Source organism: Halichoerus grypus, chromosome 1 (assembly GCF_964656455.1).
Source record: "Halichoerus grypus chromosome 1, mHalGry1.hap1.1, whole genome shotgun sequence".
Classification (NCBI taxonomy): Eukaryota; Metazoa; Chordata; class Mammalia; order Carnivora; family Phocidae; genus Halichoerus; species Halichoerus grypus.
The window spans coordinates 207,957,931-208,029,367 of NC_135712.1; the positions used below are offsets into that span (position 1 = coordinate 207,957,931).

Sequence of the window (71,437 nt, forward strand, 5' to 3'; positions counted from 1 at the left end):
GTGAAGAGAAGCCTTATAAATGTAAGGAATGTGGGAAATCCTTCAAGCATCGCCAATCCATTCGAATGCATGAAAGGACACACACTGGACAGAGGCCCTATGAATGTAAGCAATGTGGGAAAGCTTTCAGTTGTCTCAGGTCCTTTCGAATACATGAAAGGATACACAGTGCCAAAAAGCCTAAGGAATGTACAAAATGTGGTAAAACCTTCAGTTATTCAAGTAATTTATGTAAACATGAGAGAAGTCATAATGGGGAGAAACCCTATGAATGTAAGGAAAGTGGGAAAGCCTTGCATTCTTTCACCAAATTTCGAAGATACATGATCAAGCAAAATGAAGATGGATTTTATAAATATAAGGAGTGTGAGAAAGCCGTCAGGTGTCCCAGATCCTTTCAAAGACATGAATCGGGGTGCCTGGGTAGCTCAGTCAGTTAAACGACTGTTCTTAGTTTTGGCTCAGGTCATGATCTCGCAGTCATGAGGTCAAGCCCCACATCGAGCTCTGCACTGAGGGCGGAGTGTGCTTCAGATTCTCTGTCTCTCTCCCTCCACCTCTCCCCCAGCCCTGCTTGCACATGCTTTCTCTCTCTCTCTCTCTCCCTCTCAAATAAATGAATAAATAAAAAGTCTTTAAAAACAAAACAACAAAAACCAAAGACATGAACGGGGCACACAGTGCCCTATGAATATAAGGAATGTGGTAAAGCCTTCCTTTCTCCCAGATGCCTTGAAAAACATAAAAGAATACATAATGGGAAGAAACCTCGTGAATGTAAGGAATGTGGTAAAGCTTTCTGTTATCCCAGTTTCCTTGGAAAACATGAAAGAAGTCATAGCGGGGAGAAACCTGTGAGTGTAAACTATGTGGTGAGGCCTTCAGCAGTCACTATGATGTTCAAAAACATGAAAGAACTCACACTGAAATGAAACTCTATGAATGGAAACTCTATGAATGTGGGAAAGCCTTCACTTATCCTTCAGGTGTTCAGTCACACGTGGTAATCCACACTGGAGATGGACCTTATAAATGTAAGGCATGTAAGAAAGCATTCGCTTGGGCGCCTGGGTGGCTCAGTTGGTTAGGTGACTGCCTTTGGCTCAGGTCATGATCCTGGAGTCCCGGGATCAAGTCCCACATCGGGCTCCCTGCTCAGTGGGGAGTCTGCTTCTCCCTCTGACCCTCCGCCCTCTCATGCTCTCTCTCTCTATCTCATTCTCTCTCTCAAATAAATAAATAAATAATCTTAAAAAAAAAAAAAAAAAAAAAAGCATTCGCTTCTCCCAGGGCATCACAAACATGAAAAAACTCACACTGGAGAGAAACCCCATCAGTGTAAAAATTGTAGTAAAGCCCCCACCACAGTTCAACTTTGAAGACCCAGCATAGTTTGGATTTCCTGCAAGCCGTCATGTGTCCACCAGGAAACAGATTTATACAGTCGTGGTTGAGAATGTTCTCTGAAGCGCTGCTCCCCTCTTCTCTAGGTCGTATTTATATAAGCTCTAATTTGTATAGTAAACACCTTGTTCTCTTAATACCACTAGTGACTTGTGTTCCTCTCTCTGCCATGACAGCTCCCTGGTGCAGTCCACAAGAACTGTGTGGGAGTTCCTTCTCCTACTGCACTGTGCAGTGACTGCTGTGTGACCCAGTCCTTCCCTGTGACAAGTGACACCTTCCTCATAACGGGCAGATTCTGGGTGTTTCGTGTTATGACTCATAGCTGAGTGTCATCCCTCAGTACGTTCTCAATTAAGTTGGAGTCTGTGTGATTAAAAGTATGTGCATGTTTTCCCCTAATGAATATTTCTATATTTTTTCCTTGGAAATATTATCTGTTTTCCATGTCTTCCTATGCTAAGAAATATGTTTCTTATTTCCTCTGGGGACATGTTAACATGTCGTATTGTAATTATGAATGTTCATGTCAGCTTGTAGGGTTCATACATTCTTTTTTTTTTTTAAAGATTTTATTTATTTATTTGACAGAGAGAGACACAGCGAGAGAGGGAACACAAGCAGGGGGAGTGGGAGAGGGAGAAGCAGGCTTCCCGCCGAGCAGGGAGCCCGATGCGGGGCCTGATCCCAGGACCCTGGGATCATGACCTGAGCCGAAGGCAGATGCTTAACGACTGAGCCACCCAGGCGCCCCAGCATTCATACATTCTAAGTCAATATTATCACCTTCGTAAAAGTTCAGGCATTTTCCCCCCCTCAATGTTCTATTTTATTTTTTAAACTTAGATGTAACCGATATAGTTTTTTTCAAACAAAAGGCTTCACATATTTATTTATTACTAAACCAACCTACTGGTGCAGAAGCATAGTCACAGAGAAGAATCATTTCCCCAATAAAACATGTCTACTGTTCAGGTGGTAAGGATGTTTACAGAGTGATAGGATACAAGCATGTGACCTTCGCATAAATATGTGGGCCATCTCGTGTGAGATCACTTACAGACCCAGCTTGGTTCTCTCCAATGCCTCTTCGTGGAGTTGTACCAGATTTTATTTTTTTAAGAGATTTTATTTATTTATTTGACAGAGAGAGCACAAGCAAGAGGAGCAGCAGTGGGAGAGGGAGAAGCAGGCTCCCCACTGAGCAGGGAGCCCGACGCGGGGCTTGATCCCAGGACCCCGGGATCATGACCTGAGACGCTTAACCAACTGAGCCACCCAGGTGTCCCTGTTCATTCCAGATTTAACAGGCCAAATTCAGCTGTTCAGAGGAGAGGCATGGGGAATAATTAACCCTTCACTCAATAGGCTTTGTATATGGTTTCAATCCTTCAAGGGCCTGTGCAATTTCCACTGGGCCAGATTAGTCGCTTTATTTGAAGGATAAGGTTCATGGGGTCCCATCTTTTTCAAGATTATTTGTAAGTGGCAATGGCTTACCTTAATTTTAGTTTATGAATCATTTGTTCAGAGCTTCCCAGCTCACTATGGGATATTTTAGGACAATGGGTGCTGTGACCATGGGGGTTTACAGAGGACCATACTTCTGATGCTCAAGGAGAAACTGCTCTATTTGTCCCCTATATACTAGTCAGTAACAGCCCTGAGATCATCCAGGGTACCCTGCTTAAATGGAGCGGGATCCCAGCTATACCTGTAATTTAAGACCTAGTATTTTAATTTTATTTGGGGGGAGGGACAGAGAATATTAAGTAGCCTCCAGGCTCATCGCAGAGCCAGACACAGGCTCGATCTCAAGAGTTGGACTTTTTTTTTTTTTTTAAGATTTTATTTATTTATTTGACAGAGAGAGACAGTGAGAGAGGGAACACAAGCAGGGGGAGTGGGAGAGGGAGAAGCAGGCTTCCCGCCGAGCAGGGAGCCCGATGCGGGGCTCGATCCCAGGACCCTGGGATCATGACCTGAGCCGGAGGCAGACGCTTAACGACTGAGCCACCCAGGCGCCCCGAGACCTAGTATTGATTAACTGAAGGTTTCTGAATTAGTGCATTATGCCAGGTAGCAAAATTAATCCAGAATTTATGTTGTAGAGGCTAAAAGCCAAGCAGTGTACTTTTATCTGCCGGATTTACAATTTGGTCAAATTGTGGTCTTTTGTTTCCGTATTTTATCTATTAGTTCCTTACCCTTGACCGTCCCTGTTTTGTTCTCTTCGTCAGTGGCTATGCTTCAGGGGAGCAGGTGTCCTCTCTACCCTGGTATTTACACATTTTTCCTCCTCAAACCACTGCGTCAGGGTTAGGAGCCTCTCCCATGACAACCAGTGGCTTTACTGGGTTTACGGACCATGGGCTTATGTCAGCTTTGAACTAATCCCTTTGCTGTGCCCCGGGGGGGGGGGGGGGCGGGTGGAGACCATGAGTGTCGCCCCCTGGAGCTCGGGCTCCGGATCTTTGCTGCAGCAGAAGCCGTGGCCTCAGAGGGACTGAGGGTCCTGACGAGCGTCCCGAGAGCAGGAGTGTGGACCCAGCCTGCCATCTGCTGGCTGCCTTTGACCTTCTCTTTCTCTACGTAAATGACTATCTCAGGAGTGACCACCCAGTGGGCCCCCCTCTTGCACAGGACAGAGTCCTCTCTGCCACCCCACCCTCTGTCACAGCGTCACCCTAACACAGATAGAAACCAGCAAACACATCAGCCGGGGACTAACTGAAGGAGGGACTCGATCTAACACTCCTGCTCCCACATGCCTAGGGCTTCTGTAAACTGCCGACTCTGGCCGGCCGAACCCAGAACTGAGGCTTGGGAGGGTCACGCGTGCGACACGGGGCAGCACAGGTCACAGCACGAGCTCCCCAGCCCCGAGCGCCCGCGGAACATGCCGCCATCAAGCATCAGAGCAGCTGAGCAAGTCAGAGCAAGAGAAGCAGACCCACAGCACAGCAGTCACGTCTGGATGTGGCTCACGGTGCGAGTAATTATGGTCACCTGCACAGGAGTCTTTCAAGTGTTGAGATCGATGACAGTGAACACTCCACCCCATCACACACGCTCAGAGGGTAGCAAGAGGCTTAGGACTCACAGAAGTATCGGGGAAGGTAGGCAAGCCTCTCAAGCAGCTCGGAAATGGCTTCAGAAAGTCAGCAAGGAAGGAGGGGCGCCTGGGTGGCTCAGTCGGTTAAGCCTCTGCCTTCGACTCAGATCATGATCTCAGGGTCCTGGGATGGAGCCCCGCATCGGACTCCCTGCTTGGTGGGGAGCCTGCTTCTCCCTCTCCTCCCCACTTGTGCTCTCTCTCAAATAAATTAAATAAAATAAAAAGAAAGAAAGAAAGCAAGGAAGGAGAGCTGGCTGGGTGTTCACTGTGTGTTGGGGGAGGGAGAGGAGACCAGCTCCTCTAGCTGGGAGCACAGGGGGCAGGAACGGGGGTGTGTGGCACAGACGGCGGGGTGAGGCGTAAGCTGTCAGCACTCAAACACCCAAAAATACAAAGCCTGACTGCTTATTACGAGGCATAACGTGGGGAAGAAAAACATGCATTCACAATTGCTTGATTTTATAAAAAGAAACCCAAACAGGAGTCAGTGTCAGTATTCTCTAGAGACACATACGAACAAAAACTGATCCCAAAATGCAGTATGTACCTGAGAACTTAAATACATTGATTTCCCATCTTGAGGTTCTCTTGCTTAAATGGAATGCAAATTCTATTTGGTTTCCCTAATTTTCTAGCTTTCCCCATACCCTATCTCTCAATCAACTTATAGTTTAGCAGCCCAAGTGCTGAGGGAAACCAGAGCCAAAGGGTTGCACTATTTATCAGGAAAGGAAGCCAGGAGGGAAGCCTGGGAGGCTCAGTCGGTTAAGAGTCTGCCTTCGGCTCAGGTCATGATCCCAGGGTCCTGGGATCAAGCCCCGAATCGGGCTTCTTGCTCAGCCGGGACTCTGCTTCCCCCTCTGCCTTCTGCTCCACCTGCTTGTTCTCTCTTTTTTTTCTCTCTCTCTCTGACAAAATCTTAAAAAAAAAAAAAAAAAAGGGAAAGGAATCCAGGAAACAAACATTGGACTCAGCACAGATCAGCAGCGTGCTTCCCAAACTAAGACAGAAGGAAAGCCACATTCAGAAGGTTCCACATTCTAGACTCTCCTGATGGGGACAGATGCCCTGGAGTGGGTCAGTCCCTGGTGAGGGAGGGTAGGGGCACCTGAGCAGCCACGGGAATGAACCCTGGGAGCCCCGTACACCGTCCCCTCCCCGGGGCATAAGGGAACCGCTCCCTCCCTCCTTGCTTGGAGGGGAGCCTGCTTCTCCCTCCGCCTCCGCGAGCTGCTTCCCCTCCTCGTGCTCTCTCTGACAAACAAACAAACAAATAAATAAATATCTAAAAAAAAAAAAGGATTCAGTTCAAGCTTCTGCCCCAAATAACCTCCCCCGTCACTGACCCTAATCCGGAACACAGAACTTTCAGACTTTTCAGTGTAAACAATTTACACCCCGAGTTCCCCTATTCTAACCCATGGGAATTATGAGGCTTAAGGGAACCTCAGCGGCAACTTCAGAAAAGGCATAGGTGTCCTCCCACCCCCACCCCACCCCTACAGGTGCATCCCCAGCCGCCCGGGGCTCGGTAGCTTCTCCCTATAAAGGGTTCCTTCTCAGGTGGGTGTGAGCAGGTAGGACACCTGCAGGGGGAGGCTATCTCAGGAAGAACAACTGGGCCTTCAAGTACTTCCCTCTCCAGGCTCAAGTTGGGGGGGGGCCTTAGCTTAGAGCCCTGAGGCTTCGGCTCCACCCTCCCCTGGAATTGTTTTGGACCATGAACGTTATTTTATTTTTTGAGATTTTAATTTTAAGTAATCTCTACATCCAACGTGGGGCTGGAACTCAGAACCCAAGATCAAGAGTCATATGACAAGTGTTATTTTTTTTAATTTTATTTATTTATTTATTTATTTTAGATAGTGGGGAGGGGCACAAGGAGAGGGAGAAGGACAAGCAGTCTCCGCGCTGAGTGCAGAGCCCCCACGAGGGGTTTGATCCTGGGACCCTGAGATCCTGACCTGAGCCAAAACCAAGAGTCAGATACTCAACGGACTGAGCCACCCAGGGGCCCCATGATGAGCGTTATTTTAAACAACACAAACCCAGCGTTTGAACAATCCAGCACAATTTATGTAGAAAGAGGGAAGAAAATTGTAAGGCACTTTGCTAACTCAACAGGAAAACCCCCAAGTATCTATTGCATTCTGAAGGGAAAAATAAGTCACATTATTATTTCCATTGGGAGAAAATTTTTATACACTGTTCATCATACGTGAACACTTAAATCTGCAAATCTAAACCCTTTAAATCCTTTTGAATTCACCCAACTATTCTGACCTCAGAATAGTTACCAACAGGATCAAAGGAAGAATAAAGGGAGATAAATAATATTTAATACATGCAATGTAATCTTGGAATTTTTTTCCCCCTGAAATTCACTATTTGCCTCTTTGGAAATATTTTACACTGTTTCAAGTTGTGATTAAATAAATTTTTGTTTATTGAAAAGCTGAGACTAAAGTTAATCTTATAACTCAGGGGTGCCTGGGTGGCTCAGTGGGTTAATCCTGTGCCTTTGGCTCAGGTCATGATCTCGGGGTCCTGGGATCAAGCCCCACATTGGACTCCCTGCTCAGCAGGGAGTCTGCTTCTCCCTCTCCCTCTGCCCCTCCTCCCTATTTATGTTCCCCTTCACTCTGCGTGCTCTCTCTCTCTCCCTCTCAAATAAATACATAAAAAATCTTAAAAAAAAAAAAAAAGAAAGAAATCTTATAACTCAGGTTGGGTCAGCGCTGACACGTAGAGACTTCCCACAGGATGTCTGTGTCCAGGAAAAATCCTGGGGAGAGAGGCACAAGGATTTCATACAACGTAGTTCCAGATGATTATTCTTCTCGTTTCTCTCAAGTATAATATCTACAGACAAAAAGCAAACCTGTTTAAAGAGAGTCATCCACTGACTGTGGGAAAATGATCAACAAAAGATTGGGACTGTTTGAAATGCACCACAAAGGACAAAAAAATTGACGATGCTCTGAATCCGAGAGGGGAAATTGGCTCCTGGGACGGTGGGGACACATCTGGGAATTTAGAGATTTATTGCCAGTCCAAGGAAAGGACATGCTGGGGGACAGGGTCGTGGATTTGACCCTCTGCTTCCCAAACATCGGAAACACTCAGGAGAAAATGTGTGCCCCTCGGGAGAAAGGAGAGACTGGGGACCCCACAGTCCACAGCACCTCCCGCGGACGAACCCCGGAGACCGAGTCACGACTGTCCCCTGACGACCCTCCCCGGGGTCACCGCACGATCCGGGCAGACGCGGCCGCGCGCAGGGACGGGACAGGACGCCGGGGTCCCGGCTGCCCGCCCAGCCCGCACGCCGCGCGCCGGAGGGGACTGAGGTCCGAGCGGCGCCACCGGGGACTCACTCGGCTCCGCAGACTCGGCAGATGATGGGACGGGGGTCCCGCCACCGCCCGTTCAGGCCGTGTCAAACCCGCCCATCAGCCCCCGGTCTTCTGGGCGCCCCAGGGAGCATGCTCACCACTCACCATTTCTAGGTTCCCTGGGTCCCCCGGCGTCCCTCCTAGGACTCCGACGGCCAGTGCACATCCCAGCAGGACAGGCGACGGCAGAGCAACGTGGGGCCTCCTCCGCACGGCCGGGGCTCCGGATCCGACCGTTTGCGACCTTGCGCGTGTGACAAATGGTCTGGGGTTACCTGTCTGAGCCCAGTGGGAGGCGGCAGTAGTCCTCCGCAGGGAGGTTTGCATTGAAACATAATGCTCCACGCCACTCGTGGAACCGTGATCCTTGTTTACAAACACAGACACTTAAGTCACCCCACGAGATGCCATAATTAGTCTGGCTCCATTTTGATCTTTGTTGACAGTGTTGAGACCTCCACCCACGACTTCCCTACCCCCACTCATTTCGTACTTAGGGAAATCCTGTGGCCTCCCAGGCCCTGGGCTCTGCTGGGAAGTGGGAAACTCGCCCCCTTAACCTGGACTCCGGGAACCGGGGCACAGAGACCTCACCGTCCAACCACAAGGTAGGAGATGCGCTCATTACATTCTTAGGTGTATGTTTTCCATTGGAAGGAACTTAATTTTAGATCATTTTTAATGGGTTCTTTTGGACCGATAGAAGAAAAAAAACAAGAAAAGGTTATGTAAATGTGAGCCTGGGAAATATTAATATGCACAAAAGATTGGATTGCAAGACTTTTTTTTTTTTTAAGATTTTATTTATTTATTTGACAGAGAGAGACACAGTGAGAGAGGGAACACAAGCAGGGGGAGTGGGAGAGGGAGAAGCAGGCTTCCCGCCGAGCAGGGAGCCCTATGCGGGGCTCGATCCAACGACCCAAGCCGAAGGCGGCCGCCAACAACTGAGCCACCCAGGCGCCCCTGGATTGCAAGACTCTTTTGCATTACAAAACTCTTAAAGCATTTATCCACTACTGTGAACAAAGGGTTCTGTATCTAGCCAAGCCTTCCTTCAGCTACCAAGTTTGTCGGAAAATGACTTTCAACACAAAGGTAGAGGATTCAGCGTCCACCAGGCCTCTTTCCTCCTAACAAGTGACAACACAGAAACCACAGAAAAGGAGGGATGGTGGGCACTTAAAATACATAAATAAACATTTAAGATGGAAAACAAACATGGGTATGTAGAGGAAGAAGAAATGTCCTTCTTTCGTCCAGGCTTCTTCCAGCTGGTTTAGGAATTAAAGTGACATGAGCAGAGTAACATGAGAAAAACCAGTTTTATTGTGTGTGCACGGAGGCCCAAATGATGAGACCCAAAGAAAACACAAATGCAGGCAGTTTTCATACATTTTAGACAAAAACACAATACATTTGTGAGGAACTGACGGGATAAAGAAAACAGATATTTGGAAGTTTTAATTAGCAAGGAATTCCAGGGACCTCTGGCTGGCTCAGTTGGAAGAGCATGGGACTCTTGATCTTAGGGTTGTGAGTTTGAGCCCCATGTTGGGTGTAGAGATTACTTAAAAATAAATACATAAAATTTTAAAAAATAAGGAATTCTAAGTGGAATTTGGACTGAGGTAGTAGATTAGGAAAAAAATACCAAGGTTTGTTTCTGTGGCTTTCTTACCCTTAAAGTCCCCATTTCTGGTGATAAGGATATCTTTTAACTTCTCAGTACAGGGAGGGTACCTTTCATATGGGAGATTTATTTCCTGTCTGGGGGGGACAAAGGAGAGGCTGGGTGTCCTTGCACTGTCTGTTTCCCAAGTAGTTCCAATTAATCAGTATGCCATCCTGGCACATTTGGGGGCAGCCTGCCCTGGGCCCCTATCGGTATGGGGGCAGAAGACAAATGTAGAAACATTACACATTCTGACAAGGTAGAAATAATGTAACTGTGAGAGGAAAAGGGAGATAGAGAAATGGGGTATTGATGTGGAGGCAATCCGAGGGAATTTTTTTTTTTTAAGATTTTTTTTATTTATTTATTTGAGAGAGAGAGAGAGAGAGTGAGAGAGAGCGCAAGAGGGGGTAGGGTTAGAGGGAGAAGCAGACTCCCCGCCGAGCAGGGAGCCCGATGTGGGACTCGATCCCGGAACTCCGGGATCATGACCTGAGCCGAAGGCAGTCGCTTAACCAACTGAGCCACCCAGGCGCCCAATCCGAGGGAATTTAAAGGACCTAAAACCAAACCTGATAACCAGTTAGATAAAGAAACAAAGAAAAGGTATTAGAAAGAGGTAAGTACAAAGACAATCACTAGAACAAAAATGGAAACTTTCTTTGTGGTATGTCTCTTGATGGGATGGAGACCCCCAAATGTGGGGCGACAATGGAGTGGGAGCTGGTGGTGTGGGCGGTGACAAGAAGTCACCTGAGGCAGAAGAAAGGAGATAGAAGCTTATTGAATACACCTCAAGGGCGCAGTGGGCAGGACAGCAAAGAAGCTGCAAGATGCAGAGGGTGGGGACTGTATTTAAAGAGGGAAGGGGAGGCCCTATGGCGACATATGGAATTCTCCCCTTTTTGGGGGACTGTGCCTGGTTGTAAGTAGCCCATTGGTGAGTTAGAGCCTATGGATATTTTGAAGTGGTCGCCCGATGGGCCTGTCTCCAGCCAGGGGGTCACTGTGGGCACTTAATGCCTTGATCAGGTTTCCATTGATCAAGCCTGATGTCTAAAAGTGACCTCTAGGGGCGCCTGGGTGGCTCAGTCGTTAAGCGTCTGCCTTCGGCTCAGGTCATGATCCCAGGGTCCTGGGATCGAGCCCCGCATCGGGCTCCCTGCTCCGCGGGAAGCCTGCTTCTCCCTCTTCCACTCCCCCTGCTTGTGTTACCTCTCTCGCTGTGTCTCTCTCTGTCAAATAAATAAATAAAATCTTTATTAAAAAAAATAAAAGTGACCTCTAGCGGCGCCTGGGTGGCTCAGTCAGTTAAGCGTCTGACTTCCACTCAGGTCATGATCCCAGGGTCCTGGGATCAAGTCCTTCATCGGGGCTCCCTGCTGAGTGGGGAGCCTGCTTCTCCCTCTTCCACTCCCCTTGCTTGTGTTCTCTCTCTTTCTGTCAAATAAATAAAATCTTTTAAAAAAAAATAAATAGGGCGCCTGGGTGGCTCAGTTGGTTGAGCGACTGCCTTCGGCTCAGGTCATGATCCTGGAGTCCCTGGATCGAGGCCCGCATCGGGCTCCCTGCTCGGCAGGGAGCCCGCTTCTCCCTCTGACCCTCCCCCCTCTCATGTGCTCTCTCTCTCTCTCTCATTCTGTCTCAAATAAATAAATAAAATCTTTAAAAAAAATAAATAAATAAAAATAAAAATAAATAAATAAAAGTGGCCTCTACATTCTCAAATTGCAAAATAACAGAAAATACCTCATAGAGAAAAACAAAATTTAGGTAATTATAAGCCTTATGATATCTAGAGAAAATGACACCAGACTCACAAAAAGCACACCTAGTACCCACACTTTGGTACCTACTACTATTACTGTATTTTTAATTATTTTTTTAAAAGATCTTATTTGAGGGGCGCCTGGGTGGCTCAGTCGGTTAAGCACCTGACTCTTGAATTCGGCTCAGGTGATGATCTCCGGGTGGTGGGATTGAGCCCGGAGTCAGGCTTGGCACTCAGCTAATAGTCCCCTTGACAGCCTCTCTCTCCCTCTCTGTCTGCCTCTCCCCATGCTTGCGTGAGCCCTCAATAAATGAATGAATGAATGAATGAATGAATAAATAAATAAATAAAATCTTTAAAAAGTAAAAGATCTTTTTTTTTTTAAGATTTTATTTATTTGACAGAGAGAGACACAGCGAGAGAGGGAACACAAGCAGGGGGAGTGGGAGAGGGAGAAGCAGGCTTCCCGCCGAGCAGGGAGCCTGATGCGGGGCTTGATCCCAGGACCCTGGGATCGTGACCTGAGCTGAAGGCAGATGCTTAACGACTGAGCCACCCAGGCGCCCCTAAGTAAATCTTTACACCGAACGTGGGGCTCAAACTCACAACCCCAAAATCAAGAGCCGTATGCTCTACCAACAGAGCCAGCCAGGTGCCCCCCTGCTACTATTACTTAAAAAAAAAAAAAAAAAAAAAAAAAAAGTGGGCGCCTGGGTGGCTCAGTTGGTTGGGCGACTGCCTTCGGCTCAGGTCATGATCCTGGAGTCCCGGGATCGAGTCCCGCATCAGGCTCCCTGCTCAGCAGGGAGTCTGCTTCTCCCTCTGACCGTCCTCCCTCTCATGCTCTCTGTCTCTCATTGTCTCTCTCGCAAGTAAATAAAATCTTAAAAAAAAAAGTAACTCTAGCGTATGTACATCCATGTTCATAACAGCATTTATTCACAATAGCTAAACCATAGGAGCGGTGCAAGGATAAACAAAATGTGGTGTATTCATACAAAGGAGTACTGTTCGAACTTAAAAGGGAAGGAAAATATGCAGTATGCTACAACATGGATGAAGATTGAAGACATACTCTGTGAAATAAGCCAGTCATGAAAAAAAGATAAATATTGTAAATTCTACTTATTTTTTAAAAGCTTTTATGTTTCTCTTTTTTTTTTATTTAAGATTTTATTTATTTGTGAGAGAGAGCGAGAGAGAGCACAAGCAGGGGGGAGCGGCAGGCAGAGGGAGAAGCAGGCTCCCCGCTGAGCAAGGAGCCGATGTGGGACTCGATCCCAGGACCCTGGGATCACGACCTGAGCGGAGGGCAGACACTTGACTGAGCCACCCAGGCATCCCTGTATAATTCTATTTATATGAGGTACTTATGGGCGCCTGGGTGGCTCAGTTGGTTAAGCGACTGTCTTCGGCTCAGGTCATGATCCTGGAGTCCCGGGATCGAGTCCCGCATCAGACTCCCTGCTCCCTATTATTTTTATTTATTTATTTGACAGAGAGATAGAAGCAGACAGCAGGGAGTCTGCTTCTCCCTCTGACCCTCCCCCCTCTCATACTCTATCTCATTCTCTCTCTCAAATAAATAAATAAAATCTTAAAAAAATAAAAATAAAAATATATGAGGTACTTATATTAGTCAAAATCACAGAAACAAAAAGTATAATAGTGGTTGCCGGGGCTGGGGCATGGGGAAGAAAGGGGAGTTAGGGTTTAAGAGGTATGGAATTTCAGATTTAAAGATGACAATAATTATGGGGCCAGACAGCGTTGATGGCCGCACAGCAATGCGGATGGATCTGATCACTGACTCTGCACCTAAAAATGGCTAAGATGGTAAATGTTATGTGTATTTGAACACAATAAAAAAGGAACAAAAAAGGAACTGAGGTGGGAAACAAAGGCAGAAGAAAAATTATTAAATTTCCTTACTACCTACAGCCCATTGACAAGTCCTTGTAACAGGCAGAGTGACATTCCTCTAGGGACTCAACTGCCTGGATGTTAATACTTTGCTAAGGGCAAAAGGCAACCTTAGGCCAACCCCCAGGATCCTGTAAGTCTACTCTAACATATAAAAAGTCCTTTAGAAATTTCCTTTATCTCTAAACCCCCCAAGATACGTGTTGGCAGTCATCCCCCAAGCATGTGGCCCACCGATATACATCTGAAGGGTCTCATGACTAAGGTTTTATTAGACGGTAATAAATGACCTTTTCCCAACAAGAGCTAGCCCCCTCAAGGTCCTGGAAACCTTGCCTCCAAAATTCCTTAGAGACTTACGCTATCCTTAACCCCCTCCCAACTTGAAAGTATATAATGGGCCACTCCTCATGACCCCAGTGCTCCTCTTTCTGCCCAAGGGTCCTGTCCCCGAGCTTCAATACAACCACCACTTTGCACCAAAGACGTCTCAAGAATTCTTTCTTGGGTGTCAGCTTCGAACCCTAACATCTTTTCCTACATCAGAACCATGGCTTTTTAGAGAAATTGCTGACTGTAGACTGGGAAGGAAATACAGCAGATGAACCTGGAGCATCTTATAAAATCAGAAGCCAACTGAGAGAGCTTCCAAAGGCCCGAGCTGGAACAATTTGAGCAAGAAAAGAATATCATATTGGGAGGGGCGCCTGGGTGGCTCAGTTGGTTAAGCCGCTGCCTTCGGCTCAGGTCATGATCTCAGGGTCCTGGGATCGAGTCCCACATCGGGCTCCTTGCTCGGCGGGGAGCCTGCTTCTCCCTCTGCCTGCCTCTCCCCCTGCTTGTGTTCTCTCTCTCTGACAAATAAGTAAAAATAAAATCTTAAAAAAAAAAAAAAAAGAATATCATATTGGGTTCTTTTTTTAAAAAAAATATTTTATTTATTTATTTGACAGAGAGATAGAGAGAGAGTACAGGTAGGCAGAGAGGCAGGCAGAGGGAGAGGGAGAAGCAGGCTCTCCGCTGAGCAGGAAGCCCGATGTGGGGCTCGATCCCAGGACCCTGGGATCATGACCTGAGCCAAAGGCAGATGCTTAACCGACTGAGCCACCCAGGCGCCCATATTGGGTTCTTTTTTAAGAAATTTTATTTTATTTATTTGTCAGGGGGCGGGGCACAAGCAGGGGGAGAGGCAGGCAGAGGGAGAAGGGGGTGGTCCTGGCTCAGCGGGGAGCCTGATGCGGGACTTGGTGATCCCAGGACCCTGGGATCATGGAGGGCAGACGCTTAACTGACTGAGCCACCCAGGCGTCCCGTCATATTGGGTTCTAATCGAAAGTATAAAACAAATATCCTTGATCCATGCAGTTTATTGAATGAGTGGCTAGAAACGTAAGTGCAGGAGATGAGTGAATATCCCATACAGAAAAATTCCAAATATTGTAGGGGGATATTCCTCCTGAAGGACACGAGGCATAACTACCACTCCTGAAGTGTGTGGTCTCTGCATAATGGATACTTTGCAAAGAATACAGTACGGAATGGGCACAAGAGTAAACCTTATAATGGCGAAACTTGAGAAACACAACCTCGGCCCCGTGTTAAAGATCAACATAAGCCCAGATGAGTCATGTTGAGAATACATACTTGGGATTCATAAAAAGAAATACATATTTGGTCTTTGGTTCCTGGCACGGAGCTCCTAAAATCCCTTGGAATTTGAATTTCCTGGGCTAAAAGCAACAAAGGTGTCTCTTGTTACGTTAATGAGGTGACTTTTGAGAAAAGCCCTTAGGTTACCTAAGAATGGGGGCTGGTTGCCAGGGGAAACAATCAGGCGAGTAGAGGGTTGTAATTTTCTGTCCCAGCCCCTTACCTCCAGGGAGGGGGGGAGGGCCTGGTGGTTGAATCAATGGCCAAAGGCCAATGATTTAATCAATCGGCCCTGTGTAATGAAGACTTCATAAAAACTCAAAGGACAGGGTTTGGAGAGCTTTCGGGTTGGTGAACACGTGGAGATTTGACGAAAATGTAAGGCCTGTAAGCTTCAGGTCCCTTTCCCCATACCTCGTCCTTTGCATCTCTTCCATCTGGCTATTCCTGAGTTATATCTTCTTATAATAAACCTTAGTGCAATGTTTCTCTGAGTTCTGTGAGCTCTGTTAGTAAATTAATCATTAACCTTTTTTTTTTTTCTTTTGGCTCCATAGAAGTACCTCTTAACAACCTGATGCAACTACTTGCACTGTATAGGTCTGACTTTGGGGGCCCACCTGCTTCACTGCCTCAGGAAATGAGACACGACTTTGAACTGATGTGATCCATTCTCAGGACCAAGAGACTGGATCAGTGAGTTTTGGAGCAATCTACCAACTCATGACGTGTTCAAACCTACATTCTCCAGGTGGCCCAAGATGTTAAAATATCTCACAATATTGAAATCTGAGCAGACTCCTGGGGCCCCCAATTTCTCTGACTTAGTTTTGTTGTGGGAACTTTCAGGTTTGGGACAATGACTAGGGACTGGACTTCAGACTATTGTTTATATCAATATCACAGGATTTGCTACTATAATCCTATTTTTTAAATTTTTTTAAAAGATTTTTTATTTTTAAGTAATCTCTACACCCAGCCTGGGTCTCGAACTCACAACTCCGAGATCACGAGTCACTTGTTCCATCAACTGAGCCAGCCAAGTGGCCCCATATCCTATTGAGATGTGTACTTTCTGGGTTACAACATGTCCTAAGCCTGATTTTTAGCGTATCAGCTACATCAGCAGGTAATGTCCTCACCATTGACTCCAATACCCGTGCGTCACAGAGTGGGTTGTAGTGTAAGCCCGGACAGGTTTTTGTTTTTTGTTTTTGTTTTTTCAAATGCAAGTGCCTGATTTAGGTTTTGATCGCCAAGGCATCCACTTCAAAGACGATATTTCAAAGAAAACACATTGCCAACCACGCGACCAGGTAAAAAAAACGAGGCCATCTCCCCCCACCGTGGCTCCTTTGTTTTAGAGATCTTGGTTGATTTCAGTAACCAACCCGTTGGGGCACTTGCCTTTTGTCTTCCTGAGCTTTAAATTCCTGCTCTTTTATTTTCAATTCATCAATAACCAGTGAACCAGAGAAACCCTAGGCTCCCACCCTCATTGAAAGCAGAATCCCTGGTTTGCGTTCTCTCTTTCTCCTGGTGACCTTGCTGTGTGGCCCCAGGTGTGCTGTGTAATTTCCAGGACTTGTAAGTAATAACCTTTATTTTTTCAGTTTCCAAATCAATGTTGATGAAGGGTATCTTGCAATTATAATAAGAACCACAGGATTCGGTCCAGTCGTAACCTTGGTTTGGAAAGGGGAATGTCTGCGGGAAGCTCACCTGGGCCCAGGTGAGAGCCCCAGACATTTATAACCAATAGCATTACTATCAATAAGCTGAGACTGGCACAAATATTAGTGAAACACAGACAGAGGAAGGCAAATACCATATGATCTCACTTATATATAGAATCCAAAAAAACCCGAAAATAAACCAATGCAACAAAAATTGAGCTCATAGCTACAGAAAAAACACTGGTGGTGGCCAGGGGGGGCGTGGGGGAGGGGAAATGGTTAAGGGGGTTGGAAAGGTACAAACTTCTAGTTATAGAATAAATAAGTTATGGGGATATGATGTACAACGTAGTGACTATAGTTCATAATACTGTAGTGCATATTTTATTTATTTAAAGATTTTGTTTGTTTATTTTAAAGACCTAGGACTGTTCTCAAGTCAATGTTCCGTGGTCTTTTTAAAAGATTTTTATTGGGGCACCTGGGTGGCTCAGTTGTCAGGCATCTACCTTCGGCTCAGGTCTTGATCCCGGGTTCTGGGATTTAAAAATCTTTTTAAAAGACCACGGAACATCTCTCTGTTAAATAAATAAATAAAAATCTTTCTTAAAAAAAGATTTTTATTTATTTATTTGAGAGAGAGTGAGAGCGAGAGAGATCACAGAGGGAGCGGGAGAAGCAGACTCGCCACTGAGCAGGGAGCCTGATGTGGGGCTCGATCCCAGGATCCCGAGATCATGACCCAAGCCGAAGGCAGACGCTTAACCAACTGAGCCACCCAGGCACCCATAAGATTTTATTTTTAAGTAATCTCTACACCCAACATGGGGCTCGGACTCACAACCCTGGAATCAAGAGTTGCATGCTCTACCAGTTGAGCCAGGAAGGCTCCCCTGTACTGCATTTTTTATTTTTATTTTTTTAAATATATTTTATTTATTCATTTGACAGAGAGAGAGAGAGAGCAAGAGAGGGGACACAAGCAGGGGGAGTGGGAGAGGGAGAAGCAGGCTTCCTGCAAAGCAGGGAGCCCAATGCGGGGCTCGATCCCAGGACTCTGGGATCATGACCTGAGCCGAAGGCAGACGCTTAACGACTGAGCCACCCAGGCGCCCCTGTACTGCATATTTTAAAGTTGCTAAAAGTCAATCTTCAAAGTACTCATCACAAGAAAAAATAACTGTGTGGTGAGGGATGTTAACTACACTAACTGTGGTGATCATTCCACAATATACACTAATAACGAATAATTATGTTGTACGCCTGAAATTAATGTTGGGGCTAAGGGAGGGAAGCCACTGCAGAAAAACAGCAGCGGCCTGACCCCAGCTTTGTCTCCAGAAAGCAGGACGTAAATCCTCCATGTGAAAGATACCCTCTCTGCACTAGGAGGTAAAGAGACATCCTTATCACCAGAGATAGGGCATTTGAAGCCAAGAAGGCTGCATAAACAAACCTTGTTACTTCTTGCTAATTTACTACCCCAGATTCTGTTTAGAATTACTAATTGAAGCTCCGGAACATAAGTGTTCTTTGTCTTGTCAATTCCTCACAGACTTAATTGTCTTTTGTCTAAAACATGTAAAAACTTTCTGCCTTGGTCATTTCTTTAGGACTCGATTTTATTACAAAACATAATAAGACTTTGTTTTTTTTTCTCTTAATCAGTTTCATATCAATTTCATTCTTAGACCAGCTGAAAGAACCTTGAAAGATAGAACAATTTTTCCTCCTCAACACTAATATAATGTTCTATGTCAATTATACCTCAATAAAAAAATTCTTTTTAAAAAGTGCTTGTGGGGACGCCTGGGTGGCTCAGTTGGTTAAGCGACTGCTTTCGGCTCAGGTCATGATCCTGGAGTCCCGGGATCGAGTCCCACATCAGGCTCCCTGCTCGGCAGGGAGTCTGCTTCTCCCTCTGACCCTCCTCCCTCTCATGCTCTCTGTCTCTCATTCTCTCTCTCTCAAATAAATAAATAAAATCTTAAAAAAAATAAAAATAAAAATAAAAAGTGCTTGTGTTCCCCAAAATGCTCAGGCCCAGTCTTATATATTCCCCCCCCATTTTAAATGTCATGCTGCTATTCTTATGCAGTTTTATAGTTCAGTGGCTTAGATGACACCCAGTAAGTGATGGGCATTAAAGTTTTTGTTGTTGTTGTTGTTGTTGTTGTTTTTTCTTATGATCGATGGTGGTCACAAATTGTTTCTACTAGGACTCAGAGGGAAGTCAAGGCTGTTTTACAAATGGAGAAAAGTTTTCAGGAGAAGGTATGACCACACTGTAAAGTTTTAGGGTTTCAGCACTGTGATTCTTCTCTTTGGGGTTCCCATAAGCACCATACAGCATCAGTTCTGTGTAATAAGACCCAAGTTGAAAGGCAGTTGCTCCACAATGTGGACATAATGCAGAACTTTTTCTGTTCTGAACACCACTCAAAACTGGTAATTTTAGGTGTCAGCCAGTAAATGAGTCTGAGTAGCAGGCTCAAATGTCTCCAAATCTAAACGTTTCCATTGACTTTAGTAACAATCTTATGGAGGGCAATAACTTGACTCACATGTTACGGGTGGGACTTCATCGTGTTCTCAGACAACTGAAACCCTAGAAAATGCACAAACATACATGGGCCATGAACATTCATAGCATGATACCCCAACATCTGATGTGCATGTATCTGCACCTTTTTGACAAAGATAAGCACTGTTCACCTGGCATCGATAAGCATTGTTGACAAGACAATGAACATATGCTGCGGCGACTGCCAAGAAATGGAAAATCATATCTGATGAACAACCTGGCAGAGAGAGGCAAAGAGCAAAAGCTGCATACCAGGTGCCACAAACCTTATTCATATCTTCCAGTAATGGTACCACTATGGGAAACAGCTGTGATTAACATCCCCACCTATTTAAGTTTGTGATATTCTAAACTCATTCTCCATAGTTTTCTAACAAACATGCAAATTAAAGAGGAAGGTAGTTGGAAAAAAAAAACAAAAGCCCCTGTATCTCTCAGACCTGAGAAATATTTATCTTTGATGATAAAACTTACCTCTGAAATTCCTCCATGCATAAAGTATTACTTCTGGGTTACTATCATTATTGGGGAACAGATCAAGAAGCAGCCGCTTGCGTTTCCCACCAGAATATGCCTCAGTAAAGTATTAGGAAACCAACATAGATATTTTGCTCAATATGTACATCCATTTCCACTATATATCTTAGGCCTAATGAGCTAATCTATTTTCACAACTTTCTTAGGCATTTATAGTTTATACTTTTATAAGATTTGCAAATGACCTTTGAATGTCTTTATTGAAAAATTTATATTTTTTGATTTATAAAAACAATCTAAATGCTTAATAATATTACCTTTCCCCCTATATTATTGAAAACATTTTTCCAGGTTGTGTTTCTATATCATTTATTATTATCAATAATATAGTTACATTTTTCAGTTTTTCAAATGTATTTATCTTTTATCTACATTTTTTTCCTTTGTATGCCATGACTTTCACTGCCAAACCATACAAAAATACTTTTTAAAATTATTTTGAGGGCGCCTGGGTGGCTCAGTTGGTTAAGCGACTGCCTTCAGCTCAGGTCATGATCCTGGAGTCCCAGGATCGAGTCCCACATCGGGCTCCCTGCTCAGCGGGGGGTCTGCTTCTCCCTCTGACCCTCTTCCTGCTCGTGCTCTCTGTCTCTCATTCTCTCTTTCTCAAATAAATAAATAAAAAATCTTTAAAAAAATAAAAAATAAAAAAATAAAAAAATAAAATTATTTTGAAGATTTTATTTATTTATTTGAGAGAGAACGAGAACACAGGAGCAGGATGAAGGGCAGAGGGAGAAGCAGACTCCCTGCTGAGCAGGGCTGAGTGGGGGCGGGGGGGGGCTCGATCCTGGGACTCCAGGATCATGACCTGAGCCGAAGGCAGACACTTAACAACTGAACCACCCAGGCACCCCAAAAATACTTTCTGATTTTTTTTTTAGTTTTTTTTTGTTTTATCTTTTTGAACATTTGACTCTTTAATCCATATGAAATTTATTTGGATATAGCAGATAGGAGAGTTATAGACTGGCACAATTTATCATATATTTTGCTACATCCGTCTGTCTATGACCTTCAAGAGTTCATCTGACTAGTCCAGTTTCTCAACATTGACACTGCTGACCTTTTTTATCAGTGTTCTTTGCCAAAGGGAACACGTGTTGTGTGTTAGAGGATCCCTAGACGTCTGCCGCAGCACAACCACCTCCCCAAGTCATGACAATCAAAGGTGTCTCCAGGGATTGCCACATATCCCCGAGTGGCACAACCCCCTCCTTGCCCCATGACAAACAACGGGTCCGTTCCTGTGGTGGCAACAGACCATTAAATGATCCTTTCTCATTATTTTTGTACTTGGCGCATCTGGGGAAACTTGAACTTCGTTCTTTATTTGCACTAATTTCCTGACTACCCTTTGGACTTATGTGCAGAGATATCATTTAGAATTATTTCATTATGGGGCAGAAAATAAGATCCTGAGGCAAATTTGATTGGAATTAAATTCTTCAAGTTTTGTGGCTGTCTGTAGGGAGATGTGCATCATTGAGTTCAGGAGTCTTCCACGCACTGAAGTCGATTATATTATCATGGAGGTGATGCTTCTGTTGCTTCATTAGGAAACACTAGACTTCTCTCCACATAGATCCTGCACATGGTATAAGACTGCGACCTCCACGTTTTATATATATTTTTCAAGACGTGTTTTTAGTCCAACAATCTATGTTATGTGTATGGTATGTGTTTATACAAAATGACTCCCTCAGTGGTAGTAGTTTTCCAGTTATTTCATCTATAGTTTGCTAAGTAAACAATACCATCACCTCCAATAATAATATTTGCTTCTTCCATCCTATTCTTCATATTGGTCATTGTGTTTTCTGACATGAAATTAGAAATGAAAACTATGATAAGTAATTGGAGTGTGGATAAACATCTTTGGATTTTGGTTTGGTTCCTCCTTTCAATGGGAGGCTGCTCACACTCCGTGTTCTTCATCATGTTGTGCCCCTAAACATCTTGAATGAGTCCTAGGCTGGCCTGGCACTCAGTGTGTCTGAAAGTGACCACAAGAGGTGAGCACCAAAGTGATTAACACTACACTGGCACTCTCCTCAGATTTCAACCAGGGACAAGTGAAATCGATTCCATAGTGGGGACTTGAATAAGGCTAGAGGGGAAGAAAAAAGATGTTTCTGAGTCACACAAAGGAGCCCACCCTAGGCAATGAACCATTTGTCCCAATTTCCCAATCAGAGGTGAAGTGTGTTCAGTGGCAAAGCTTGGTCTGAGTCTGGCAGCCTGGTGCTGAATCTGAGCCACCCCTACTGATGGCCTTTGTAATGTGAGACAGGTCACCTCACCCTATATCTCAGTTTCTTCTCTCATCAAATGGGATCATATTAATACTTCCTTACTAAGAAGTCTGTGAAGATGAAGAACAATGAGCCGATCTACCTATGGTGCTGAGTGGAGTGCCCTACACTTAGTAAGCCTCCCTAATGTGTCTATTATTAGTGTGAGCATTCCTGTTACTACTCTCATCGTCATTGTCCTCATCGTCTCTATAAAGACTTAGGATTAGGAAGCAAAACTTCTCTCAATGGTGTGTATGACATTTTATACTACAGATGAATTGATGTCCCTGGAAATGTAAGCGTGCACCTGGCCTGTGAAACTTCTGAGAGGTAATGCCTTTAATAACATTCTGTGATGACTATTTTGATTTCTTGTTTGGGTGGTACTTTCCCATACTTCGAAACCTTCACTAAGTACATGGTGTGATTACTTGGTTTTGGTAATTCAAACCTTCTCCACCAGATAGAACAATTTGGTGGGCAGGCACCTGGGTGGCTCAGTCGATTAGGCATCTGCCTTTGGCTCAGGTCATGATCCCAGCCCAGAATCGGCTCCCTGCTCCGAGGGGAGTCTGCTTCTCCCTCTCCCTCTGCCCCTCCCCCCAGCTCATGCTCTCTCCCTCTCTCTCAAATAAATAAATAAAATCTTTTTTTAAAAAAAGAATTTGTAGGGGCGCCTGGGTGGCTCAGTCATTAAGCGTCTGCCTTCGGCTCAGGTCATGGTCCTGGGATCGAGCCCCGCATCGGGCTCCCTGCTCGACGAGAAGCCTGCTTCTCCCTCTCCCACTTCCCCTGCTTGTGTTCCTGCTCTCGCTGTCTCTCTCTGTCAAATAAATAAATAAATAATCTTAAAAAAAAAAAAAGAATTTGTAGAACGCAACACCAAACAACCAAATAACCCAATTAAAAATGGGCAGAATACAGGAACAGACATTTCTCCAAAGAAGACATACAGGTGGCCAACAGATACACGAAAATATGCTCAATATCATTTATCATCAGGGAAATGCAAATCAAAACCACAATGAGATGTCACGTCACACCTATCAGAATGGTGAAACTCAGAAACACAGGAAAAAACAAACGTTGGTAAGGATGTGGAGAAAAAGGAATCTTCATGCACTGTTGGTGGGAATGCAAACTGGTGCAGCCACTGTGGAAGACATTATGGAGGTTTCCTAAAAAATTAAAAATAGAATGACCCCCATGATCCCAGGGTCCTGGGATCGAGTCCCACATCAGGCTCCCTGCCCAGCAGGAAGCCTGTTTCTGACCTCTCCCACTCCCCCTGCTTGTGTTCCTGCTCTCGCTATCTCTGTCTCTGTCAAATAAATAAATAAAATCTTTAAAAAAAAAAAAATAGAATGACCCTGTGATCCAGAAATCGAACTACTGGGTATTTACCCAAAGAATATGAAAACATTAATTCCAAAGGATATATGCACCCTGATGTTTATAGCAGCATTATCTACAATAGCCAAATTATGGAAGCAGCCCAAGTGTCCATTGATGGTGACTGGATAAGGATGTGGGGGATGCCTGGGTGGCTCAGTCGGGTAAACATCTGCCTTCAGCTCAGGTCATAATCTCAGGGTCCTGGGATGAGCCCTGGGTCGGGTCAGGCTCCCTGCTCAGTGGGGAGTCTGCTTGTCCCTCTCCCTCTGCCCCTCCCGGCGCTTGTGTGCATGTGCGCTCTCTCTCTCTCTCTCTCTCCCTCTCTCAAATAAATAACATTTTTTTTTAAAAAGATGTGGTATGGGGCACCTGGGTGGCTCAGTCGTTAAGCGTCTGCCTTCGGCTCAGGTCATGATCCCAGAGTCCTGGGATCGAGCCCCGCATCGGGCTCCCTGCTCCGCGGGAAGCCTGCCTCTCCCTCTCCCACTCCCCCTGCTTGTGTTCCCTCGCTCGCTGTGTCTCTCTCTGTCAAATAAATAAATAAAATCTTAAAAAAAAAAGATGTGGTATATATGTACAATGGAACATTACTCAGCCATAAAAAAATGAAATCTTGCCATTTGGAATAACATGGATGGAGCTAGAGAGCATAAGGGTAAGCGAAATAACTCAGTCAGAGAAAGACAAATACCATATGATTTTACTCATGTGTGGAATTTAAGAAACAAAACAAACGAACAAATAAGAAAAAGCAGACAGACCAAAAACAAACTCTTAGCTATAGAGAAAAAACAGGTGGTTACCAGAGGGGTGATGGGTAGGGATGGGTGAAATAGGTAATGGGGATTTCACTTACCAGGATCACACTTACCAGGGTGCCTGGGTGGCTCAGTCGGTTAAGCGTCTACCTTCTGCTCAGGTCATGATCCCAGGGTCCTAGGATCTAGCCCCGCATCGGGCTCCTTGCTCAGTGGGGAACCAGCTTCTCCCTCTCCCTCTGCCTCTGCTTGTGCTCTCTCTCTCTGTCAAACAAATAAATAAAATCTTAAAAAAAAAAAAAAAGAGTACACTTACCTTGATGAACACTGAGTAGTATATGGAATTGTTGAACTACTATGTTGTACACCTGAAACTAATATAACACTGTATGTTAACTACACCAGAAAAAAAAAAAAAAAAAGAAAAGGAAGTATCTTCTCCAACCCTCAATTCTTTTTTTTTTTAAGAGAGAGACAGCATGAGCAGGGGAAGGGGCAGAGGGAGAGGGAGAAGCTTAACTGGCTAAGCCACCCAGGTGCTCCTCCACTTCTCAATTCTTGAAGCTGAATAAGAACTTTTCTTCTGTTGTCTGGATGACTGGCTGATGATGTTACTGCCTGCAGTGTCCCCTTTGTGGGAGGAGCACTGGCTGAAAACTGGCCTGCCTTGTCTCTCTTCATTGAGATCAGTTATGGTTCTTTACCTCTGCCCCTCGGTTGCCACCTGATAGATGGCTTCAGGGATGCTTTTAATCCCTGGGCATGGTGGAAATACTGCTACAGTCTAGGAGGATTTAGGTGGCTCGGTTTGACTCAGATGATCTTAACGTGACCACTTTAGAGAATTGAGAGGTAGTGATCTCTCACAGAGTGATTCCATCATTGTCAGAATGAAGTCTACTCCCTAGTATCCTAGACTCACCCATCAGCGAGATTGTTATTTTGATGAAACCCAGTTTTCTGGGAAGTCTCATTATAGATGGGATTAACTGGTGTAATCACAAGAAAGGAATGGATCATGACCATGGGGAGTGATTGGATCGCCGGTGAGAAAGAGTCCCTGCTTATATTTTCCGTGGGATCCACATTTTTCATGTCAGAAACATTTTCTAAAGTTAACCCATTGTAAACCCAGAAGTCACTTTTCATCTGAAGTGATGGTTTGGTTTTGGTTCCAATGATGTTTTTCTGAATCTGACTGAAGCTTTGGAAGGATGCCCACCTAATACATCCCTGGTATCTGCCTGTGCACCTTTTTGCCACACAAGTGCCATGTCAGACTCCGGCTGTTCAACAAAGACCAAAATGGAGCTAGACTCATTATTGCGTCTGGAGAGTCACGTTTAAGTGCCTGTGTTTGCAAAAAAGGATCAGAATTTTAGGACTGGACTTGCAGCACTGTGTTCGAAGGCGCGTGTTCCCGGACACGGCGCCTTCTGGCTGGCGTTAGGCTCAGACACCTAACCTCCGGCCCCGCTGTCACTCAGGCGTGAGGGGGCGAGGCCTTGCGAACTGTCCAATCAGCGGCGGCGGCGGCTAGGCGGTGGGTGGGGCGACGCTCCGCAACCACCCCGGACGTCGCTGCTCTTTTCAGCCTCCCTGGGGATCGCGGGTCGCCAGTATTTAAAGGTGCCACGTTGCTCTGGCAGCGTTTCTCTCGCGCTGTGAGCTCTACCGAGCGACGCGTTGTAAGGAGGGCCGCCGGGGGACCCAGGAAACCTAGAAATGGTGAGCGTGCCTCGTGGGGTGCAGAGACGGGCGCTGAGGGGCCGGTTGGAACCGGCCGGAACTGGCTTTGGCGGGACCCCCGCGGTCATCTCTGGAGTCTGCGGACCCGAGTCGGTCGGTGGCGCCTCTGGGACCTCGGTCCCCTCCGGCGGGCGGCTTGGGTGCTGGGCCGGCAGCGGGGACCCTGGCGTCCGGGCTGCTCCGTCCTGTGCGCGGCGACTTCGGCCCCGGATCCTCAGGGCAGCTCTGCGCCCGCAGCCGCGTCTCCTCCGATTGAGCGGTGACCGCGGGGAGGGTCGTCAGGGGACCGTCGTGGCTCGTTCTCGTTCGTGCGTGGGAGGCGCTGTGGTCTGTGGGGTCCCCAGTCCGTTCTTTTCCCCCACGGGGGGCCCGTTTCCTCCTGAGCGTTCCAGATGTTTGGGAAGCAAGGTCTGAAACCTCTGACCCTGCCCCCCCAGCCCAGCTCTCCCTTGGGCAGGCAATAAATACCTACTTTTCCAGTTCCTTCCCGCCTTCCCTAACGCCAGCTTCCCTTTTCCATTTCACAGCATCATTGTCAACCGTTGATCCCATGGATGTATTTCAAACAGACCCAGTATTTTAGTTGTTGATTATTTAGCCACAGTCAGTGAATAGCTGTTTGTTTGGTTGTTTTGTTTTGTTTTTTTGGTTTTTTTCCCTGTGTGGATATTTTACTTGAGAGAAACGCCGAGAATAATCACCTGGAACTACTTTGTATGAAATCCTTGTGCCTCTCCCCCCAGGATCTTTCCTGGGCACAGACATCCTGTGGGAAGTACTTTGGGTGGCAGTACCTCTTTGAGACTTTCCCGGGTGTTCTGTCCTGTCAGCACAGTTCCAGGTCAGCGCTGCCCCTCTCTGAGTAAGTCACTTTTAAAAGATTTATTCACTTTATTTTAGTCTTAGTTTTTCAATGTATAAAACTTCGTGTACTCAACAGAGCTTGAAACACAGTATGAAGTATTTCCAAAGAGGCAAGAAAGAGGTAATTTCAGAAAAATATGCCGGTACTACATTGCATGTGTTAAAAATTCTTGTTTCCCTTTTTTCCTCCCAGCGTGGCTAGTAATACTCTGAGGCCTCTTATTTTTAAGTGAGTTCAAATGGATTTTCAGGGCTTAGATTTGCAGACCAGAAGTGTTCAAGTATGATTAAATTCATAAAAGTTACTTGCCATGGAAATAATAATTAACACCTTCCCCCCCCAGGAATGCAAGAATTACTTGTGAGGGTTCTTGTTGAACTAGCAGAGTGCCTTGCAATTTTCTTCCCTCTTTCCCACATAAACACTGGGTTTGAGTGATTTTGCTGGACTCTTCAAACTGTGGGTTCATGTGATTTAAAATATCAGTGTTTCCAACTCACTTTTAGGGGGAAGCAGAAACCTGAGATTAGTGTCTCTAAGCTAAGACCCCCTTATTAGATCCTGTTTTGTTTTGTTTTAAGGTAAACTCTATCCAACGTGGGGCTTGAACTTACGACCCCCAAGATCAAGGGTTGCGTGCTCTACAGACTGAGCCAGCCAGGTGTCCCTTAAACTACGAGCCCCTTAAGCCCGCGAGGGCAAGTACTTGAAGGCCCAGTTGTTCTTGGATCCTTCTCCCAGCAAGTGTCCTACTTGCTCACACCCACCATGGAAAGAGCCCTTTATTCAGATTCGTGGAAATCTGGGATAGCGCTTGCATCAGTGGGTGGATGGGGTGATGAGGCAGTGATGCCTTTCAGAAGTTGTAGCTGTGTAGGTGTGCTCAGAGTATCAATTAGGTACATTGAGAACGTTTGGGAGTCAGGAGTTCTGTGTTCGGCATTAGGATCAGTGAATGGGGAGGTTCTTTGGGTCAGAAGCTTGAACTGAATGGAAGCCTGAGGAAGGGAGCAGTTCCCTTATGCCCCGGGGAGGGGATGGTGTGCAGGGCTCCCAGGGTTCACTTACCCTCCCTCACCAGGGCTTCTGTCTCCACCAGGAGAGTCTAGAATGTGGAACCTTCTGAATGTGGCTTTCCTTCTGTCCTGGGGGAAGTAGGCTGCTCATCTGTGCTGAGTCCAATATTTGTTTCCTGGATTCCTTTCCTGATCAAATGGTGCAGCCCTTTGGCTCTGGTTTCCCTCAGCACTTGGGCTCCTCAACTGTAAGTTGATTGAGAGATAGGGTAGAAAGCTAGAAAATTAGGGAAGCCAAATAGATTTTGTGTTCCATTTAGGCAAGAGAACCTCAAATGGGAGGTGATGTATTTAAGTTCTCAGGTACGTACTCCATTTTGGTGTGAGGAAAGCTAGAAGATTAGGGAAACCAAGAATTTGTGATCTGTTGAGTCAAGTGAACATCAAGATGTGAGATGAACGTGTTTCAGTTCATCTAACGTGTTAAGTCATTTTTCATTTTTAGATTAGTTTGTGAATGTGCATGTCCTGAGGCTACATTGTGAAAAAAGATGAGATGCCATGGTGCTGGAGGGGGGGGGGGCCCTTTTCCCGTACCCTTAGGCTCCCTCACGAGCTCCTTGGGTGTACTGAGTGAAAATCAGTGGGAGTTCATAGAGTTTAGGGACGACAGCACCGCATTTGTACATGTTGGAGCTCAGGCAGAGTTGCCCTGCTTTTCATGCCTTCCCAGCATTTGGAAAGCGGGGCTGTAGAACAAGGCTTTGAGTAGAAGTTTCTCCTCTCTTCTAAGTCTCAGGATGCTGGCCTCAAAGAGCTTCATAGTGGGTTATTGAAATGAGTTCAGATTAATGAAATGAAAGATGTTCTGTTTCTTTCATCAGGGATGAATATTAATGCATCTGTCTTCATCTTTTTTTGCCTTGTAGACTTCTTTTTAAAGAGCAGTGATGTTTACAGAAAACTTGATCAGAAAGTGCAGAGATTTCCCATATAACCCCTCTGCCTGGACACTGTCTCTCTCTCTCCCCCCCCCCACTTCTTTTTTAACAAAACACATTTGTTTGTTTGTTTGTTTGTTTGTTTGTAATCTCACCCCAAACCTGGGGCTTGAACTCATGACCCTGGGATCAAGAGTCACATGCTCTTTCAGCTGAGCCAGCCAGGCATCCCTGGTGTGTATTTTATGTCTTGTATTACTTTGGTGCATTTGTTAAATTTGATGAGCCAACTTTGAAGTAGTTTACATTAGGGTTAACTCATATAATCTCAGGTCTTTAGCTAACATGAAAAGATATTTTTCATCATTTCTGTAATATATAGGATATTTTCATTGTCCTAAAAACCTCATGTGTCTCCCCCCCTTCATTCCCTGGCAGCCAAGGATCTTTTAGTGTTTTGTACTTTTATCTTTTCCAGAATGTCATATGCTTGGAATCATAGCGTGTAGCCTTGTCATATTAGCATCTTTCACTTAGGGATATGATTTTAAGTTTTTTGGCTTTGTAATCGCATTTATATTTATAACTGAAGAATATGTCATCCTGTGGATTTACCAGTGATTGTTTATCCATTTGCCTGTATTTGTTTGTTTGTGTTTGTTTTCTTAAGTAAACTCTGCCCCCAACGTTGGGTTCGAACTCACAACCTCAAGATCAGGAGTTACATCTCTACCAACCGAGCCAGCCAGGCATCCCCATTTGCGTATAATTTGTGCTGATCTCAGCCTGTCTGTACCAATTGTTGTGGTTGGACTGGTCCTTGTGGTTCCTGCTGTGCTCCTAAGACTCCCTTCAGCAGTAACCACCAGGAAACTTGGAAAAAGTTTTTTTGTATAACCTAGAGGATCTGGAAATTATACAGCACTCCTGGGGCTACACATCAGTGTTCCCAGTAGAGAGAGACAGCATACAGGCCTGTGTTCTTATTATTTTATTGGGGTGGGGGGGGGATGGTCTGTGGTTTTACTGGCTCCTCATTATTGGTGAATTTAAAACTTAAGAACAGGAATTTAAATCACAAGAGAAAAAAACAAGTGGCCTGAATGGTCAGTTATCAAAATCAACCAAGATCTCTAAAACAAGGAGGTGGTTTGGCTCTTTATCTAGTCATGTGGCTGGCAATGTGTTTATTCTAGATACTGTCTTTGAAGTGAATGCCTCAGCAATCAAAGCTTAGGTCAGGCACTTGCATTACAAAAAAGACAAAAACCCCAAACTGTCCTGCCTTATGTTACAATCCATCCGGTGATGCAGATGCATTAGAGTCGATGGGGAGGACATTAACTAACTGCCTGGTTAGCTGATCTGCTAAAAGTCAGGGGTAGGGTCTGTCCAAACCCAGAAAATACGCCTCTATGTAGGATTATAGTAGCAAATTCTGTAATAATTGAACAGGCAATAGTCTGAAGTCCAGTCTATAACCATTGTCCCAAACTTGAAGAGTCCCGCAATAAAACTAACTCAGTGATCTCTGGGGCCCTGGAAATCCTTTCAAAGAATTGGAATATTTTATTGTGGAATATTTTAACATACGGGCCATCTGGTGTAAGTAGGTTTGAACTCGTCCTGAGTTGGTAGATTAGTTCCACAGCTCGTTGATCTAGTTTCTTACTCCTGAGAATGGATCAGTTCAGTTGAAGGTTGGGTCTCATTTCAGGAGGCAGTGATGCAGGCGGGCTGCCAGAGTTAGGCCGGAGTGGTACAAGTGTTTGCGGCAGGTTTTATTAAGAGGTATTTCTGGGGGCGCCTGGGTGGCTCAGTCAGTTAAGCGGCTGCCTTCGGCTCAGGTCATGATCCCAGGGTCCTGGAATCGAGCCCCGCATCGGGCTCCCTGCTCAGCGGGAAGCCTGCTTCTCTCTCTGCCTGCCACTTCCCCTGCTTGTGCTCTCTCTCTCTCTGTCAAATAAATAAATAAAATATTTAAAAAAAGAGGTATTTCTATGGAAATAAAAGAAAAACTGGTTAATGATTGGAGCAGATTATAATCCCAGTTTCTAAGTTCTGGAGGCAGCCAGTCAAGATGCTTCTAGATGTTGGGATTGAAGCACCTTTAGACGGAGTGAGGGCAGGCAGGGGCAATCTGATAGATTTTCCTGCTTTACAGTTTGAATGTTTTGTGACCTTTCTGAGTGGCCCACATATCACCTGCACGGAGATTGACCATACGTATATGAGCTGTTGTAGTGGTTTCCCTCAAGTTTATATCAAATTAGCTTGCATGCATTTGGGAAGAGGGCAGTTTTAGTTCTCAGTGATTCCAAGTCAGAAGAATGGGTGAGGGCGCCTGGTTGGCTCAGTCGTTAAGCGTCTGCCTTCTGCTCAGATCATGATCTCAGGGTCCTGGGATCGAGCCCCGCATCGGGCCCCTGCTCAGCGGGAAGCCTGCTTCTCCCTCTCCCACTCCCCCTGCTTGTGTTCCCTCTCTCGCTGTGTCTGTCAAATAAATAAAATCTTAAAAAAAAAAAAAAAGAATGGGAGAAAAACTGGAAACATCAGTTTGGAGAGTTGTAGCCAGATACTGGAGGAAACAGTTTAGCATCCAGTTCAGTTTATAGGTAGAAAACAAAACCTCAAAGACAATGAACATAACTAGAATCTAATGTCTATAAAGGTGTATTAATGACTTAATTTTTATCTGCATAGTCACCCCCATTGCTATCAAAGATAACCATAGTAAAACTAATTTGTTTGCAAATGAAGTCTAGTTTTAATAAATTTGGTCTGATGCTTACATAAGTGCAATAAGAATAGTGATTGACCATATAGAATGTCTTTTTTTTTTTAAGATTTTATTTATTTGAGAGAGAGCACCAGCGAGCGCATGAGCAGGGTGGGGAGGGGCAGAGGGAAAGGCAGACTTCCCACTGAGCAGGGGAGCCACACACGGGGCTTGAACCTAGTACCCCGATATCATGACCTGAGCCACCCAGGTGCCTACAATGTCTTAAGTCTGCTTTGTTGGAGCTTTTCATAAAGAAGCTCAGGTTGGACTTTGAAAAATCTCTTGCAGCTAGGAAGCCAAGCCTCGGACTTAACCCTCAGACTTCGCCTGCGACACGTATGGATTGGGGTTAATTCCCCGAAGTTCCTGCACTTGCCAGGAAGTGACCTTCCCTATGCACCTGCTAAGGCTGCTGGGATCCCTGTAAGGTACCAGGCCTGATTTTTCCACGGGGCTTTATTGGCTCCATAAAGTCAACCTTAGATCCTTAAAACTGTCTGGTCATATCTGAGACTATGTATGTGTCTGTTAAACATGACTTTTCAGTCAAAGCCTTGGTGACATAATCAGTGTTTTCAATTGTGTCTTTTTACAAGGAGACTAGACTGATTTTATGTAAATTAACCATATTGTAATGACAATACAAATACTCACTTCAAGTTTCTGAATTCTGGAGGGATCTGGTAGGGAGAAAAGGTGATTCATCTTTGTTCCCAAAGGTATACTTTACCAAATTGCTCTAAGTCATAGCTAGCTTAAGAGGAAGGGTTTCCTTATATCTAGAAAACAAAAGATTAAAAAAATCCCAGTATTTTATTTTATGTTTTAAGATTTTATTTATTTTTGGACAGAGAGACAGTGAGAGAGGGAACACAAGCAGGGGGAGTGGGAGGGTGAGAAGCAGGCTTCCCGCGGAGCAGGGAGCCCGATGTGGGGCTCGATCCCAAGACCCTGGGATCATGACCTGAGCCGAAGGTAGACACTTAACGACTGAGCCACTCAGGCGACCCCAGAAATCCCAGTATTTTAAACAAAAGTCATAAAAATTATAATTATCCTTATCAGTTCACTCAGCCTGATGGAATTTTTAAAGATTTTATTTATTTGACAGAGACACAGCGAGAGAAGGAACACAAGCAAGGGGAGTGAGAGAGGGAGAAGCAGGCTTCCTGCTGAGCATGGAGCCTGATGCAGGACTTGACTCGATCCTAGGACCCTGTGACCTGAGCCCAAGGCAGACTTAACGACTGAGCCACCCAGGCGCCACCAGCCTGATGTAATTAATTCTTGCTCTTGATCTTTAGTTAGTAGATTTCCGGATCCAGTTTTTCCTTAGCACTGTAAATTCTTACCCAGTTCAGTGCAATGATCTGAAAGTTATCAGAAAATTGTATTCAAGAGTACTTGTCAGAGTCCTTTCCATGGATATCTCTGAGGATGAGACACTTTTGCAAAAGCATCAGAATAAAACAACTGTAAGTGACAAAAGACTTAAAAATGGCCATGGTTAAAGATCTGATGAGAGTTCGTTGTAATGCAGTTGCCAAGAAAATTTGTTTATTTCTGTGGCACACAACATTCCAAGGTAATAACTAGAATTACAGGTGATCACATTATACCAGGACATGGCAGATTTTTAGGAATTTCATGTAATTTCTAGAACGCTTATTTTAATAACATTCACCCGTACCTTATGACCTAAGAACGTTTATCATCACTGACTTGAAGGTGCTTCCCATGTAATTTAACATACCCGTAAGCTTAATGAGTGTCATATCTCTCTCTCTCTGTTTCTTCTGTCTGCAAATGACGCTGGGCAGTTTTAGTTACCTCCTGGGTGTTTACATTTCAAAGGCACGATAAGATTTACATCTTAAAGGGACAGAGAAAGAAAATATACGCTTTCTGGGGCGCCTGGGTGGCTCAGTCCTTAAGCGTCTGCCTTCGGCTCAGGTCATGATCCCCGGGTTTTGGGATCGAGCCCTGTCTCAGGCTCCCTGCTCAGCCGGGAAGGCTGCTTCTCCCTCTCCCACTCCCCCTGCTTGTGTTCCCTCTTTCGCTGTCTCTTTCTGTCAAATAAATAAATAAAATCCTAAAAAAAAAAAAAGAAAAAATACCCACTTTCTCCTAGAAGTTTAGTGCCTGTTGGGTGGTTTTGACAGTTCCAATTAAAATGTAGTAGTGCCCCGCGGGGGGCCTGCTTCTCCCTCTCCCACCACCCCTGCTTGTGTTCCCTCTCTGGCTGTCTTTCTCTCTGTCGAATAAATAAAACCTTTAAAAAAAAAAATGTAGTGCCATCCTATAATTAGGGGGAGCGCCCTGCAGGGAATAATTCTCTGGACTCAGGGTCAAATGGGGCCTCTTCGGGGTTGGAAATGAAGCGTTTAGGTTGAGGAATTAGTAAACCCGTTGGATCGGGCCAGTTTTGCACAGCAGGAGGGGGGCTCATCTTAATGTTTTCTGTTCGCTGTGAGCCTTAGTGTGATCACTGTGGGCCTGGAGCGAGGCAACACATACCCATGTCTGGAAAAGGTCTCTGGTATGAATATTGGTGGCTCTGGGAGCCTTTGCCTTCCCCTTTCCCTCTTTCTCCTCATCAGGGGTCTTGATAATCTCTCAGGGGATTCCGTTGGTGGCAGGGGATGCCTTGTGAGGCGTGTTTCTTGGTTCTGCCCTGTTGGGAGGGGGGGAGCTGAGGGAGCTTAGGATCTGTGGTATCTCACTGGAAAGAAGCATATAGCCTGGATCGATCTTTAAGAAACTTAATGGATTTTAGGGCGCCTGGGTGGCTCAGTCGTTAAGCGTCTGCCTTCAGCTCAGGTCATGATCCCAGAGTCCTGGGATCGAGTCCCACATCGGGCTCCCTGCTCAGTGGGAAGCCTGCTTCTCCCTCTCCCACTCCCCCTGCTTGTGTTCCCTCTCTCGCTGTCTCTCTCTGTTGAAAAATGGATAAAATCTTAAAAAAAAAAAAAAAAGAAACTTAATGGATTTTAGGGGCTTTGGATATACCAGCCAATTGATGTATTTTGGCAGCTGTGGGTAAGAATTCAGAGCCTGTTCCAAGTAATCAAAAACCCACAATTAGGGGCGCCTGGGTGGCTCAGTCGTTAAGCGTCTGCCTTCGGCTCAGGTCATGATTCCAGGTCCTGGGATCGAGCCCCGCATCGGGCTCCCTGCTCGGCGGGAAGCCTGCTTCTCCCGCTCCCCCTGCCTGTGTTCCCTCTCTCGCTGTGTCTCTCTGTCAAATAAATAAATAAAATCTTTAAAAAAAAAAAAAACCCACAATTAGCCAATTAATTCCCCTCTCTCCTTCCTAAAATCTTCAAGAAAGGTTTGAATTTTAGTTAAAGTATAGTTTTTGATCTCAATTTCTGTTTCTTGATTTTCTCCTGTTACCTTAATCTGGTGTGTTGTTACCAGACACTTCCGGATGATGTCACTGTGAGTCCTCATAGCTAGGAGTTTTCCTCTCCAGGGTGTCCCAAGAGATTTTTCTTTTCTTTTCTTTTTTTTTTTTTAAGATTATTTATTTGACAGACACAGCGAGAGAGGGAACACAAGCAGGGGGAGTGGGAGAGGGAGAAGCGGACTTCCCGCTGAGCGGGGAGCCCAATGCGGGGCTCCATCCCAGGACCCTGGGATCATGACCTGAGCCGAAGGCAGACGCTTAACGACTGAGCCACCCAGGTGCCCCCAAGAGATTTTTCTTGGATTGAGGTCGGCCTCCACCGGTGTGATATGTACAGGGTCTTTGGGAAAAGCCCTTAGGCCTCTAGAACATAAGACCCGAGTGTTGGCATGTTGGTATGCAAGCCACTGAATAACACCCAGGGAATGTCCATGGGCTTTTGCATTGATCAAGGAGTTCTTAGGTGCTCCTACCAGGTGTTGATGACATTTATATTTGTCCATTAATATTTTAGCAACATTATGCCAGGAATTGGGCCTGTATCCCATCGAGTCAGGGGATGAAGAGCCACAGCCATGAGTGAAGTTGTGACACAGAGACCATAGGCCTCTGTTTATTTTTTCCTCTGGTGGTGCCATTAGTTTCTGTTTGCAAGACTGTTTCCCTCTTCTGGGTTTAGGACACATAGTCCGGGCATGACCCACTGACTCAGTGGTCACAGGTGGAGTTCTTCCGAACTGCTCACACCCAGGAATATCTTCCTCCTGCCTTTAGCCTGGAGCCTCCCCTTGGGACGTGACGATAGCCTTGTGATTCAGTTCACCCTCCTTAGCTCTCCTGGCCTTGAGGCATGGAGGACCCTAACGCATAATAATAGTCAATTAAGGCCTTTAGAATTAGTGGTTTAATTGTCTCATGAGAACAGAAGGCCGCACTCAGCGCTGCTCTGGGGAGATGATTTGAGGAGCGTGGCTGCTGTGACCTTTTGGGTTGGATACCGCTGACGCAGTGCGCAACAGAGGCAGCGTGGAAGAGCACTAGCGGTGTGACAGACTCCCAGCCAGCAGTGCTCCCCTTCCAGATGGCGGAAGCTCCCCGAGTTAGGTGCTTAGTAAGCAAGTTGCAGGAAAAAGGGCATTTCTCTTAATGAATTGCGAGGGCAATCATGCAGTCCGACCAACTGCGCCGGCTATTTTGTGCCGGTCCCAGCCTTTGAATCCCCAGTGCTGTGGTTGGACTGGCCCTGGTGGTTCTTAACGATTGCAAGACACCTGGCAGCACTAACCATCAGGGGACTTTGAGAAAAACGGCTGTTACTTAGAGAACCTGTTAAATACACAGCACACCTGGGGTCCCACAGGGAGTTCGCGTTAGCTGGGGAGGGGGCCGGGGGCACGCAGGGGGCTTGGGGTCTGCTTTTATTGGGGTGAGGATGGGCCACCTAGGGTTTCATGAGCTTTCTTTTTGGTTGGTGAATTTCAAACCCGAAATCGGGAATTTAAAGTGCAGGAAGAGAAAAAACAAGTGGCCCAAATAGTTATTGAAATCAGTCAAGATGTTTACAACAAAGGATCCTTCAGTGCTGGGCAGTGGCCTGTTCTTTATCTAGTGAAGGGGGCGGGTTGGCAGTGTGTTTATTTGAAATGGCCATCTTTGAAGTGAATGCCTCAGCAATCAGTGCTTAATGCAGGCACTTGCATTACAACAAACAAACCAACCAAAAAAACCAGACCAACACCAAGAGCCTGGTGATAACTTTCTTTTCTGTGCAATTTTCCAATGACAGGGGATTTTAGATTGTTTTCATGCACTTCTTTACCATTTCTATAGCATCGCTGAAGTGCACGTTCAGATCTAGTTCCCATTTTTAATTGGATTGTTTGTGTTTTGTTGAATTTTAAGAGTTCTTTGGATGTTTTAGATACCAGTCTTTTATTAGCTAAGTGATTTACAAAGATTTTCTGCCAGTCCGTGGCTTGCGTCTTCATCATCTTAACAGTCTTTTCTCTGAGCAGGAGTTTTTCACTTTAATGAAAACAAATTTATTTTTTTTTCTTTCTTGGATCTTGCTTTCTCTGTTGTGTCCAAAAGGTAATCACCAAGATGCCCTAGATTTTCTCCTACGTTACGTTTTAGGAGTTTTATAGTTTTATATTTTACACTAAATCTGTGATCCATTTTTATTTAATTTTTGTGAAAGGTGTAAAATCTTCATATAGATTTTTGTGTGTGTGCTTAGGGTTGTGTAGTTCTTCCTGCACTATTTTTTGTTGTAAAGACTACATTTACTATTTTTTTAAAAATATTTATTTGACACAGAGAGATAGCCAGAGAGGGAACACAAGCAGGGGGAGGGGCAAAGGGAGAGGGAGAAGCAGGCTCCCCGCAGAGCAGGGAGCCCGATGCGGGCTCGACCCCAGGACCCTGCGATCATGGCCTGAGCCGAAGGCAGAGGCTTAATGACTGAGCCACCCAGGAGCCCCAAGACTACATTTACTATTGAATTGCATTGCCTTTGGTCCTTTCTCAAAAGATCGATTCTGTATACGTGTATGGATCTGTAGAAAGTAATTGACTTTTATTTTTTATTTTTTTAAAGATTCTATTTATGGGGCGCCTGGGTGGCTCAGCCATTAAGCGTCTGCCTTCGGCTTGGGTCATGATGGTCCTGGGATGGAGCCCTGCGTCGGGCTCTCTGCTCAGCGGGAAGCCTGCTTCTCCCTCTCCCACTCCCCCTGCTTGTGTTCCCTCTCTTGCTGTCTCTCTCTGTCAAATAAATGAATAAAATCTAAAAAAAAAAAAAAAAAGATTCTATTTATTTGACAGAGAGCACAAGCAGGGGGAGGGACAGAGCTTAGTGCCAGTCTTCAGGAGGCTGGGCTGAAGTGGGGGAACGCCCAGAGGTAGGGTCAGCACTGTACCAGAAGGCCCACCCCAGTGCCCCCACCCACTGAATCCTATACAAACCAGTTGGCCTCTGGGGCTGCACTGGGACAGCTTCAGTCCTTGGCCCCTCCCAGGCCCCACTGGGAACCTTCCTGCGGCAGCGCCTGGCCCGGGTTCTCCTGGAGGCGGGAGCCCTCAGGTGTGGGGCCACGAGGGCTGGTGGGCCTGGGCCTGTGGGGCAGCTCCCGGCAGGAGGGGCCGCTGTACTCTGCCTCCAGAGTGGCTCTCGCCACCCTCGGGCCTGACCTGTGGCAGCTGCTGAGCTGAGCCTACCAGGCTGGGGAACATGGCCATCCTGGCGCCAGGCCCACAGCCACTCCCCGAGTCCGGGCCTGATGAGGCCCAGCTGGGCCTATCTGTTGGCAGATTTTTTTCAAATATTTTCTTTATGATTCATAAAGAAAATGTTTTATTATTATTCATGTTTACTCTAGCTTACTTTAGTGGAAGATTATATTATATAGTACATGTGACATGAAAATTAAATGTTAATCGACTTTATGTTGTCAGTAACACTTCTGGTCAACAGTAGGCTGTTAGTAGTACATTTTTGAGCAATCAGAAGATATACCAGGGGTGCCGGGGTGGCTCAGTCGTTAGCGGCTGCCTTCGGCTCAGGCCATGATCCCAGGGTCCTGGGATCGAGCCCCGCATCGGGCTCCCTGCTCAGCGGGGAGCCTGCTTCTCCCTCTCCCACTCCCCCTGCTTGTGTTCCCTCTCTCACTGTCTCTCTCTGTCAAATAAATAAATAAAATCTTAAAAAAAAAAAAAAGATATACCCAGATATTTGACTGACCAGGGGTCAGTACCCTAACTCCTGAGTTGTTCAAGGGTCAACGTCAACTGTAGTTTAAAGGGTTTTTCTTGGGATGCCTTGGTGGCTCAGTTGGTTGTCTGCCTGCCTTTGGCTCAGGTCATGATCCTAGGGTCCTGGGATTGAGTCCCGCATGGGGCTCCTTGCTCAGCAGGGGGCCTGCTTCTCCCTCTCCGTCTGCTCCTCCCCCTGCTTGTGCTCACTCGCTCGCTCGCTCTCTCTGACAAATAAATAAGATCTTTAAAAAAAAAAGAAAAGGGGTTTTCTTGTCATTGGGACTCTTGGAAATTTTCTCCATAGACAGTCTTGTCTTTTGCCACAAAAACAGATTTATGGGGAGAGACAGAGGGAGAGGGAGAAGCAGACTCCCTGCTGAGCCGGGAGCCTGATGTGGGGCTTGATCCCAGGACCCTGAGATCATGACCTGAGCTGAAGGCAGACGCTTAACCATCTGAGCCACCCTGGCACCCCACAAAAACATTTTTATTTTTATTTACTTTTAAAAAGTTTTATTTCTTGCTTCCCAGTCTGCATACTGTTATTTTTTTGTTTTGTTTTTTGTCTTTTTCCTTTCTGGGTCTAACTCCAGTACAAGGTTGACTAGGATTGGTGAGAGGGGACATCCTTGCATTCTTCTTGATGTTACCAAAACCATCGAGTTCTTTCAGCGTAGTGCACTTGTATTAAATAAGAGTCCAGTTGATGTAGAGGCAGGTGTGGGAAGAGGGGAAGCATTCTCCACTCCAGTGGTTTGTTCTCTAGTTGAGCCAGTGTACCTGGACTTGACCTTCTGTGGTATAGTGAGAAAGGTATGTCATCTTTGTCCCTAGTTCTTAATAAATACCTCTTGAAGCTCTTGGAATTACTTGAGTGATAAGGGTGATAGTGTCTTTTTTTTTTTTTTAAGATTTAATTTATTTATTTGACAGAGAGACAGCGAGAGCAGGAGCACAAGCAGGGGGAGTGGGAGAGGGAGAAGCAGGCTTCCTGCCAAGCAGGGAGCCCAATGCGGGGCTCGATCCCAGGACACTGGGGTCATGACCTGAGCGGAAGGCAGACGCTTAACTTTTTTTTTTTAAATAACAAGGCAACTGGGGATTGGACACCAGGAACACGAAGCCTTGATTAGGGGCCTGGGACTTTGAGCCCCAGCTCCCAGCCTCTGGAGAAGAGAGGCTGTAGAGTTAATCACCAATGGCCAGTGATTTAATAAATTGTGTCCATTTAATGAAATCTCCATCAAAATCCTTAAAGACCTGATTTAGAGGGTGTCCAGGTTGATGAACACATCTAGGAGCTGGGAGATTGGCGTGTCCAGAGAGGAGGTGGCACTCTGCAACCAGCTCCCCCCACCTCCACTCCCCTCACCCATATGATCCCCTTAACTTTGACCTATGCATCACTGCCTTTTATCTGTTCCTGAGTTGTATCCTTTATAGGAAGTCATTATAGTGACGTAAAGGGTTTTGCTGAGTTCTTATATCATTTTGGTAAGTCACCAGACATGGTGGCCCACGGAGGGAACCTGAGCGTGTAGGCGGGCTGAGCACACCCTCTGTGGCTGGCGTCTGGAGTGCGGCCGGTATGTGGGACGGAGCTCTTCACCTGTGGAGTCGGACGTGAACTCTGGGTGTTAGTGTTAGGATTGAACCATTGGACACCTGTTTGGTGACACAAGAGTTGGAGAAGTGGCATTGGGACAGACACCACCTATTTGGTTTCATGAGGGGGAAAAAACCCCTTGTCATCCTCAGAAGTGCTTCACCTTTTAGAAGAGACTCAAGTTGGCTATTTCCTTCCTCCCAGGTCAGATAGGCTCTGGGAAAATTCCAGTCAGTGACAGTCTTGTGAAATAGATTGTTTTGAGGTCAGGCCTTGTTAAGAAGCATAGAATATTCCAGACATACTTTTAAATGGCTACTTTTTTGTCTTTAATTTTGGAGACCATGCTTTACCCTGGTACCTCAGTTCTGTGATGGAGGAGTTGTTGATTTCAAGTTTCTTGCCTTTTGTCTTCTGAGGACTGGAAGCCAGCTTCTAAGCTCCTTACATGTAGTACAACCAGAGACCAGAAGTCTCTGATTCCTCTTTTTGATGTTTGACTGCTGACAGCTTTCAACCCTTATTCATTTATTAGAGAGCGTGAGAGAGCACAAGCAGGGGGAGCAGAGGGAGAGGGAGAAGCAGACTTCCCGCGGAGCAGGGAGCCCTACGTGGGGCTCGATCCCAGGACCCTGAGATCGTGACCTGAGCCGAAGGCAGCCCTTTAACCGACTGAGCCACCCAAGCGCCCCTCTACCGAACATTTTATTTCCCTATTACCAGGGAAATACCATCTCATTACCAGGGTGATGGACATTTTTAATCTATGGTATTTATCTTCTGTTCAGTATGTTTGACTTTTTTTCCTTTTGAATATGCATCTATTCATTTTAACTCTGCCAATTGACCTTTTATATTGCAGCTGTTGTTGATACTTTTCCTTGTTTGTCTTTTAATTATTTTAATTTTAATAGAGTAGAATTTGCCTGTCTCTGATTTTATGGCTTAGTATTCCTGTGTCAATAAAATCTCTATCTGTGAATTCTTTTTTTTTTTTTTTAAAGATTTTATTTATTTATTTGAGAGAGAGAGAATAAGAGAGAGCACATGAGAGGGGGGAGGGGCAGAGGGAGAAGCAGACTCCCCGCCGAGCAGGGAGCCCGATGCGGGACTTGATCCTGGGACTCCAGGATCATGACCTGAGCCGAAGGCAGTCGCTTAACCAACTGAGCCACCCAGGCGCCCTATCTGTGAATTCTGAAAGTTTCCTCGTTTTATCTTGCACATTTAAATCTAGAATGAATTGGCTATTTTCCATGGAATATTGGGGGAATACAGTGCATTTTTCCAAGTGATTAACAGTGTATGCCTGCCCGTGTATGAAGTGTTCATGATATTTGCCACTTACCTTCAGTGACTGCTGTGTCCCTAACTTTTCATATTAAATGCCAGCCTATTGAAGGCACTTCCTACCCTTGTCTGTCTGCTTATCGCTCTGCTAGTTAGTACTGTATTGTCTGGAATAGTATAGCTTAACAATCCTTCATGTGTGTTAGGTAGACTACCACCTTGTTCTTCAGAAGACTCTGTCCATTTCTTGACATTTATTCTATCTATTGGGCTTGGCGGAGTACTTTTGTTGACTGAAGAATCTGGGGGATTATGGAATTTTATAAAAATACTACTTGGGGGACACCTGGGTGGCTCAGTCCGTTAAGCGTCTGCCATCGACTCAGGTCATGATCCCAGGGTCCTGGGATCGAGTCCCACATCGGGCTCCTTGCTCATCTGGGAGCCTGCTCTTCCCTCTGCCTGCCGCTCCCCCCTTCTTGTACTCTCTCTTTTCTCTCTTCTCTCTGACAAATAAATAAATAAAATCTTTACAAAAAAATACTGTTTGGGAGTGGTGACGTCTGGGTGACACCGAGTGCTTGTTAAGAACAGTTGGCATCCGTTCACTTATTTTCTTCTACTTTGACATTAAGCAGCAATTTTTACACTTTTCTACGAGGATCATTAAACGAGGATCATTAAACTGGCTTTAGTCTACTTTGGTGTGAGTAAATTAGTAACAAGCTTTCAAATGTCAGTGTAATCACGTAGGATGGGCTCAGTTCTTCAAGCAACAAGTTGTGAGTACACATGTAAATTATTGTCTACTAGGGAAGCTTTGTAGAGATTCAGCATCTGGAGTGTTTGCTGGGGGCTGCTCATGTCAACACTGTTTGCCAAACCTGTAACAAATTACAGACTCTCAAAAGGCAGATAGGAGTTTCATGTATGGACTCTGAAAAGGAAGATAGGAGTTTCATGTACCATAATGTTTGCGTTAGCGCTTTAGGCACATGGAGGCCCACTAATCTGTAGGGTTGGTGGGGTCAATCCCAAAACCAGTTCCCAGATAGCAGCAAAGGATGAACTTTGTCATCCAGGATTTCTAAGGGTAAGCAGTCTCAGGCCTGCTAGTGTTCACTCTCTTCTGCACACTAGCTAGTAGTACTTTTTATGAACATGCTCTGCAGTTCCATTGTGGAAAGAGTTACTAGGACTGACCCAAGCAGCTCATTACTCCCTGGACCCACAACAAGAGAGGTGTGCCTTGTTTGCTGTCACTCTACTGAATAAGTCAGTTCTAGCATTAGAATTGCTGGGTGGGAGCTTTTCTCTGTTCCCTACGCATGGGTATCATTGGATGATCTCTTTCAGGGATCAGCATTTAGGGGAATTAATCACTGAGGGATTCCTGTGCTTGGGATGGGCTGTCCTGCTGCCTTCCCAGGAGAGGAACTCAGAAATGAGTGAAGTTGGGAGGAAAGCCTCCAGAGTGGCTGGTTAGGTCTAATCACTTGCAACAGAAATCAGAAAAAAGGGATTTGGTGGGGTTTTTGGAGGAAAGCACTGTTAAACTCTGTTTCACATTATGTGCAAATTCACTATGAGTAGTAGTGTGGAATTCAGTGAAGCCCCTTGGCAAATTCCATGCTTTAACATGTTCCTCAAGGTCACCAAGGCCCTGGTTACAGTGGTATGATTCTGTCAGAAAATCTCTTCTGGTATCTTATCATCAGTATTGTGTGCCTTTGTGTCCTAAAAATTGGTGGGAGGCAACTCTGAGGCTCATGAATATATGGATTTGGGGGTTGTCCGAAGTTGTCACACCTTTTCCTTAGTCTGAGTTGTATATTCTGAATATCTCCCTGGTCCATGAAATGAAACAGAGCATAGAAGGTAAAACTGATTCTGTGATATATATTATACAAACAAATTATAATTATACTCTTCTATGAAAATATTGTTGTTCATGCAGCTGGATGTGACTGTTTGTAATGGCCTGGAGGACTTTAGGATATTATGGCCAGCTGGATCTTGTAACAGTTTGGATTCTCCTGGCTTTTCATGTTTAGAGATGGGAATAGAAGAAAAGGCTTCCATTTTTTTTTTTCCCTGTTTTTGTCTATAAAACATCATGCACTTGTGACCCTGTGCTTCATGGAGTGCTGTGTGATGTTGTGAGTATTTAAGAAGGAGATGAAAGTTTTTCTCACAAGGAATTGATAGTCTTAAGATGGAAATATTTCTTTTATTTGCATAGCATTTCTCCGAGGGGTTCTGTTCCCTGACAGTAGAGAGACATGGACACTGGAAGTGATCACAATAAAAATGTAGCAATAAATTCCTGTGTTCATGATGCTGTTCTTAAATTCATGAAGTGAGTGTGACCAGAGAGGAAGAGTCTGATGACCGAGTCATAGAATAAATGTTGAGAAATCAAAGTCCTATGTGAATTTCTTACGAATTGAGTAGAGATCTCCAATGCTGTCTCACCCATCCTCCTGTACACATGCATGGGATGTTTCAGGACTCAGTGGCCTTTGAGGATGTGACTGTGAACTTCACCCTGGAGGAGTGGGCTCTTCTGAATCCATCCCAGAAGAAACTCTACAGAGATGTGATGCAGGAAACCCTCAGGAACCTGGCCTCAATAGGTAAGGGTGACGACATTCTTACGAGTCTATTAGAGAACCAGTGTGATTTGCTCATCAGGGCTGTTTTGAGAGATGAAATACGGAAAGGGAATATGTTGGTAAATAAATCAGCCATGGTGACCTCACTTTCATCATGGACCTAGAATCTAAAAAACTTTAATAATTCTTTATAATTTATGATTTTTCCTGGTCTGCATTTTAGGAGAAAAATGGGAAGACCGTAATAGTAAAAGTCTGTATGAACATCAGCAGACAGATCTAAGGTGAGTCCCACTCACATAAGAACAGTGTCTCTGGGGGCACCTGGCTGCCTTAGTTGGTAGAGCATATGACTCTTAATCTCAGGGTTGTGAGTTCAAGCCCAAAGTTGGGCGTGGAGCCTACTTAAAATTAAAAACAAACCGTTGTCCCATGAGAAAATCTTTGTCATAATATTAAAAAAAAACAAAACAAAACAAATCAGACCATTTTCAAGTTTATTTATTTTTAGGATTTTTTTTCTTTCTTTCTTTCTTCTTTTTTTAAGATTTTATTTATTTATTTGACAGAGAGACACAGCGAGAGAGGGACCACAAGCAGGGGGAGTGGGAGAGGGAGAAGCAGGCTTCCTGCTGAGCAGGGAGTCCAATGCGGGGCTTGATCCCAGGACCCTGGGATCATGACCTGAGCCGAAGGCAGACGTTTAACGACTGAGCCACCCAGGCGCCCCAGGATTTTTTTTCATCAAAAGTTTTTTCTCTAATATGACATAGATGTTCAATGTTTGAAAAATAATAACATGTTCAGAAAGTATTCAGAAACCCCATTTATGATTATCCCTTTTGATCATAGCTGTGATCGACTCCTTGCAGAATGGTTAGCATGTACTCACTTTCAAACAATCTGAAAGCACAAAAAACACACGTTTTTTGAAAATGGTAAAAGTCATTGAAATAACTTAATAAATATGAAATTATTAAGAAGCCATTAATAACATGCTTCTCATTTTTACAGCAGGCCTGTGGTAGAGAGTCCCTGTAAAAATAAAGAAGGTAGTCCGTGTGGAGAATTCTTCATCCAGAATCCAAATCATAAGCAGATAAAGAAAACTCCTACTGGAATAAAACTGCGTAAATGCAGTTTTTGTGGACAAGTGTTCAGGCATCATTCATCCTTTAGCAGGCATATGATCTCTCACACTGGCCACAAACTATATGAGTATCAGGAATATGAAGAGAAGCCTTATAAATGTAAGGAATGTGGGAAGGCCTTCAAGCATCGCCAATCCATTCGAGTACACGTAAGGACTCACACTGGAGAGAAACCGTACAAATGCAAGCACTGTGGGAAGACCTTCAAGCATTGCCAATCCATTCGAAAGCACGAGAGGATTCACACTGGAGAGAAACCCTACGAATGCAAACAATGTGGAGAAACATTCAGATATCGCCACAACTTTCAAAAACACGAGCGAACTCACACTGGAGAGCAGCCCTATAGATGTAAGCACTGTGGCAAAGCCCTCAGTTGTCTCAGTTACTGTCGGATTCATGAAAGAACTCACACTGGAGAGAAACCGTATGAATGTAAGCAATGTGGGAAGGCCTTCAGTTATGCCAGTTACATTCGAATCCACGAGAGAACTCACACTGGAGAAAAGCCCTATGAATGCAAGAAGTGTGGGAAATCCTTCAGTTGTCCGAATTATTTTCGAAAACACGAAAAGACTCACACTGGAGAGAAACCCTATGAATGTAAGCAGTGTGGCAAAGGCTTCAGTTGTCCTAGATCCTTTCGAAGTCATGAAAAGAGACACAGGGGTGAGAAGCCCTATGAATGTAAAATTTGTGGTAAAACCTACAGTTGTCCCATCTACTTTCGAAATCACGAAAGGAGACACAGTGGGGAAAAATCCTACGAATGTAAAATATGCGGCAAGTCCTTCAGTTGTCCAAAGTATTTTCGAAAACACGAAAGAAGTCACACTGGAGAGGAACCCTGCGAATGTAATGAATGTGAGAATACCTTGAGTCCTCTCACCATATTTCAAACACACATGATGAAGCACAGCGAAGGTGGACCTTATAAGTGTAAGGAGTGTGGGAAAGTCTTCGATTGTCCCAATAACTTTCGATGTCATGAAAAGATACACAGTGGAGAAAAGCCATATGAATGTAAGGAATGTGGCAAAGCTTTCAGTTCGTCCATGTCCCTTCAAAACCACGAAAGAAGTCACAGTAGGAAGAAACCTCATGAATGTAAGGAATGTGGTAAAGCCTTCAGTTTTCCCTGTTCCCTTCAGAAACATGAAAGAAGTCATACTGGGGAGAAACCGTATGAATGTAAGCAGTGTGGGAAAGCCTTCACTTATCTCAGTTCTATGCAAAAGCATGAACGAACTCATAGCGGAGAGAAACCCTATGAATGTAAGCAGTGTGGGAAAGCCTTCATTTATCTCAGTTCTATGCAAAAACATGAAAGAACTCATAGCGGAGAGAAACCCTATGAATGTGAGCAGTGTGGGAAAGCCTTCATTACTCTCTCAAACGTTCAGAGGCACATGATCAAGCACACTGGAGATGGACCTTGTAAGTGTAAGGAGTGTGGGAAGGCCTTCGATTGTCCTAGTTCATTGCGAACCCACGAACGTACTCACACTGGGGAGAAACCCTATCAGTGTAAACATTGTAGTAAAGCCTTCACTCGTTCTAGTTCTTTACGAAACCATGAAAGAACTCACAATGGAGAGTAGCCATGTGAATGTAAAGAATGTGGAAAATTCTTCAGTTCTAGTTCTTTCTGAATACATGAAGTAACTCACACTGGAGAGAAACCTTATCAACACAAACAATATGGTAAAGTTGTTACTCCCTGTGATGTTCATATACATGGAATTCATACCAGAGACAAACTCTCATTGTAGGGAAAGTCGTGCAAACTTTCATTGAGGACACAAGAGAGTGCACATGGGGAGAAACCATATAAATGTAAAGAATCAGGGAAAGCCATCCATGCATTTCCATGGGAAGCTACAGAAGAACTCACACTGAAGAGAATTCTATTGAATGTAAACATTGTAGGAAAATTCACTTGCCTCACCTTCTTACAAAACCATGTGAGAATGTATAATACCTTATAATGAAAAGTAAGGGAAGCTTTTTAATTAAAAAATATTTTCAAAATAATTTGAAAACTGCACTGGAAAGAAACAATATAAGTAATATAGGTAAGCCTGGTGCAAATTACTGTATAATAAATACTCCCCCAGATTCACAACATGAAAGAAATGTTACTAACGTTATACATATATTGTCTTCATCAGTGGCTTATTCTTTATTCTCCAGTTTTATTGAGAAAAGTTGACCTATTACTGCATAAGCTTAAGACATGTAGCTTGATGGTTTGATTTACATATATTGTGAAAAAGTTACAGTGGCTCATTATCCAAGTGATTCTCTGTTTTGTGGATTGCTGCTTAGTTTTGCAAGTAAACCCTGAGGTGGGAAAATATTGTAGGTACTCATTAAGCAGTGGTTTCTAAGTTTAATGGATAATTTTTCCCCCTCAGTAAAATGCTAGTGTTTCAGTTTTGAAGACTGTTTCATCCACGGATGAACTGAAGTATATTTCTTAACATGCAAGTAGGTTTAATTTTTATATAATTTTTTCATTTTAAGGATAGGGCTGTTGAGCAATGAGATGTTATCCTTAAAAATAAACTGCCAATTATTTTTCCAGCAAAAATGGGCTTATAGCAGAGAAGTGCAATTCAGGACGAGGAAGCTACACAATGCCATAGGCAATTCTGGAGAACAAAGGAGAGGAATGCTGTCCAATAAAAGAAAGCAGGGGACTTGGAAGGGGCTGTTATGAACAAAACATTGGTTGGAATAAACTGGGAAGTTCAAAACGTAGTGGCTTCTCATTGGCTGAGTCGTGACTGTCCTATTGGCTGGGCTGTTGCTGGGTGAGGAGGAACCCTTTCTTCCTCCTGCTGGGATAACAAAGTCACTGACGTGGTATTTCGAGGTATGTCTCTTCCTGTTGAGTTTGCAACTGAGGAGGAGTGGTCGGGCTGGGACCTTGCACTACTGAGTTCCTGATTCCATTTTCAACAGGTTTCCTTTTGTTAGTTTTTACATTTCTTCTTTTGCTAATCATGAATCAGGTTTTCCAGGGACATCTGGGTGGCTCAGTCGGTTAGGCGTCTGCCTTCGGCTCAAGTCGTGATCCCAGGGTCCTGGGATTGAGTCCCGCATCAGGCTAACTGCTCGGCGGGGAGCCTGCTCCTCCTCCTGCCTGCCACTCACTCTGCTTGTGTGCGCTCTCTCTCTCTGATAAATAAAATCTTTTTTTTTTTTTTTTTTTTTTTAAGATTTTATTTATTTGTCAGAGTGAGAGCTGAATTTGAGGGAAAACTTTCAGGCATTCCCCCTCTAACGTCTGTACCTTCTCAAGGTCAGAAGTGGTGGAGATCATCTTGGAGTGTTGAGCCAGCATCACCTTATTGGGTACATTGTTTTGTTTTTAAAGATTTTATTTATTTGTTTGAGAGAGAGAGCCCGAGCAGGGGGAGGGGCAGAGGGAGAGGGACAAGCATACTCCCGGCTGAGCAGGGAGCCCAACATGGGGCTCAGTCCCAGGACCCTGGGATAATGACCTGAGCTGAAGGCAGATACCTAACCGACTGAGCCACCCAGGTGCCCCAGTAGTGGAGATTTTAGAAGTTCTGGTAGGACTGAGTTGTTATTTGGCCCAAACCAGAGTTCTGTTAATCAGACCAACAATTGCTAGATTTCTAATATCTTTTATTTCCTGGGGCCAATGTTTGGGTGTCTCTTTAATTTTTCTGATTATCATTTGGGAGAATATCCCTTTGGAGTATGACGGAGGTTTGGCTATTGAGTTCCTTGAGTGGCTTTTTTTTTTTTTTTTTTGGTGGAAATATCAGTGAGGTGGTTTCCTTTGGCATCCAGGGAATTGAATCTGGAATGCCTGGGAATGTTAATAATAGCCAGAGCATCTGGTTAATATGTGACATCTAATAAATTTTGAGCATACGAGACATTTTTAATTTTGCTTTTTATTGGATGGAAGGACACCTTGTTTTCATAATAGTGTGAGGTCATGAGCTACCCCAAGGGCATATTGACTATCAGTACAAGTGTTTGTGCTTTTGCCCTTGGATAATGTATAAATTGGTGTATGGGCTTACCTAACGCAGCCTATTTGGCTGAAATAAAGGTGCTGCCTCAGGGACTTCAGAAGGAGTTGTAATAGCATACGCAGCACGGTGGTTTTCATCTTTGAAATAGGAACCATCAGTAAACCATAAAAAATCTGCATTAGTTAGAGGAGTTTGGTGTACATTTCCATGGGGAGTCAAAAGGTAATTTGTCAGCATTAAGCAGTCATAAGGGATCTTGTTTGGATCCAAAAGTAGTCCTTGCCCTAAATATCAGATGCCCTAGGGGCATCTGGGTGGCTCAGTTGTTAAGCGTCTGCCTTTGGCTCAGGTCATGATCCCAGGAGCCCCGCATTGGGTTCCCTGCTCTGTGGGAAGCCTGCTTCTCCCCTCTCCCACTCCCCCTGTTTGTGTTCCTGCTCTGTCTCTCTCTGTCAAATAAATAAATAAAATCCTAAAAAAAATAAATATCAGATGCCCTAAATATCAAACTCGAATGAGCAAACTGCAAGTTTTTGGGGAGACTTTTGTCTCTTGAAGGCCAAAAGTGTTTGTAAAGTTTTATTTATTTTAGAGAGAGACGCGTGTGAGCACAAGCTGGGGGAAGAGCAGAGGGGGGGGCCGACTCCTCGCTGAGCAGGGAGGCAAATGCAGGTCTTGATCTGGGATCATGACCTGAGCCACCCAGGCGCCCTGAAGGCCAAAAGTTACGACGGATGCATGCTGTCTCTCCTGTGAAAGGGAAGCAGAGCAGCTAATCATCTACATCTGTAAGAAAGTAAGAGCCTGCAGAAAACTTTATATCCTCCGAATCAGCTTAAAAGGTTTGTGAAAGGTTAAGAAGGACTGAAACCTGAGGCATGACTGTCCAGGCGTATTTCAGTTCTCAAGTGAAAGTAAAAAAGATACTGGCTATCTGTATCACCTGGGATACTAAACATGCACTGCATAGGTTAATTCTAGTGAAAAATTAGCTTTCAGTGGGGAGGGCTGTATGGGAGTTAGAACCATGGGGGGGCTGAGGGATAACGATGTTATTGCTTGGAGGTCCTATACAAACCCTCATCTTTGCCCATTGGTTTTATTCACAGGTAAAGTAGAAATAGTACAGGAACCTGGTGCAGGGGATAATGAGGCCGTGGGCCTTGGCGATGGTTTTGGGCTTGATGCCTTGAAGGGCTTCTTTATTTATAGGGTATTGATTCATTTTGGGGAGAGGTTTCGAGGGATCTGTCTGGATTTTGATGGTACTGTGGATTCTACCAATATCAGTTGAAGATGTGCCCATAAAAACAACGGTAGCAGTTCCAATAGGGACTAGTCATCATTGTCTCCAGACTCAGCTCTGGTGCCTTCAGAGAGGGAGCAAATAAAAGGTGCTTAAAGGTCATATAATTCAGCAGTTTAGCTGTTTTTGATTACTATAGTCAAGCTCTGGAATTATTTCCCCATCTGGGAGGAAGAAAGTCCAGGTGATACTTTTTCCTTTTACGAAATCTTGGCGCAATATACAAATGGGAGCAAGGAACTCAGGAGGAAAGGGTGTGCATCTCTCAGAGACAGGAGCCTGTTGAGGTTTATTAGATACCCTGTTGGCATTGTTTTAGCACTCTGAGGCAGGGGCTGCTTTACAGCAGCAGGCTTGGGTACTGAGAGCATAGCTCCATTGTCCCAGGATCTGGAGAGAGAGTTTTCCAAGTCACTTAGGAGAAATGATTGGGAAGAGCTTTGATAACTTCTCAGAGTCCCGTCACAGGGAATTTGGAGCACACTGGAAAGACTGACAAGTGGCCTGGGAGCACCCGGAGCACTTATATTTGTAACGATCTTTTTTTCCAGTGACTGGGCTCTTTGCAATAATCGCAGAAACTAGAAGGTTTTTGGTTTCGTTTAGGGGCCTTCATTTGCCAGACTTGACCATTGAGAATTTTACGGTCTTCCTTGTAGGTGAGTAGGTAGTAAGTGTGCTGATTTGTCAGATCTGGGGTGGACATAGTTTCCCATTCCATTGTGGTCCTTTTAACTAAAGGAGAAAGATCCTGGTTGATAAACACAGGGTTAAGTGCTACCCTGGATTCAACATAAAGATCAGGACTTTTAGAAGAGTTTGTGCACGTGTGTGGGGGAGGGGCGGAGGGAGATAATCTTTAGCAGGCTCCACGTCCAGTGCAGGGACCAGTGCGGGGCTCGATCTCACAACCCTGAGATCATGACCTGAGCCTAAATCAGGAGTCAGATGCTGGGGCTCCTGGGTGGCTCAGTCGGTTAAGTGGCTGCCTTTGGCTCAGGTCATGATCCCAGGGTTGTAAGATGGAGCCCCACGGCAGGCTTCCTGCTCAGTGGGGAGTCTGCTTCTCCCTCTCCCTCTGCCCCTCCCCAATTCATTCTCTCAAATAAATCTTAAAAAAAAAAAAAAGTCAGATGCCCTACTGACTGAGTCAACCAGGCGCCCCAAGACCAGGTATTTTTTTAAAAGAGAATTTGGAATTGACTAATGGTAATGAACAGGTTCATCAGATTTTTGTGTGCAAGCCTCAGTTTTGTTTCAATCAACAGGATTAGGAAAGTTGCTGTGTTTGCCTAGTGGAGATTTCCAGTGAGAGTTCTAGCATTTTGCTAAAATATAGGGGTTTGTTTCTCTAGATCCTTCTCAGGAGGTTCTCTTCCGGTAGTTTTATCCATTGTCTGGCCTGGCCCTCATGAAGCATGTGGACTGGTGTAAAGCTGGGAAACCAGGTTGGTAAGGTTGAATGACTGTCAAACTCTTCAGCAAACCTCTCAGGGCCCTCAGTCATTTTAGGAAATACTTTAGCTATGGCTTGCAATTCACCTTTAGTCTGGGGAACATAAGAAATTTGGATCCTCAGAAGGCTTAACTTTAAAGGTGTTTTTTTTTTTTTTAAGATTTTATTTATTATTTATTTGACAGAGCACAAGCAGGGGGAGTGGCAAGCAGAGGGAGAGGGAGAAGCAGGCTCCCCACTGAGCAGGGAGCCTGATGTGGGGCTCAATCCCAGAACCCTGGGATCATGACCTGAGCTGAAGGCAGATGCTTAACCAACTGAGCCACCCAGATGCCACTAAAGGGGCAGATTTTAATAGCTTCAGGAGAAGTGGGAGTGGGGAGTCAGAGCAAAAGGATGTTCTGCAGATTAAATGGAAGAAAATGGTGCCAGAGGGGGAGCCTGAGCACAGAGAGGCTTCCACATGTCTGGAGACAGAAAATGCAAGAGGGTAAAAGAGGTCTCAGAAGCCATTTTGATTTTTTTCAGTTGTTTGCTTCAAGTTCATTTAGGAGTATTTTATTAAGAGGAAAACTTAGAATCCTGATATTTTCTGGAAGCCCAAAGGTACTAATTAAAATAGGCTTCTTATTTTATTTTTTTGTAAGCCATGTTTAGTTTAATTTTGAGAGAAACATTTTTGGGGAGAACAAGTTCCCCATAATGCCCATTGAGGTTCTAAAAAAAAAATTACTTTAGATTAAGTCCATCCACTTAGAAATGCATATGAGGAGGGCCCATTGTTTTTTATTTTTATTTTTTAGATTTTATTTGTCAGAGCACAAGCAGGGGGAGTGGCAGGCAGAGGGAGAAGCAGGCTCCCCACTTAGCAAGGAGCCTATCAGGACTCTGGGATCATGACCTGAGCCGAAGGCAGACTCTTAACTGACTGAGCCACCCAGGTGCCCCTATTTTTTATTCCTTTTTTTTTTTTTTTTTAAGATTTTTATTTATTTGACAGCATGGGAGTGCACAGCAGGGGGAGGGGCAGAGGGAGAAGCAGACTCCCCGCTGAGCAGGGAGCCCCACATGGGGCTGGATCCCAGGATCCCGGGATCATGACCTGAGCCGAAGGCAGATGCCCAACTGACCGAGCCACTCAGGCGCCCCTATTTTTTATTCTTTATACTCATTTTTGTCATGAGAGTGGTTTCTCATTCATTCATAATACCAAAAACTTAATTCATTTTTTTCCAGTGTCCTCTTCCCAAAGTCCACTAGGATCACATCTATAGTCAGAGAGAGTGATATATAATGATTTCTAGCTTTAAGAGTGACAACAAAATAGAAAAGACTGGGGGGTGTAACAGTAACAGTGCACTCAAAAGGATTTCTTTTTTTTTTTTTTTTTTTAGATTTTTTATTTATTTGTGAGAGAGACAATGAGAGACAGAGAGCATGAGAGGGAGGAGGGTCAGAGGGAGAAGCAGACTCCCTGCTGAGCAGGGAGCCTGATGTGGGACTCAATCCCGGGACTCCAGGATCGTGACCTGAGCCGAAGGCAGTCGCTTAACCAACTGAGCCACCCAGGCGCCCCTCAAAAGGATTTCTTAACTGGATTTTGTTTGTGTTAGATGAATGCTGTTCAAGGAAGCAAGATTTTTGGTTTGGTTTGGTTTGAGTTTTTTTTTTTTTTGTATCGGATACCCTAAGGAAGTGAGATTAATTCTGTCTTGGGCAGTTACAGTAGTTTTTATCTAGAAGGCAGAAGGAATGGCTTGATGCTAAACCTAATTTGTAAGAAGCACCATTTACATTAGAAGAGGGGAATGTTGATCATTTTTAGTCTTTGGAATGTTCTCCCTTATTTATAGAGACATGGTTGCAGAAAGCATTTCTCTTGATCAATCGTGGTCAGAGAGTAGTTTTGTCTGATGATGTGATACTCTTCTCTTCAGTGTATGTCTAGGCCTTGTAGGCAGTGCAAAGTTCAGTTCTTAGTCCTTTGGAACAATTTTGCTTTTCTAGTTTTCTAGTTACTGAAATAATTTCATGCAGTGCATTGGATGCTTTGCATAAAGTACCTTACCTAAAATGCATGTATTACTAATCACGCATTTCTTAGCAAACTATATGACTTTTGTTACCTCTTCTATGAGTCAAATGAGGCTTATAAGTTTAGGTAAATTGCCAAAGAACACAAACAAAGCAAAAGACAAAGTCAGGATCTCTTTTCCAATAAAGCCTTTCTTGTTCAGGTACTACGGTCCTGGGACTAATTTTTCAAGATTCCTCATACGCTAGACAGTATGGACTGAAAAATAGCCAATTTAGCACAAATACTCAAAGCACTCTAGGATGTGGATATATAGGCATGAAAGAAGTTTTGGGTCTTTTTTTAAAGATTTATTTATTTTAGAGAGCGCGAGCGCGCACGTGAGTGAGCCAGGGGAGGGGCAGAGGGAGAGAAACAGACTCCCTGCTGAGCGGGGAGCCCAACGTGGGGCTCAGTCTCATGACCCTGTAGTCATGACCTGAGCTGAAATGAAGAGTCAGAGGTTCAACCAACTGAGCCACCCAGGCACCTAAGAAAGAAGTTCTTGTATTGGTGCTTATGTTTTTGTGAGATAAGTGAGCTGGTTCAATGAGAAAGCTTTGCTTTCTAGGTAGAAAATTAAAGGCATTGAAGGAATAGAAATGCTAGGTAAGATAGGGAAGCTGGGAGGTGCGATGTATATCTTGTCTTTGGAGGTAGGGGCCTTAGTGGGTGGGAATATCCTTGATCATTTTCTTTCCACTAATACAAATTAAACTGTATGAGGAACTGCTTCTGTGTGAATGGAAACAGTGGGCAGCAATACCTAAAGTCCTGCATCCTGGGATTAACAACAGTGGTTCCCCAGAAAGATTAAGGTATAGACATGGTTCTTCTTGGTGTGTGTGTCTGTGTGTATTCTATCTACTTGGGAGAAATTGCTGATTGTATGACTGGTAAGAAGATATAATAGATGAGCTTGGAGCATCTTATAAAATTGGAAAGTGCTTAAATAAACCACAATTGAGATGATACGTCAAAGGGACACAAGAGCCAACTGAGAGAGATCCCAAATGTCAGAGCTGCAACAATTCGAGCAAAAAAAGTGTGTTGCTTTATATAACAAAGTACAACATAAATATATGTGAGCACGATGGTTCTTGTGATGAGTGGATAAATGCAGGAAATAAATCAATATGCAGATGCCATGATTTACTGCCTCAGGATACAGAAATGCTTTCTGGTGTTCTTTTTCAGTATGTTTGTTTTACCGTTTAACACTTGACCCTTTAATCCATATAGAATTTATTTAGATATAGTAGATAGCAGAGTTAGAGATTAGCACAATTTATCATATATTTTATTAGATCCTTGTATCTGTTTGTAGACCTTCAAGGGATCATCTGAGTAGCTCACAGCTTTGCAACATTGACACTGCTGACCTTTTCTATCAGACAATGTTCTTTGCCAAAGGGAACACGTGTTGTGTGTTAGAGGATCCCTAGACATCTGCGGCAGCACAACCACCTCCCCAAGTCATGACAACCAAAGGTGTCTCCAGGGATTGCCACATATCCCCGAGTGGCACAACCCCCTCCTTGCCCCATGACAAACAACGGGTCCGTTCCTGTGGTGGCAACAGACCATTAAATGATCGTTTCTCATTATTTTTGTACTTGGCGCATCTGGGGAAACTTGAACTTCGTTCTTTATTTGCACTGATTTCCTGACTACCCTTTGGACTTACTTGCAGAGATATCATTTAGAATTATTTCATTATGGGGCAGAAAATAAGATCCTCAGGCAAATTTGACTGGAATTAAATTCTTTAAGTTTTGTGGCTATATGTAGGGAGATGTGTATCATTGAATTCAGGAGTCTTCCACGCACCAAAGTTGACTTGGAGGTGATGCGTCTGTCTCTTCCTCAGGAACCACTAGACTTTTCTCCACATAGATCCTGCACATGGTGTAGACTGTGACCTTCAAATTTTATATATATTTTGCAAGATGCGATTTTAGCCTAATAATCTATGTTATGTGTGTGGTAGGTATTTACACAATGTTCAGCCGAAACCAAGAGTGGGTCACTTAACCGACTGCGCCACCCAGGTGCCCCTTTACTGTAGATTTGAATAAGGCTAGAGGGGAAGAATAAAGATGTTTCTGAGTCACACAGAGGAGCCCACCCTAGGCAATGAACCATTTGTCCCAATTTCCCAATCAGAGGTGAAGTGTGTTCAGTGGCAAAGCTTGGTCTGAGTCTGGCAGCCTGGTGCTGAATCTGAGCCACCCCTACTGATGGCCTTTGTAATGTGAGACAGGTCACCTCACCCTATACCTCAGTTTCTTCTCTCATCAAATGGGATCATATTAATACTTCCTTACTAAGAAGTCTGTGAAGATGAAGAACAATGAGCCGATCTACCTATGGTGCTGAGTGGAGTGCCTTACACTTAGTAAGCCTCCCTAATGTGTCTATTATTAGTGTGAGCATTCCTGTTACTACTCTCATCGTCATTGTCCTCATCGTCTCTATAAAGACTTAGGATTAGGAAGCAAAACCTCTCTCAATGGTGTGTATGACATTTTACACTACAGATGAATTGATGTCCCTGGACATGTAAGAGTGCACCTGGCCTGTGAAACTCTGGGAGGTAATGCCTTTAATAACATTCTGTGATGACTATTTTGATTTCTTGTTTGGGTGGTACTTTCCCATACTTTGAAACATTCACTAATTTGTGCCTTCCCCATCAGAACAATTTGGTTGATTCTTCCTCCTACTGCCACCTAAAACACCATGTTAATATTTCAATCAGATCATGAAGAAACAATTTTAAAAAATGCAAACCAAGGGGGCATCTGCTTGGCTCAGTTCACTAGAGTATGCAACTCTTGATCCCGAAGTCATGAGCTCAAGCCCCATGTTGGGTAAAGAGCCTACTCATTAAAAAAAAAAAAAAAAAATCCAAACGCATATCTTTTTTTTTTTAAGATTGATTTATTTTAGAGAGGGGTGCCTGGGTGGCTCAGTTGGTTAAGTGTCTGACTTTGGCTCAGGTCATGATCCCAGGGTCCTGGATCAAGCCCTGTGTCAGGATCCCTGCTCCCTGCTTGGTGGGGAGTCTGTTTCTCCCTCTCCCTCTGCCACTCCCTCTGCTTACGTTCTCTCTGTCTCTCTCTGTCAAATAAATAAAATATTGTTTAAAAAGAGCGCGGGTGGGGGTAGCCTGGAGGGGCAGAAGGAGAGGGGGAGAGAATCCTCAAGCCAACTCCCCTTTGAGCGCAGAGCCTGACCCAGGGCTTGATCCCAGGACCCTGAGATCATGACCTGAGCTGAAATCAAGTTGGCTACATACCAACTGAGCCACGCACCCCAAAACACAAACCTGTATCTTGATGTCCTTCCATTTAAAGATAGTTCATGCTTTCCACCACAAGAGGGATCGGTTGCTACCTTGTCTTTCATTCAGAGCTGAGAGCAACTTCTTGAACCTTGGTTAACTCATTGCATTCGGGGCATAGTTCAACGTCATGGGAAAAATATCTCCATATGTACAAAGAACACCCTGAGTACTGTAAGTGGAGCTCTTTGTTTGGCTTAGGAGACCATTTTGTAGACTGGGTCTTGAGTTTTCATAGGCTTTCCTCAGTGCAGGTGGATGCACCAACACTCGAGTACATTATGGCCCTCATGTTGCCATGATTAGAGGTCAACAACAACCACCTGCTCTTACCAAACACAACCTCAAGATAACATGTCTAGTATGCCAATCACAGTGATAAAAGGATAAAAGGGCCTTTGAGAGCACCGTGATGTGACCTCAGGACAGGACCAGACTGTCCCTGTTGTTACCTGAGCAGAACAATTCATTATATATATTTTTTGTTTTTAAGTAGGCTCCACACCAAGCCTGGAGCCCAATACGTGGCTTGAACTCACGACCCTGAGATCAAGACCTGAGCCGAATTCAAGAGTCAGATGCTTAACCAACTAAGCCACCCAGGCACTCTAAGAAGAATAATTCATGGCTATTTGTGCAGGAAGCACATCAGCATTTTCTGTCCAGATGGGGTCACTACTGGAACTGTACAATTCCCATGGGTGCCAATGAAAGTAGGGCAGGGAAATGCAGAGGTGAAATGTAGCTTTTTCAGCACCATCTTCCTGATGCTCAATGGTAATGAGAGAGGGGAGCCAGACTTACGCATCTTCTCTGGTGAATGCACATTCTTAATGTTTTATATGAGGTGGAGATGAGTTAGGAGATAAAACCAAAAAACACAAAAAACAAAAACCAGAGGTGTTCCTGACTTTAGGAAAAGTGATTTCCTGGAAACCAGCTCCCAAACTATTGTTTTCTAGATAGATCTGAAAGGGACGATGAAAAGCATACTGAAATGGAAGTATCTTCTCCATCTCCTGATTCTTGAGGCTGAATAAGAACTTTTCTTCTGTTGTCTGGGTGACTGGCTGATGACGTTACTGCCTGCAGTGTCCCCTTTGTGGGAGGAACACTGGCTGAAAACTGGCCTGCCTTGTCTCTCTTCATTGAGATCAGTTATGGTTCTTTACCTCTGCCCCTCGGTTGCCACCTGATAGACGGCTTCAGGGTTGCTTTTAATCCCTGGGCATGGTGGAAATACTGCTACAGTCTAGGAGGATTTAGGTGGCTCGGTTTGACTCAGATGATCTTAACGTGACCACTTTAGAGAATTGAGAGGTAGTGCTCTCTCACAGAGTGATTCCATCATTGTCAGAATGAAGGCTACTCCCTAGTATCCCAGACTCACCCATCAGCGGGATTGTTATTTTGATGAAACCCAGTTTTCTGGGAAGTCTCATTATAGATGGGATTACTGGTGTAATCACAAGAAAGGAATGGATCATGACCATGCAGAATGATTGGATCACCGGTGAGAAAGAGTCCCTGCTTATATTTGCACATGGTATCTGCGTTTTCATGTCAGAAACATTTTCTAGGGGCACCTGGGTGGCTCAGTCGGTTAAGTGTCTGCCTTTGGCTTGGGTCATGATCCTGGGTCCTGGGATTGAGCCCCACGTGGGGCTCCCTGCTCAGTGGGGAGTCGCTTCGCCGTCTACCCCTCCCTCTGCTTGTACACTCACTCTTAAAAATAAATCTTTTTTTTTTTTTTTAAAGATTTTATTTATTCATTTATTTGAGAGAGTGAGAGAGCACATGAGAGGGGGGAAGGTCAGAGGGAGAAGCAGACTCCCTGCCGAGCAGGGAGCCCGATGCAGGACTCGATCCCGGGACTCCAGGATCATGACCTGAGCCGAAGGCAGTTGCTTAACCAACTGAGCCACCCAGGTGCCCCTAAATACCTCTTCTTAAGTTCTGGTTTGTTTTGGTTCCAGTGTTGTTTTCTGACTTTGAAGTTCTGGAAGGATGCCCACCTTTTGCATCCCTGGTACTGTGCTTGTGAGCTTTTTGGGCAAAATCATGACAGAGTCCAGTTGTCAAGAATCAAAGATCAAAATGGAGCTGTCTCCCGGATGCACAACAAAGCTAATTGCTGAGACAATAGGTTTGCGGCAAGGAAAAATTACTTGATTTGCAGCCAAAGGAAGAGACGTGAAGAAAAGCCTCTAGTTCACCTCCCTGAAGAGGGAGAAAACAAGTTTTTTTGTGTGTGTATGTTTAATAATCAGGGGTGTGATAATATACATTTCGATGAAAAGGGTGGGGAAATTTAAGATTATGCATGAGGAAAGATGGAGCATGCGCATTGAACTAATATAGGTAATACTCTGCACGTTAAGGTGGAGACAACACCAGGAAGAGGCTGAATTCTGCTCCTGAGGTCAAGAAGTTGTCTTAGGACGAGGAGGAGGCGCTTTGGCCATGCTCTGAGAGCCGGTATAAACTGGATGGGGTCTTAGGCTGGGTTAGTTGGTAAAGGAATGTAGGACCTTGCCTATTCCTAGGCCGGAACTATATTAGTTTACCTTGAGCCCTACTTTTGCAGAGATAGCTGGTGGATTTTACTGAGGTCTGAAGAGACACAACAGCTGATAAGGGCTAAAAGTCTCCAAGACAAGCTTTAAATTTCCTGCTAGTTTCAACCTCATGAACGCTATGGTGCAGGGTTTCAGAGCTAGCCTAATTATTGCGCCTAGAGAAGTGACTTTTAAGTGTGTTTGCAAAGAAGCGTCAGACTTCTAGGAGTGTCCTGGCAGCCCTAAGTTACAACGCACGTGTTCCTGCACAGGACGCCTTCTGGCCAGGTTAAGCTCAGGTACCGAACCCCCGCCCTGCTGTCACTCAGGCGTGAGGGGGCGAGGCCTTGTGAACTGTCCAATCAGGGGCGTCGGCTGGTCGGTGGGTGGGGTGTTGCTGCGCAACCGCGGCGCGGGTCCCTGCTCTTTCCAGCTTCTCTGGGTATCCCAGGTCACCTGCTTTTAGGGGCCACATTGCCCTGGTCTTGTTTCTGTTGCGCTTTGGTGTGTATGTTCGCAGGACTTGGAGGCCATTGGGTAGCGCAGGAAATGTACAAATGGTGAGTGCGCCCGTGGTGTCTGGTGACGGGGTAGAACGTGTCACTAGCCGCAGGAGCGATCCCGCGGTGGTCGGACTGATCTCCCTGGTGTCTTCTCCGGAGTCTGCGGACCCGAGGCCCCGGTGGCGCCGCTCGGACCTGAATCCCTTACGTCGCGTGGCGTGCCTGAGGGGACCTCGTTCCTGCGCACCCCCACTTCGGCCCCGGATCCTCAGGGCAGCTCTGCGCCCGCAGCCGCGTCTCCTCCGATTGAGCGGTGACCGCGGGGAGGGTCGTCAGGGGACCGTCCTGACTCGTTCTCGTTTGTGCATGGGAGGCGCTGTGGTCTGTGGGGTCCCCAAGCTCTCCTTTGTCCCCACCGGGGGCCTGTTTCCTCCTGAAAGTTCCAGATGTTTGGGAAGCAAGGTCTGAAATCCACAACCCTGTTTTGCTAGCCGAGCCCTCCTTAGGGCTGGGAGGAAATGCCTGGACTTCAATTACCTCCCGCCTGCCGAATTGCCAGACTACCATCTTTCATTCACAGCATCATTACCAACTGTTTGTTCTCCGTGGTGCAGTTCTAACAGTCCCAGTATTTTAATTGTTCATCATTTCCCCACAGTGAATGGATGGCTCATCTTATTTTATTTTATTTTAAAGGTTTTATTTATTTGTTTGACAGAGAGAGACACAGCGAGAGAGGGAACACAAGCAGGGGGAGTGGGAGAGGGAGTAGCAGGCTCCCGGCTGAGCAGGGAGCCCGATGTGGGGCTCGATCCTGAGACTCCGGGATCATGACCCGAGCAGAAGGCAGACGCTTAGCGACTGAGTCACCCAGGTGCCCCTGGATAGCTCATTTTAAATGGTTTATTTTTTGTTTGTGGATATTTACATCCGAAGAAAGCAAAGAATAACTACTTGGAACTACGTTTGTGAAATTCTTGTGCTTTTCCTCCCGGGATCTTTACTGAGTGCAGGCGCCTGGGTGGTTCAATGGGTTAAGCAGCCGACTCTTCGTTTCGGCTCAGGTAGTGATCTCAGGGTTGTGAGCTGGAGCGCCCCCACCAGCTCCGGGCTCAGTGGGGAGTGGCTTCAGGAATCTCTCCCTCTGCCCCTCCCCCTGCACACGCGCGCGCTCTCTCTCTCTCTCTCTCTCTCTCTAATAAACCTTTAAAAAAATAAAAATTATTTTTTAAAAGATTTTATTTATTTGTCAGAGAGAGAACAGGAGTGGGGACAGCGGCAGGCTGAGGGAGAAGCAGGCTCCCTGCCGAGCAAGGAACCCAGTGCGGGGCTGGGCTCCATCCTAGGACCCTGGGATCATGACGTTAGCCAAAGGCAGACGCTTAACCAACTGATCCACCCAAGGGTCCCCAAAAATTAAAAAAAAATTAAAAAATTAAAAAAATGATTAAAATATCATTTTAATCATTTATTTTTTAGTTGTTTTTTTTTTTTTAAATAGGCCTTATTTGGGGCGCCTGGGTGGCTCAGGTGGTTTAGTGTCTGCCTTTGGCTCAGGTCATGATCCCAGGGTCCTGGAATCGAGCCTCACATGGGGCTCCTTGCTGGGCAAGAAGCCTGCTTCTCCCTCTCCCTCTGCTTACTGCTCCCCCTGCTTGTGTTCCCTCTGTTACTATCTCCCTCTCTCTGTCAAATAAAGTCTTTTAAAAATAGGCCTTATTTGTTTATTTTATGTAAGTTCTACACCCAGTGTGGGGCTTGAACTCAGAGCCCCAAGATGAAGAGAGGCATGCTCTCCAGGCTGAACCAGCCAGGTGCCTCTGCTTGTATTAAAAATTCTTTTCTTTTTTTTAAGATTTTATTTATTTATTTGAGAGAGAGAGAGTGAGAGAGAGCATGAGAGCTCTGTGGGTCATATTGAGCTATCAGAGTGCCTTACAATTTTCTGCCCTCCTTATATAAACACCAGGTTTGAGTAATTTTGCTGGATTGTTCAATGAGTTTGTGTCACTTAAAATATCAGTGGTGGTCCAAAGCACCTCCAGGGGGAAGCAGAGGCCTGAGGTCAGTGTTTCTAAGAGGAGGCTTCCCCTTGAGCTTGAAAAGGGAAGTAGTTGAAGGCCTACTTGGTCTTGGGGAGCCTCCTTCTGCTGGAGTCCTCCCTGCTCATACCCAGCATGGAAGGAGCTCTTTATGCTGAGGGAAGTTACAGAAGCCAGCAAATCTGGGGATGCACATGTGAAGGTGGGTGTGTTCAGGCGAAGGGGCCATGGCAACCTTTATGAGGCTGTAACTGTTGTTCCTTTGGGCCTTTTCTAGACATAAATTGGAGTTCTTCATAATGTAGGTGCACCTCAGTGTAAATTGTTTGCATTGAGAAAGTCTGTGAAAGTCAAGTTCTGTGTTCTGGATTAGGGTCAGTGACTGGGGAGGTTATTTGGGGCAGAACCTTGAACTGAATCCTGCTGAGAGTTTCCTCACCTGGGAGAATGGAAGCCTGAGGAAGGGAGCGGTTCCCTTATGCCCCGGGGAGGGGACGGTGTGTGGGGCTCCCAGGGTTCATTCCCGTGGCTGCTCAGGTGCCCCTACGCTCCCTCACCAGGGACTGACCCACTCCAGGGCTGCTGTCCCCACTGGGAGAGTCTAGAATGTGGAACCTTCTGAATGTGGCTTTTCTTCCTGGGGGAAGCACGCTGCTCATCTGTGCTGAGTCCACTGTTTCTTTCCTTTGGATTCCTTTATTGATTGAATAGTGCAGCCCTTTGGCTCTGGCTTCCCTCAGCACTTGGGCTGCTAAACTGTAAGTTGACCGAGAGAGATGGTGTGGGCAAAGGTAGAAATTTGTGGAACCAAATAGAATTTATGTGAGATGTGAGATGCATTCATTTAAGTTCTCAGGTCATTTTTATTTTTGGATCAGCTTTTGTTTGTATGTGTCCCTAGAGAACACTGACATTCAACAGGCTAAAACAATTGAATTCCTATTTTTTAAAATTTTATTTTACTTGAGAGAGAGAGTGCGTGCGCTCACACACACACACACACACACACACACACAAAAGTGGGGGCAGGGACAGAGGGAGAGGGAGAAGCAGACTTCCCGCTGAGTGAGGAGCCCCTTGGCGGGGCTCAGTCCCAGGACCCTGAGATCATGACCTGAGACAAAGTCAGATGCTCAACTTACTGAGCCACTCAGGGGCCCCTGAATTCCTATTTTAATTGATGTGAGGAAAACTACTGAAAACTTATGTAAATCTTTGGAAATCCAATGCTTAGGAGCTAAACTCAAACCCCTAAAGGATTAGAATATGCTACTTATTCCTGAAAATAGAAAATATCCCGAGTAGTGATTTAGGGGAAGGACAAAATACAATGCCCTGTGTGGTGTTAGAAAGAGACTTGAGGGGGCACCTGGGTGGCTCAGTCGTTAAGCGTCTGCCTTCGGCTCAGGTCATGATCCCAGGGTCCTGGGATCGAGCCCCGCATTGGGCTCCCTGCTCGGCGGGAAGCCTGCTTCTCCCTCTCCCATTCACCCTGCTTGTGTTCCCTCTCTCGCTGTGTCTCTCTCTGTCAAATAAATAAATAAAATCTAAAAAAAAGAAAAAAAGAAAAAAGAAAGAGACTTGAGGACTGCGGGGGGAGAAAGAGACTTGAGAATTTTCCTTTTGTATGATTTACACTTTTGTATCTGTTAGTGTTATAAGGAATTAAATCTTAGAATGGCTTTTTAAAGAAGATTTTATTTATTTATTAGAGAGAGAGGGGAGGGGGGCGCAGAGGGAGAGAGAGAATCTGGAGCCGACTTAGCACTGAGCGTGGAGTCCGTCATGCAGCTGGATCCTGGGGCTCGATCCCATGATCGCAGGATCTTGACCTGAGCTGAAATCAAGAGTTGGACACTTAACTGACTGAGCCACTCAGGCGCCGCTTAGAATAGCTTTTTGTGTATAAAAGTTAAAAATAAAGAATATAAATATGCCTTTATTTTAAATAAATCTGTAAGATAAGAAGTCTAACTTAAGACTTAGTGCTCATAAATCCTGGACCCCTCCAGCACTGTTAACCTAGCCATCCCAAATAATAGTTTTGATCATTTTTTGAGCCTCCTGTTAGGGTTCCTTTTTTTTTTTTTAATTTAATCTCAATGAATTAATATATAGTGTGTTATTAGTTTCAGAGGTAGAGTTCAGTGGTTCATCAGTTGTATATAACACCCAGTGCTCATTACATCCTGTGCCCTCCTTAATGCCCATCACCCAGTTACCCCCTCCCCCCAATCACCTCCCCTCCAGCAGCCCTCAGTTTGTTTCCAACGATTAAGAGTCTCCTTTGGAAAAAAGGAAAAAAAAAAGTCTCTTATGGTTTGTCTCCCTCTCTGATTTCATCTTGTTTTATTTTTCCCTCCCTTCTCCTATGCTCCTCTGTTTTATTTCTTAAATTCCACATGAGTGAAATCATATGATAATTGTCTTTCTCTAATTGACTTATTTTGCTTAGCATAATACCCTCTAGTTCCATCCATGTCATGCAAATGGCAAGATTTCATATTTTCTTTTTTTTTTTAAAGATTTTATTTATTTATTTGAGAGAGAGAGAGCATGAGAGGGGGGAGGGTCAGGGAGAAGCAGACTCCCTGCCGAGCAGGAAGCCCGATGCGGGACTCGATCCTGTGACTCCAGGATCATGACCTGAGCCGAAGGTAGTCGCTTAACCAACTGAGCCACCCAGGCGCCCAAGATTTCATATTTTCTGAGTAATATTCCATTGTATATCTATACCACATCTTTTTTTTTTTTTTTTTTTTTAGATTTTATTTTATTTATTTGAGAGAGAGAGCACAAGAAGGGGGTATGGTCAGAGGGAGAAGCAGACTCCCTGCTGAGCATGGAGCCCCATGCGGGACTTGATCCAGGGACTCTGGGATCATGACCTGAGCCAAAGGCATTTGCTTAACCAACTGAGCCACCCAGGCGCCCTATACCACATCTTCTTTATCCATTCATCTGTTGATAGACATCTGGGCTCTTTCCATAGTTTGGCTACTGTGGACATTGGTGCTATAAACATTGGGGTGCAGGTGCCCCTTCAGATCACTACATTTGTATCTTTGGGGTAAATACCTAGTGGTGCAATTGCTGGGTCGTAGGGTAGCTCTATTTTTAATGTCTTGAGGAACCTCCATACTATTTTCCAGAGTGGCTGTACCAGCTTACATTCCCACCGACAGTGTAGAAGGGTTCCCCTTTCTCTGCATCCTCGCCAACATTTGTCGTTTCCTGACTTGTTAATTTTAGCCATTTTGACTGGTGTGAAGTGGTTTCTCGTTGTGGTTTTGATTTGTATTTCCCTGATGCCGAGTGATGTTGAGCATTTTTTCATGTGTCTGTTGGCCATTTGGAGAAATGTCTGTTCATGTTTTCTGCGCATTTCTTGATTGGATTATTTGTTCTTCAGGAGGGTTTCTTAATATTAAAACAAGCAATTGAAAAAAAATAATAAAACAAGCCATTGCAAGTGCATATTTTCTTTGCTATGTTTGTTCTTGCAGTAAGTCTTGAGGCTCCACATTTTTGGATGTTTGAGTGCTGAGAGCTTAAGCCTCATCCTGCCCTCTGCCCCTTGTGTTCCCTGCTGGATGCACTAAAGAAAAAGCCTGGGTAGTCTCTCCTCTAGAGCTGGTGGGAGATTCCAACCAGAAAAGCCCCTGCCTGTGTTTAGAATTCTTGCCCTTTCTCCACTCCCCAACCCCACTGAAAACCCAGGCCAGGGGCCGCGTGGGTGGCTCAGTTGGTTGAGCATCTGCCTTTGGCTCAGGTCATGATCCCAGGGCCCCGGCTCATGGGGAGCCTGCTTCTCCCTCTGCCCCCTCCCCCTGATTGTGCTCTCCCTTTCTCTGACAAAAAAAAAAAAAAAAAGACTTACAGGATACTGGAGGCCTGACTATTGTCAAACTAAGGTTGTTTTTCCCTCTAGTAAGGCATTAACATTAGGACAGTTGGGAGCTTCCTGGAGGAATGTTATAATCTGCCTACCTCAAGCATTTGTCAATGGGTTGCAGGTTATAAGGACATTTAATTTTATCTACGTTTCCTTATGCCTTTGTTTCCCACATCAAAATGAGTGAATTGAAGATCTAATTGGCTTTATTAAATGATTAATGACTGGCAGCATCCCAGCTAGCAAGTAGAGGGGAGTTCTGCTGAGTAAAATGAAAGTTGTTAAAGGCAAAGAAAGGAATTAATTAGCAAGGAATGCATTGTTTAGACAAGGCCACCTTCCTAAGGGGAGGAGAAGGGGGTGTATCAATGAACTTCCTAGTACTGCCCAGGAAATTCCATGTTGACTGATTAAAAGGTTATATGGGGGGTGGGGGTTGAAACTGCATGTAAGTTGGGTGTTAAGTTTTAATTTATTGACTTGGGGCCTTAACCTATGTAATTACATCAGGGGCCTGTGGTTTCTTTTTAGCTGTGTTTGTGATAGGGCTTAAGATCAGATGAGGGAAACAAAGGCAAAAGAAAAATTATTATATTTCCTCACTGGGTGGCTCAGTCGTTAAGCGACTGCCTTCGGCTCAGGTCCTGATCCCAGGGTCCTGGGATCGAGCCCCGCATCGGGCTCCCTGCTCTGCGGGAAGCCTGCTTCTCCCTCTCCCACTCCCCCTGCTTGTGTTCCCTCTCTCACTGTGTCTCTCTGTCAAATAAATAAATAAAATCTTAAAAAAAAAAAAAAAATTTCCTTTGGAAGGTGCCTGGGTGGCTCAGTCGGGTAAGTGTCTGCCTTCAGCTCAGGTCATGATCCCAGGGTCCTGGAATCAATCCCACATCGGGCTCCCTGCTCAGCAGATAGTCTGCTCCTCCCTCTCCCTCTGCCCCTTCCCTGGCTTGTGCTCTCTCTCCCTCATTCTCTCTCTCTCAAATAAATAAATATAAAATCTTAAAAAAGAAATTCCTTTGGAAACTTCATCTCTACCCCCCAAGATACGTGCTGGCAATCAACCCCCAAGCATATGACCCATGATTGATATATGTATCTGAAGGGTCTCATGACTAAGGGTTTATTAGACAGTAATAAATGATCTTTTCCTAACAATAGCTAGCCCCCCTTGATATAGTTTTGGAATGTAGGTGAGGTTTGGTGGGGTGAGGTCCGAAGGCCAAGAAAGAATTCTTGAGAAGTCTTTGGTGCAAAATGGTGGTTTTATTTAAAGCATGGGGACAGGACCCTTGGGCAGAGCTGCTGACCCGGGGTTGTGAGGGGGTGGCTGATTATATACTTGGGAGTTGGGGGTAGGGGAAAAGGGAGGTTTTCCAAAGAACTTTCATATGCTAAAGAGGACCTACAAGACACTGGAGGCCTTGCCACTGTCAGGTTAAGGTTGTTTTTCCCTCTAGTAAGGCATTAACATTAGGACAGTTGGGAGTTTCCTGGAGGAATGTCACACATATCCCACCCAGGAGGTGGGGGGAGGAGGGGGGTGGAGCAGGGGTGGGGTGTCAGCCTGTGCTTTGTCCTCAGCTAGCCTTCTGCTCCCTTATCACCCTCAACTCAAGGTCCTGGAAACCTTGCTTCCAAAATTCCTTGGAGGCTTACGCTATCCCTAACCCCCTCCCAACTTGAAAGTACGTAACGTGCCACTCCTCAACACCCCAGTGCGGCTCTTTCTGTCCACCGGGCCTGTCCCCTTTTTTTGCACCAAAGACGTCTCAAGGATTCTTTCTTGGCTGTGGGCTCTGGACCCCAACATCTTTCCCACATCAAGATCCACTCTCTTAGTATCTCAAATCATGATGTTGTGGTCTTTATTTTATTTTATTTTTTTAAAGATTTCACTCATTTATTTGACAGAGAGAGACACAGCGAGAGAGGGAACACAAGCAGGAGGAGTGGGAGAGGGAGAAGCAGGCTTCCCGCAGAGCAGGGAGCCCGATGCGGGGCTCGATCCCAGGACCCTGGGATCACGACCTGAGCCGAAGGCAGACGCTTAACGACTGAGCCACCCAGGCGCCCCATGATGTTGTGGTCTTTAAATATAGACAATCTTATTAGTCACTTATATCTCAATTAAGGGGGGGAATTTCCAGGTGCTCCCCACATATACATGATGATTTATTATTTTTCTTCTATCAGTGAAAATGGGAATATCCCTAAGAATTCAATTGCTTCAGGGATATTATAGTCGTTTACATTTCAAAGTTCTCTAGGGACAGGTAAAAGCTGATCTAAAGTAAATTTCCTCCCACTGTAAAATGTGCATTTATTATTTTTTTAAATACTGTTTTGTTTTTTTTTTTAAGATTTTATTTATTTATTTGACAGAGAGAGAGACAGCGAGAGAGGGAACACAAGCAGGGGGCGTGGGAGAGGGAGAAGCAGGCTTCCCGCAGAGCAGGGAGCCCGATGCGGGGCTCGATCCCAGGACCCTGGGACCATGACCTGAGCCGAAGGCAGACGCTTAAGGACTGAGCCACCCAGGCGCCCCTAAAATGTGCATTTAATGAAACCTGCTCATTGGGGCATCAGGCTGGCTCAGTGGGTAGAGCATGCGACTCGATCTCGCAGTTGTGAGTTCAAGCCCCACGTTGGGCCCACGTGGAGCCTACTTAAATAAAGTAAACCTGATCATTTAATGAACACATCCCACGATTGTGGTTAGACTTACAGTATGGGAATGTGGTGCTGTTGGAGTCACTGCCAATTCAGAAAAAGTTCTGTTTAAATGCAAATGTGGGGGCGCCTGGGTGGCTCAGATGGTTAAGTGTCTGCCTTCGGCTCGGGTCATGATCTCAGGGTCCTGGGATCGAGCCCCGCGTATGGCTCCCTGCTCAGCGTCAAGCCTGCTTCTCTCTCTCTCCCTCTGCTACTCCCCCCTGCTTGTGCTCTCTCACTCTCTCTGTTGAATAAATAAATAAAACCTTAAAAAAAAATAATGAATGCAAATGTGCCAGGTGGCCACAGCTTCCCCCCACCCAAGCTGATTGGAAGGAACCCCGCAGTTTTCTTGCCCTGCTGTCACTCAGATGTGAGGAGGTGTGGCCTCGTGAACTGTCCAATCAGGAGCTTCGTTGGGTCAGCGGGGTGGGACCACGCGGTGCAACTCTCGACGACGTTGCTGCTGGCTTAGGGCTGGCGTTTGGGTTCACTTCTTTTTTTTTTTTTTTAATTTTTTTTTTTTTTAAGATTTTATTTATGTAGTTTTACAGAAAGAGAGAGTGCGCACAAGCAGGGGGAGTGGCAGGCAGAGGCAGAGGGAGAAGCAGGCTCCCCACTGAGCGGGGAGCCCGATGCGGAGCTCGATCCCAGGACCCCGGGATCATGACCTGAGCCGAAGGCAGTTGCTTAACCAACTGAGCCACCCAGGTGGGAACCCTGACGCCCCTTGGGTTCACTTCTTGTCCCCAGCCCCTTAACGCTCCTTGGTGTCTCTGCTAGCAGCTGCCTCTGTCGCTCTGGGATCTGCACTGGTCGTGGGAGTCCTGGGAAGGACGTGGGGCACACAGAAAATGGAGAAATGGTGAGTGTGCTTCCCCAGGATGCAGAGACAGGGCGGAGGGGCGGGTTGGGACCCACCGAACCGGCTGTGGCGGGACCCCCGCGGTCATTTCCGGAGACTACGGACCCCAGTACCCCTCCCCCCCCCGCGCTGCGCAGCCTGGGGACTGGGATGCGAGCCAGGACCCTGGCGCCCAGTCCCGTCACTGCGTGCGGCGTGACCACGGGGAGGGCCGTCAGGGGACAATCCTGACTTGGTCTCCGGGGTTCATGACTGGGAGGTTCTGTGGTCTGTGGGGTTCCCTCCTTTCTCCTCAGGGGGATCCGTTTTCTCCTGCGTTTTCCAAATGTTTGGTGAGCAGGGTCTGAAACCACGACCCTGTCTCCCAGTCTAGTTCTTCCCAGGGCTGGCAGTAAATCCCCAAATTCCCAGATGTCTCCCCAGCTTCTCAGACTCCAGTTTCCCCCTCTCAGATTCACAGCATCATCAACTATTTGTCCTACAAGTGGGGCTGTTGTGGAAACCCCACGTTCTGCTGCCAGTACCCAAGAGAGGAGATTGGAAAGGAATTTGAGCTTTATTCAGGAGGTTTGGAGGTTTCTGTCTGGCCCAGGGATTTTTAAAGGCGTTTAGGGCAGCTAAGCGGTAAAGGGAATGCAGTAGTCCCTAATATTTCTTAATTAGGTGCAGAAGTGATAGTACCAGCTACAGATGTCTCAGTGCTTGGAGGGGGTCTGGTTCCTTAGCGCAGGGGAGGGAGGGGTTGTGCAAGGGGGTCTGGTTTCCCTCTTCCCTGCCCTGCCGGAGTGCTCTGTTCTTTCTAGGAACTAACGCAGGATCTGTGGATATCCAAAGAAAGATTAAGCATGCCGGCCAATCAATCACCCGGGGAAGGGCATTTGCTAAAGATTAAAGACTATTAGGTTGGCCAGAGGGGCTGCGGCAGCCTCAGGGCATTTCAAACAGCCCCAACTCTTCCTTCCTCCCCTCCATTTGAGAGAGAGAGAGAGAGAGAGAGAGAGAGCGCATGAGGGGGAGGGTGGTGCTGGAGAGGGAGAGGGAGAAGCCGACTCCCTGCTGAGCAGGGAGCCGGGATGCGGGGGATGCGGGGCTCATCCAAGAACCCTGGGATCATGACCTGAGCTGAAGGCAGACGCTTAACCGACTGAGCCACTCAGGTGTCCTGGAACCTACCTGTATTTAGAGTGAAGTTGTGAATGAGGCTGGGGTAGCCCCAGCATTAGGTGGAGTATTGGGGTGCACAAGGATGATTATACTTTGTGAATGAGGTGAATCCATTGCATGGTCACTTCTAAAGAGCA

General features: G+C 45.3%; 1 protein-coding gene and 1 long non-coding RNA gene across 3 annotated transcripts in view; both read left to right on the forward strand.

Annotated features, from left to right (window-relative positions):
- The window catches only part of LOC144378796 (uncharacterized), a 14,312-nt gene extending 12,549 nt beyond the window's left edge, over positions 1-1,763 (forward strand). For both annotated transcript variants that reach the window (XR_013441242.1, XR_013441243.1), the window contains exon 4: positions 1,581-1,763. This is a non-coding gene — a long non-coding RNA (uncharacterized LOC144378796). The remainder of the gene's footprint in view (positions 1-1,580) is intronic.
- A 23,964-nt stretch (positions 1,764-25,727) lies between these two features.
- On the forward strand, positions 25,728-48,126 carry LOC118547386 (uncharacterized). The gene is made up of 4 exons (XM_036110874.2): positions 25,728-25,911; positions 44,107-44,233; positions 44,436-44,496; positions 45,227-48,126. Exons 1-4 carry the CDS (start codon positions 25,909-25,911, stop codon positions 46,962-46,964), a joined length of 1,929 nt encoding a protein of 642 aa, XP_035966767.1. The 5' UTR covers positions 25,728-25,908; the 3' UTR covers positions 46,965-48,126.
- The last annotated feature ends 23,311 nt before the right edge of the window (positions 48,127-71,437 follow it).

Coding starts and splice junctions, on each gene's coding strand:
- LOC118547386 (XM_036110874.2), top strand. Junction 44,234..44,435: donor CAGGAACCTGGCCTCAATAG/GTAAGGGTGACG, acceptor TCTGCATTTTAG/GAGAAAAATGGGAAGACCGT. Junction 44,497..45,226: donor CATCAGCAGACAGATCTAAG/GTGAGTCCCACT, acceptor TCATTTTTACAG/CAGGCCTGTGGTAGAGAGTC.